The 72,089-nt window shown below is 36.4% G+C and overlaps 3 protein-coding genes and 2 long non-coding RNA genes across 10 annotated transcripts; 4 read left to right on the top strand and 1 right to left on the bottom strand.

Annotated features, from left to right (window-relative positions):
* Positions 1–29,343: 29,343 nt before the first annotated feature.
* LOC145159053 (uncharacterized) lies at positions 29,344–37,335 on the top strand. The gene is made up of 11 exons (XM_079077953.1): positions 29,344–30,190; positions 30,267–30,524; positions 30,638–30,880; positions 30,963–31,112; positions 31,534–32,822; positions 35,818–35,891; positions 36,063–36,144; positions 36,217–36,342; positions 36,419–36,525; positions 36,601–36,755; positions 36,841–37,335. Exons 1-11 carry the CDS (start codon positions 29,744–29,746, stop codon positions 37,063–37,065), a joined length of 3,156 nt encoding a protein of 1,051 aa, XP_078934079.1. The 5' UTR covers positions 29,344–29,743; the 3' UTR covers positions 37,066–37,335.
* A 1,330-nt stretch (positions 37,336–38,665) lies between these two features.
* On the top strand, positions 38,666–43,751 carry PIN1 (Auxin efflux carrier family protein). Its single transcript, XM_079077952.1, has 6 exons — positions 38,666–40,012; positions 40,085–40,301; positions 40,397–40,482; positions 41,685–41,842; positions 43,161–43,237; positions 43,429–43,751. Exons 1-6 carry the CDS (start codon positions 38,824–38,826, stop codon positions 43,499–43,501), a joined length of 1,800 nt encoding a protein of 599 aa, XP_078934078.1. The 5' UTR covers positions 38,666–38,823; the 3' UTR covers positions 43,502–43,751.
* Positions 43,752–57,497: 13,746 nt separating this feature from the next.
* On the top strand, positions 57,498–60,069 carry LOC145159051 (uncharacterized). Of its 3 annotated transcripts, none has more exons than XR_013737465.1 (6): positions 57,498–57,992; positions 58,092–58,153; positions 58,449–58,669; positions 58,751–58,825; positions 59,354–59,493; positions 59,861–60,069. It is a non-coding gene; the product is annotated as an uncharacterized LOC145159051 (long non-coding RNA). The 3 variants fall into 3 exon arrangements; XR_013737463.1 differs by having other exon boundaries at positions 57,499–57,992; positions 59,354–59,438; XR_013737464.1 differs by having other exon boundaries at positions 57,499–57,992; positions 58,072–58,153; positions 59,354–59,438.
* A 628-nt stretch (positions 60,070–60,697) lies between these two features.
* On the top strand, positions 60,698–62,412 carry LOC145156310 (uncharacterized). Of its 3 annotated transcripts, XR_013736606.1 has the most exons (5): positions 60,698–60,958; positions 61,138–61,581; positions 61,670–61,754; positions 61,846–61,915; positions 61,989–62,412. It is a non-coding gene; the product is annotated as an uncharacterized LOC145156310 (long non-coding RNA). The 3 variants fall into 3 exon arrangements; XR_013736604.1 differs by having other exon boundaries at positions 60,701–60,958; positions 61,138–61,754; XR_013736605.1 differs by lacking the exon at positions 61,138–61,581 and having other exon boundaries at positions 60,721–60,958.
* Positions 62,413–66,114: 3,702 nt separating this feature from the next.
* LOC145159050 (putative protein phosphatase 2C 33) lies at positions 66,115–70,525 on the bottom strand. Of its 2 annotated transcripts, XM_079077950.1 has the most exons (7): positions 70,195–70,525; positions 69,835–69,882; positions 69,389–69,754; positions 68,945–69,307; positions 68,469–68,586; positions 67,291–67,514; positions 66,115–66,752 (listed from the first exon to the last, which is right to left on the bottom strand). In XM_079077950.1, the coding sequence occupies exons 3-7, from the start codon at positions 69,641–69,643 to the stop codon at positions 66,399–66,401; spliced, it is 1,314 nt and encodes a 437-aa protein (XP_078934076.1). In that variant the 5' UTR covers positions 69,644–69,754; positions 69,835–69,882; positions 70,195–70,525; the 3' UTR covers positions 66,115–66,398. The 2 variants fall into 2 exon arrangements, with proteins under 2 accessions (XP_078934076.1, XP_078934075.1); XM_079077949.1 differs by lacking the exon at positions 69,835–69,882 and having other exon boundaries at positions 70,195–70,524.
* Between the last annotated feature and the right edge of the window lie 1,564 nt (positions 70,526–72,089).

Below are 72,089 nucleotides of genomic sequence, written 5' to 3'. Positions count from 1 at the left end.
GCTTAAATAATTAAGCACTAAAGGAAGACACAAAGTAAACACCAAATCTTCACAATTGAACTTCAAAAGAAGAGAGGAAGAGAAGAAAAGGTCATGGCTTTTTGGTGCTTTGGAAGAGAGAATTCACATTAACAACTAGCTCATTTCTCATGCATATGTGTCCCTTATAGAGTCACATGCAAGGTAAATCTTTTTCATTATAATACTCTAAAGTATTATAAAGCATAAAGCTAAAGGGGACAAGACATGGAGGCAAGGCATGGAAGTTGACAAACAACCTCCATAATGGCCATATCTCTAAAGAAGAGAAGGATTCTTTAAATTTCATAAACTCAAAGTTTATAAAATATAAACTTTATCTTTAGGTAAAAGACAAAAGAATTCAACTAGTCCAAAAGGTTGTGCATGACTTATTAATTCATACCATATGAAATAATAACTTTTTTGGAACGGAAAATTAATCTAATCCTAAACTACTCCTAAATCCACATACGTCTCGACGAGACTCGAACTCTCAACCACAAGGAGGAGAGTAACACCCGATACCACTGGGCTAGAAGCCCTTTGGTCCATATGAAATAATAACTAGTTATACTCTCTTATAATTATTATTTTCACACAACAGTAATTATTCCCTAATTAAAATAAAAGAATTGATATTATTTATTAATAATCATATTAATAATAAATATACAAAATATGTCAACTTGATAAATGTGTGACCCTATAGGATCATATATTATTAGCAATGTCACTCAATAATGATTCTTGGGCATAGAGATTCAACAATCTCCCAATTGCACAAGATTCATTACAGACTAACATAGATAGTAGTTAACGTCTAGCAACGAGCTATTGTCCCTAACAACATATGAAGGGTGTCATCTCATTAACAGCCAATTCCAGGAGCTCTAAGCTACAATTATTACTAAAGGTGTGGTATAAATTATTACTTTATCTCAAACATCATATTGAACATGAGATATGGATTGCGATCAATCTCATTTAGTGTTCAGCTTTGAGTAAGGCCTTAGATGTCTAACTCTCAATAATAAGAGGAACAAATCCCATATTGACTACATACGCCCATCAATGTAGTTCAAGTCATACCCAACGATGTCCCTTATGACTGCCTTTTATGGAACAACGTTAAACCATGTCAAAACACAACAATTCCTACACTTTAAGTTCTAAATATGTATCTCAGGTCTAAGAATACAAAGACACAACCTTAATCAAAACATCACTCATGACTACAATCCATAAAGTGATTTTGATGCGGGTCAAGTCCAATACTTATTCTTCTAATCATGTACCTATGAAGTTGGTAGCAACTCTTTCTATTCTCATCTCCATGAGAATCAACCAATCCACTCATATTAGTCTTACCTCATATATGTTCCCACAACTATGAACGACTATGGACATTTAGAATAACCTAGTAATTCAAGGGTTTAAACATGCTAATATATAACAGAACAATTATTTAATGAAAGGCTCATAATATATCAACTCATTACAATATGTGTTGCTTGTACTATTCCAATATCCAAATACTAAATTTCAGTCAAATACATCTACTTATATCAACAAGGCCCTATAGCACCATCTTGACTTTCATGCTTTAGCTAATGAAGGAGATTTGTTAAGTAGACCTGAAAAACTTGATTTGTATAAACTTTGCGAATACAAACATTTTCAGTTTTATATATATATATATATATATATATATATATATATATATATATATATATATATATATATATATATAGAGAGAGAGAGAGAGAGAGAAAAAAACTATTGAGAATGTATCTGATGCTTAAATATGACTTAGATACCAATACTTGTATAATGAGATTACTCATAGTCATAATGAACTATTCGTTAAGCATATTTGTATGTGGTTCTCCAAACCACAATGTACTCTAACTTTGATGTGTAACTGTAATTAAAATCTATATAGAAATACTATCCATGTAACTTTTTCTTCATTCGTAATGAGGACACAACCGATTATGACCGAGAGTCATCTCAATCTATTTGAAAGTTTAGCACATGTGTAACAGCTTCAAACATATCTTTCTTTCAAATACTCTGCATATTTGGAATATTTCTCTAGTTCTCGCAAGTACTTTAGTATGTTCCTATAAGTCATACAATGACTTGTTCTCGAATTATACTGGTATCAACTCGACATGCTCTAATAATATGATTTATTTGGCATTCATGCATAATCATGACATATATGATTAATCCAATTTCAGCAGCAAATGGAATATGATTATATTATCAGTTCAAAACATTATACTAGGATTTTGAGGAGTGCTCAAAATCATTTCATGTGGTATTTGACAAGATAAACTCTCTTAGAGTCTTTTATCTTAAGCTCTTTAAGATCCTTCACAATTAATGCAATTTTACTTACTCCTTTTAGTTTCCATGATCTATCTTTATAAATCCTTATTCCAAGAATTAGTATGTCGATTACATATAAGACTAGGAATGTTACTCCACTCCCACTAGCTTTGTACCAAAAAATAAGAGTCGTCTTGATTTATAATTAAATCACACTATGTAATAATCTTATAGGAAAGAAGATTCTTCCTTTGAAATGTTAGCTTAAATCTGAAAAGATTTTCATTCATGTATATTTTCTCCTTTAAAAACTCACTTACTCTTTATATTTGTAATATATCGAGGAGGATTAATCAATCCCATACTTGATAATCATATATGAATGCATATCTATGTGTTTTATTAGTTTTTGATCAACTATTAAGCATATTCAACAACAGTTGAAAACTTGTTAGTTTCAAACTATGATGCATTTAACTTATGGTTCTTTAGCTCTTAAAGTTCCATATTGCTCCCACTTAGAAAAAAGATCTTTCTAAGAACTTGCCTTCTGGAATGACAATTAGTGGGATTAGTAGAAACTTCATCCTAAACAATCATTTAGGATAATCAACATAAATGCAATTAGTAGATGCTATAGTGGTTCAACTTATTGTCTAATATAAGCTCCATAACTTTATACCTTTTAGATAAAGATAAACCATTACATCCTTACTCTAATGAAATTATTCAATCTACTTGTTTGGTTGGATATATATATATATATATATATATATATATATATATATATATATATATATTCAATATATATTTGTTGCAGCGAGCATAATTCCAAAAAAATTATAAAGTACATAGTTCCTTTTAAAACATCATATAATAGACTGCAAGGTCTATGTTTATCCTCTTCAAAAACTTGTACTATTGACAACCAGTGGCTAGGTGACCCTATCCCACTAGAGAATACGAAGGCTACCGTGAACATCAAAAGATATATCCAAGTGACCAGGTGATCCTATGCCATAAGAACCATACTATTGACGAGTGAGTGTTTTTGACGGAATGAGTTATGAATAGATTCCACAACTCCAACGATGTTCCAAGAAGACTCAGTTTACAAAACTCATTATAACATTCGACTTTGAGAAGTTTCTTATTTCGGGAGTATGGTCAATAAATGTATCAAGTAGAGACTTTGGGATTTCAAAGGAATTGAGTAAAACCTTTTGGATGTGGGTAATTTGGGTTAGGTGATCCAAGCTCTTGGTTCGTGTTTTGGAATCAAAAGGGGTAAAATAGGAAAAAGTGATGTTTCAGACTCCTTTCTTGAATTAAGGATCTTAGTTTGGTGTGTTTTACGTCAAAAGTAATTAGGTAGGATTGCAGGGCTCTTCAATACCTTTCTGTGCATATAAAGAACGCCGAAAATGGAGTTAGGGGCGAAGAAGTTATGACTGTTGGAAGTTAGGATGGGAATGTGAATTTGTAACGCCCGGATCCTGGTATGTATACCCCGAGCCCCATATAAATTTATCCTACATTAGCATAATCGGTCCCTCCTTCCCCCGTTTCTTTCAAAACTAATCCATAATTTACCCTTTTAGCCCTCATCATTAAAATCCATTTCAATTCAGGTACAAAACAGCCCTCCATTTTTGAAATTCCTTGCAAATCCAGTCCAGAAATTACCCTTTCAACCCCCAAGATCTCAATTATGACATATTCAGCCCTTCCTTCTCTTTTTCTTTCAAATTAACTTCAAATTTACCCAAATAGCCCCTCATCTACAAAATATTTTCAATATAAGTCCACAAACTACAAAACAAGCCCGATTGATTATCCTTTAGCCATATGCTCAAGTATTATTTCCACTACGAATCCCGAAAGCACTCTTTAGTCCTCCTGAATTATAATGCCAATTACACACTTTTTCACCAACCTCTTTATTTAATTGTATTCATATCTCGGAATAAAATAACACTTAGAACACATCTTTAGATTTTAGGGTTTGACTTGGAAACGGGGTGTTACAACTCTCCCCCACTTAAATTAGATTTCATCCTCGAAATCATTCCTTACCATCCCTTATACGCCATACAACTTGAACGATATGGCCACAATCCCGAGCATAACCTAACCTTTCCAAGGCAATCTAATTCATCCCTCGCAAAGTTCTAAAACCCGAAAATAAATAAATTCCTTGCAACATGATCACATCTACTCAGTCTGAAACTTGTAGTCTCGAGATGGTCTGACTCCCTGGCAGACCACCCATGCTGAGCTTTGCCAAGCTTAATCTTCCTCGAGTGATCGACCAAATACACACTTACTGCCTTGATTAATTGATGCTACCATTGGAAACAAAACCACTGACCATAGTCAACAGTAGAGCACTTATTCTTGACAGAAGGCTTAAATAATCCTTCGAGTAGAAGATCCATCCCTGCAACGGTTAGACTCAGACGAGAGCTGCGCAACAGGATCAAATCGACTACTCTGAGATTATTTAATCCTACTGTGAGTGACTTCTCACTTCCCAATCATTCAATTATTCCGTCCGTACTTGCAACCTAAAGCACAAATGATAATACTACAAAAATGCTGAAGCTGCCCGAAATAGCATGTTGCCACATGGCTGCTTTCCAAAATCTACCAAGACCTTCCGGGTCTCCAACCGATCAGGTCCATGCATCGAATCCTGACGTCACCAAATCTAAGGTTAAAAGTGATTGCTACCTGACCAATGGTAGCCTTATATCACAAACAACTTTAAGCAGTCCCTTACTTCCTTGATCTCATAACTGTAGTGACGTCCCTACAGCCTCATCACTGGATCAACCAGGTCTAATCCCTCTGGGGAAATCCATAAACCAATTTGTGGATTTGCCACACCCTCACTGCTGCACCCGAACTGGTGGGTACTACTGTTCCTTCCGCGTTCCAAGAACACGCTCATGCCATCTACCAACCTAATGAATGCTACGGCTACACCCACAGTCTCACAACACTCTATCACTATCTGCCAACCTCATGAATGCTACGACTACACCCGCAGACTTACAACATTCTAGCACTATCTGACCGCTAGTGAATGCTATGGCTACCCCCGCAGTCTTACAACACTTTCCATGCTAACTGACCGCTAGTGAATGCTACGGCTACCCCCGTGGTCTTACAACACTTTCCATACTATCTAACCGTTGGTGAATGCTACGGCTACCCCTGTAGTCTTACAACACTGCCCAAACCGGGTCAAACACGCACTCGACGTAACACTCAACTGAACTTGAATTCTAATTGGACCTCTAACCTGGTTCCCTAAACCTGTTATCCGATGCCAAGGAAAAGTGTGAACCAAATGTTGGAACGTTTTCTGAACTCCCAACTCACCCAATCCTCAATCAAGACGGCCACTCGACCACCTTCCTCCCTGACGGGGATGCGAAACTCATCCTAGTCTCACACCTATTTATGCTCCTGAATACCTGATCGATTATCCCTTACTTAGATTCGAGTAAGTCTTCACGGCACGTGAGAATTGAAGGATTCCCAATTCTTCTCGCTTTCTAATATCCCACTGATGACAACATGTGCTTACCAATGCTAGCGATCAATCACTGGTTAAACCCTGAGATCGCCCATCCTCTGAAATCTCGAAAAATACTCTTGAAATTTGGTCCAGTCTGACACCTCAGTCCATCTTCCATGTTGACAACTGGAGGCCTTAATCTTCACCCTGGTTGACGAATCCTTGTTCCCACTTCCAATCTCGCAACACCACTTAACTTTAACCGAACACAACCCATGCAAAAATATAATTCTCTTGAACATCAATGACCAACCACTTATGCACCTAACATCCGCAACTGACACCACTATCTTCATACTACTAGTCCTTTCCTAGCAACGGTAGTGCCTTGAACTCTAAAGTTCTTCCATAGGCAATTGGCAACCATACCCGAACAAATGATAGAACCATTGAAATATAACTTCACTAGAGAAATATCACTCTAACCCTGCCCAAATATCCTCCAAATGATACTCCTGCACAATTCCCTATAAGAATCTGAAATGGTAACGGTACACGCGGAACCCACTTCGCAAGATACATCCCTCTGTAGGTTCATCAAGGACTTTTCGGCTTGCAGAATGGCATATAACAATCCTTGGTAACCCAGACAATAGCATACAACTGACCCGAGATCTAACTTGTTCAAACTCAATCAAAATTCCAAAGTGGTACAATTTCCCGATATCTACTTGGAAGCAGCAGAAAATAACACATCCGCAGTATCTGAAGGAATCATGATCACCTTCTCCAGAGATACTCTGACTATCCTGAGAGCATGGTGCAAAACTCCCTTCTAATTCCATAACTATAACTGGTATGTACTTGACCCGATTTGGCATGGTCCATTTGGGTTGCATGGCATCAAAACAATTGGATAGACAAAATGAGAAAATGACACTTATGGTTTGTTAATATATTCTAAGTTCTAATATATTAATATGAAATCATATTATTTAATTAGTATTGATCAAGAATTAATTTGGAATTAATTTTGTGATCAAAAGGGACTAATTAAATATATGGGGATTGATTTGTAAATCATTCATTCTTATATAGTGGGCTTATGATCCATGGTTCATTGGATTGGGCTAAAACCCATAGGGTGCTCCATGGATGCTCCATGGAGGTTAAAACCCATGGATCATGGAGGAAATGAAAAGTCATGCACATTAGGGTTTGCATGGTGTAACCCTACATGTGACACACTATATAAAGAACCTCATGGCAAGCAAAATCGGCCACTAAGACAAGAACAAGGAGGGCTAGCCGATTTTGAGTGAAAGTGTTCTTATCTCAAGTTATTCCAAGAGTTGTGGTGTTGTGTGAAACATTTGAGGCATCATATTTGGGGTGCTAGGCTCACAAGGTCTTAAGGAATCCAAGCTACAAGCAAGGTATGTCATTCTACTAGTTTTATATTACAAGTACCCCATGTTATGCTAGTTAGGATGAGAACCTTGGAAAAATCAAATTTGCATGTATATTAGAGAAAACATAGAACCAAGGTTTCTAGGGTTGCATGTACACCACATGAGTGTTAGAATGCTCAGAACCCATCAGTTCGCAGCAGCAGCGGCAATGTATGATTATTCACGTAGTGTTTGAAATATATTGGGTAAATATAGGTAGATGAAAGATGATATAGATGATGAGAGATGAAAGATGATATAGATGATGAGAGATGAAAAATGAAATAGATGATGAGAGGCATTGACTTTAAAGATGACGTCATCTAACAGAGTGTATATGACAACCACAGACTATTCTAGACAGTTCAGTGGAACGCTAGCAAGCTCGCAACCTGTAGGTGTTTGTTAACCATTTGTTCATCAGATGTCCTCTAAAAACCCATTAACATGTAATGTGGGTGGACTCCCTAAAATAATATTGTCAATAAAGAAGATTATCCCATGGACTTAGTGCCTAATAGATAAACACTGACAGCTATGGACTTAATGCCTAATAGATAAACACTGACAACTATGGACTTAGTGCCTATTAGATAAAACACAGCAGCGATGGACTTCGTGCCTATTCCTTAGGACAAATACTTAGGAATAAATATAGAAGAAAACCTACTGACAAGTATCATGGAGGAATCCCTGAACTAGTATTGTCAGCATAGATGATCCTTAGGGTAGATCCTTAAGAATAAAGAAGATAATGAGGATGGGAAATTAGGTTAATTGTTTGATGATTAAAAATATTAATTATATTATTGTGGGTTGAAAATCCTATGTGATCACCATGCTCCCAAACCAGACCCATTCAGTTTCTTGCATTATATGTAGTGGTACGAGAGCACAAGTGTGATGATCAGATGAGGAATTTATAGATTATAGGCTAGTAGAATGATAGATGTTTGTAAGGCATGTATTATTTCCGTTTATACTTATGTACCGTATTGATTATGACTTCCCAACATTTTTAATATAAATAAAATACATTTATTCGAAAATGCTTTGATAATATAATTATCATGTTTTTTGGGAATAAATTCCGCAATATTATTTTTCAAAATGGACACTCTGATTTTAAATAAACATAAACAAATCAGTCTTTTCTGGTTGTGAAATTGGGGATGTCACATCTACGTTGGGCGTAGGTTATGCTACGCTGAGCATAAGTCAACTGAGGGTTGACCGTTGACTTTTTGACCGGTTTGACTTTTGGTCAACCATATTGGGACTTAGTATTGGAAGGGAAAAATGGTCTTTTGCCCAAAGGAGGTTTAATTGTGAGCCTAGATCTTTCATGAGTTAGTTATTACCTTAATTATTAATTAGGGTTTTATTATGCGTTTAGCATGAGGAGACTGAATATCGTCAGCTTGGGTGTGTGGTTCATCTTGTCTTCAAATTGAGGTGAGTTTCTCATTATACTCGTGGGTCGAAGGCACCAATGCTGACTCATTAGATTGTGTTATGTATCCTTGTGTATAGGATGTTGCTATGCTATAGTGGCGTGCTAGATCAGTAGATATGTATGATTACCTGTATTACTGGATAATGTTTATCTATTGTATATGTCGACATAGTATGGTTGGGTTGAGGCGATACTGCTTTATGCTGTAAGCCAACAAACCCGAGAGCAACCAAAGTCATAAGCTGAGGGCCGGGGGGATCCAGTCTTATGCTGTGGGCTCGGGAGCAAGCCAGTCATGAGCTGTGGGCTGAGAGGGAAATTGTGACAACCCGAAACTTTTTCCATTACCGTTATGCGATTTCCGTTAATAAAATTTGAATTTTATTAATTTTCCGTCAAACTTCTCGGTTTAGAAAATCATCTAGTTTTATATAATTAAATTTATATACGAGTCGGAACCAAAATCGCGCGAAAAGCCGAATATCTCGAAAAATCAACCAGTTTCCGGCCTAAATGAGTTTACGGCCGTAAACTCGTTTACGACCGTACACCCGTTTACGGCCAGCAAAGGGTGGACCCCCACCACACCATGCTATATATATGAGACCCCCACCCTCATTCTGACCTTCTTGGCCACATACTCTCTCCTCCTACCTCTAAAACTCTTGACCGTAAACTCCTAAAACACCTTCATTTTTCCGGAAATCATCAAGAATCACCATTGGGAGTCATTTTGGGGCATTTAGAACGCATTTGCATCGAAATCCAACGTTGTTGTTCAAGAGATAGTTCACGGCCGTAAACCCAGTTTACGACCGTAAACCCTGTTCACGGCCGTAAACTGAAGGGTTTTGAGCATTCTAACACTCCTAAGGTGTACATGCAACCCTAGAAACCTTGGATATATGTTTGACTAAGATACATGCAAAATGATTTTTCCAAGGTTCATAATCCTATCTAGCATACATGGGGAACTTTTGAACATAAAAGTTAGTAGGAAATACATACCTTGTAGTAGTTTGGATTCCTTGAAACCTTGTGAGCCTAGCACCTCAAGTGTGATGCCTCAAATGTCTCACATGTAGCACCCATAAAATTCAAGCCAAATTTAAACTTTTCAAAAACACTTTAAATCAATAGTTATTACAACTTTGTTTCCAAAATAGTATATATCAGAGTTTTCCCAGAAACCATAACAATAGATGAGGAGCTGTACGATCACGCCTTTGCCTTGCCGCGATCCCCCGATGTACCTGAAACAATAAACTGAAACTGTAAGTCCGAAAGCTTAGTGAGTTCCCCCAAAATACCCATACCCGCAACAATACACATATAATCATAATCAGCATACTATGGGTCCAGTCAACCATCGGGTTGGAATACCCCAGGCCCTCAACCATCCGGTTGGAATGCCACCACACTATGGGTCCAATCATCCTCGGGATGGAATACCCCATGCCCACAACCAACAGGTTGGAATGCCCACATACTATGAGTCCAGTCATCCTCGGGATGGAATACTCACGGCCCACAACCAACAGGTTGGAATGCCCAGGTCTATTGGCTTTCGCACAAAGCAGTTAAGCCTCAACCGCCAAACAAACATGTGCACATATAACAGATAATCACATAATAGTCTATAGACAACAACTTATCTAACAGATCATACCACATACTACATAATATTATCCTACCCTCTAGGATACCGAACTAACAAGTCATACAACATGTCACATAATATCATCCTACCCTCTAGGTTACCGATCTAACAGATCATACTAGCATAACATAACCAATAACAATTCAAAGGGCCGGCCTTGGTGCCTTAGACCCTTGAGTACAGTGAGGATAACTCACCTCACAATGTCGCACTGAAAATGATAGGCTCAAACTCTCGAATCACTAACACGAACTCCACCACCTATAGTTACCATAAAACCCTTTGTCCATAAATTTCCAAATTACCAAAATACCCCCAGAGGTCAACTGGTCAACCCTTGGTCAAAGTTAAAGTCAACAGTCAAGGTCAACAGTCCATGTTGACCCGACTCCTCGAGTGTAGTTCATCGACTCGTCGAGTCCTTCCTGAACTCAAGAAGTCGTGAAATCCTTGGTTGACTCGTCGAGTTTCCCTATAACTCGCCGAGTTCATGCGTGTCCAAAGGTTGGGAAAAACCCTAGCCGACTCACCGAGTCATTCGACTGACTCGATGAGCCCAAGGCAGTCTTCATCGGACTCGTTGAGTTGTTCATCAACTCGTCGAGTTCATGACCATCTTCATATGACTCGCCGAGTCGACCTTGCGACTCGCCGAGTCCCTTCAATCCTTCATCCATACAGATGCTTTTTAAGCCATGCTAAGGCTCCATATTGTAGATCCAGCATCCTAAGGCATGTTTATCACGTAAAGTTGCAAACTTTACGTGCATGCAAGGTGATAATGACCTAAAACAAGCTAAAGAATAGGTTCTAGGCAAAAGAACTTCACCAACATGCTAAATACTGAGACTTTATGATGATAAGGGCCAAGATGAGCCTAGATCTGAAGTTGCAACTTCAGATCTTGGTTCATCACACGAACAAATGCCCAAAATGGTCCCAAAACTCAATATAGAAAGGGGTTTAACTAGAAGGAGCTCAAGGTGATGACTTGATATCTCCAAATGGTGATAAACTGAGGTAGACTTCAGATCCCCAGCTGTTCCTTGTTCAAAGCTTCTTGGTCTTCAAACCTTTCCTCACCAAAATCCCTCTTCCAAGCTAAGAAGCACACCAATACAAAGAACAACACGAATTAGGGTTTCTGAATTCGAGGGGAGCAGTAAGAGAGGCTAAGGGGGGATAAGTGATCCTTAAATAGGGTGCAAAACCCTGGAAATTAGGGTTTCATCTGCCAACTCCTACTCGTCGAGTCCCTTCTTGGACTCGGCGAGTAGGTCACTAAAACACGCGGACCAACCCGCTGCTACTCGACGAGTAGGGTAACCAACTCGTCGAGTAGACCAAGAAAATTCTTATATTAATTCAATACCTAAGAATCGGGGCGTTACATCACACAACACCAAATGCACTTGGAGTAAACTTGAGAGAAATGTCACACTACTTCTAATCGGCTAGCCCTCTTCTTTCTTGCTTAAGTGCCGATTTTGGTGAACATATGGATCCTTATATAGTGTGTTACAATTAGGGGTACACCATGTAAACCCTAATTGTCATGACCTTTCATTTCCATGACCCATGGGTTCTATAAACACCATGGAGCATCCATGCAACATCCTATGGGTTTTAGCCCAACTTGATAATCCATGGAGCATTAGTCCACTATATAAGTATGAATGATTTACACAATCAACCCATATATTTAATTAGTCTTCTTTGATCACTTAATTAATTCCAAATTAATTCTTGATCAATACTAATTAAATAATATTATTAATATATTAGAACTTATAATATATTAATAAACCTTAAGTGTTATTTCTCTCATTTTAGTCTATCCAAATGCATGATGTCATGCAACCCAAATGGACCATGCTAATCGGGTCAAGTACATTCCAGAAATAGTTATGAACTTAGACACCTAATCCAACAGTCTCCCACTTGGATAAGTCTAATAACCATAACTGCAAGAATGACTTCAGGAACCGATCAGCAATCATAGCTCTTTCAAGGTCTCTCGGAACTGAGATGATGATGACACGCCATTTAAGATAAGTGATCATATAATCCTCTGTTCTAGATATCAGCCGGACAAATACATGAAACAATGTCTTACTTATTGTCCAGCAGTTTGTTTCCCGATTTCCGATTTGTTTGACATAGAACTTAATTGAACACATCAACTTAGTTCTGACCGGGCCCGGTACATGGGTCAACACAAAATCATCGAGGGGCCCAGATATCGCTTCTAATCCAAGAAGGAACAAATAAACTTCGACTCATATGCTTGTTCTACTACTTGTTGAATCATACACAAAGGCACATTTTATAACATCGAGTTACCAATGCGTTTTCGTACAATCAATGCATAACCAACTCATAGGCAACAAGTCATATCTCTAGGTTTAAAGACTTATATGATATTACTGTCTCGCGATCACTCGAGATAAATTCCATGAAGTGATACCAGCGAGCGTGGGTTGAATCCAATACTCAAAACTTATGAGCACTCATGAGTGTTGTAGCCATGTCCAACATTTTAGACCTCTACAACCAACTCATGACAGTCTTGATTCATACCTACTTCCAACATATGACCGACTGTGGAGAATTCGAATAATATGATATACCAAACATAATTATTCTGGAAATCAAAACATGCAAAATGAAACGATAGTAAACGATTGACAAAAGATAGCAACACTTTACTCATAAATAAATACAACTTTTATTCATCATCAAATGTCAATTACACTTTACACATTTCAAAGCTATCTAACTACTAAAACTAATATCATCCTTCAGCCCTATGCGCCTCGCATGCTGGAGATGCTTAGCCCTGCCCAGTCCCTTCGTGAGGGGATCTGCCGGGTTCTCATCCGATGATACCCTCTTTGCCATGAGGAGTCCTTCTTCTATTCGATGTCTGATGAAATGATATTTTCTGTCGATGTGTCTGGATCTCCCATGATCCCTTGGTTCCTTGGCTAAGGCAACTGCACTTTCACTATCACTGGAAAATCTCTATAGGCTACTTTATAGCTGGTACAACCCCAAGGTCTCCAATAAAGTTCTTTAGACATATAGCCTCCTTTGCTGCCTCGCTTGCCGTTATATACTCTGATTCGCAAGTTGAATCAGCCACTGTCTCCTGTTTGGAACTTTTCCAAGAAATTGCTCCTCCGTTTAAGGTAAAGACCCAGCCCGACTGAGAGCGGAAATTATCCCTATCAGTCTGGAAGCTAGCATCACTATAACCTACAACTCTAAAGTCATCACTCCCACCGAGGGTAAGGACCCAATCCTTAGTCCTCCGCAGGTACTTGAGGATATTTTTTACTACAGTCCAGTGAGCCTTGCCAGGGTTCCCCTCATATCTGCTGACCATGCTCAAGGCAAAGGCCACATCAGGACGAGTACAAGTCATGGCATACATGATCGAGCCTACAGTAGAAGCATGAGGTACTCGACTCATTTCTGCTATCTCAGCCTCGGTACTCGGGCTCTGAGTCTTACTCAATCTGGCGTTACTCTGGATGGGTAATTCTCCTTTCTTGGAATCTTGCATGCTGAATCTCTTCAGCACCTTATCTAAGTAGGTACTCTGACTAAGTCCAATTAGTCTTTTACTCCGGTCTCTCAGAATCCTTATCCCTAGAATGTAGGCAGCTTCTCCAAGGTCCTTCATAGCGAAACACTTCCCAAGCCAGGACTTAACTTCCTGCAGAGTTGGGATGTCATTTCCTATGAGTAGTATGTCATCTACATACAGTACCAAAAAGCTAACTATACTCCCACTAGACTTGACATATACACAAGATTCATCTTCACTCCTCGAAAAGCCAAACTCTTTGACTTTCTCATCGAAGCAAAGATTCCATCTGCGAGGTGCTTGTTTTAATCCATAAATGGAGTTCTCAAGTTTGCACACTCTATTAGGGTACTCTGTATTGACAAAACCCTCTGGCTGACTCATGTAAACATCCTTAGCCAACTTTCCATTAAGGAAAGCGGTTTTGACATCCATTTGCCATATTTCATAGTCATGAAATGCAGCAATGGCTAACAATACCCTAATAGACTTAATCTTGGCTACTGGTGAAAAGGTGTCATCATAATCAACTCCTGGAGTTTGAGAAAAGCCCTTTGCAACCAGTTGTGCCTTATAAGTGTGTACATTACCATCCATGTTGGTCTTCCTCTTGAAGATCCATTTGCACCCAACTGTCTTACGACCTGGTACATTGTCAACCAAGTTCCAAACTTGATTGTCATACATGGACTGTATCTCGTTGTCCATTGCCTCTTTCCATTTAGCAGACTCGGGGCCTGCCATGGCTTCCGTATAGTTGTTAGGTTTATCCAGACTTACCAGTATCCCATCACTGATAAGTGTATCACCTTCTGCAGTAATATGGAAACCATAGTAATGCTCAGGTGCATTCCTAACTCTCGTGGAACGTCTTAGAGGTACAGACTCGTCAATTGGATCAACATGAGTTTCCTCCTCAGGTTGATTGCTAGGGTTTTAGGTTCCTTCACCACTTGACTCTTGAATTTCTTCAAGGTCAATTTGCCTCCCACTGTTTCCTTGGCTTATGAACTCTCTCTCTCTCTCTCTCTCTCTCTCTCTCAAAACACCCCTCCTTGCTACAAAGACCACATTTTCACTAGGTCTATAGAAGAGGTAACCAAAGGATTTCTGTGGGTAGCCGATGAAAATACACATCTCGCTTCGAGGTTTGAGGTTCGAGCTTATCGTGAGTCTCGCGCCTCACGAAAGCCTCGCAACCCCAAATCTTGATGTGGGCTAGATTAGGAACTTTTCCAGTCCACATCTCGTGGGGTGTTTTGGCAATCTTCTTTGTAGGGACCAGATTAAGGATATGGGCGGCAGTCTCTAAGGCATACCCCCAGAATGAGATTGGTAGCGAAGCTCGACTCATCATGGAACGAACCATGTCCAACAAGGTTCGATTACGCCTCTCAGCTATACCATTCAACTGTGGTATCCTGGGAGGTGTCAATTGTGAGACAACCCCACATTCCTTAAGATAGTCGAGGAACTCTGTACTAAGATACTCACCACTACGATCGGATCGAAGCATCTTAATGTTCCTGCCCAATTGATTCTCGACTTCCTGTTTAAACTCTTTAAATCTTTCGAAAGTCTCTGACTTATGCTTAATTAAGTAGACATATCCATATCTACTATAATCATCTGTAAAAGTCACATAATAACAATTAGCATCCCTTGTGGCAGTTTTGAAGGGTCCACACACATCTGTGTGCACTAGATCCAACAAACCTTAACCCCTTGCACAAGAACCAGTAAAAGGTGACTTTGTCATTTTTCCAAGTAAGCATGATTCACAACTATCATCTGACTTTAGGTCAAATGACTCCAAGACTCCATCCTTTTGGAGTTGGCCTATGCGTTTCTTGCTTACATGTCCAAGACGATAATGCCATAATGATGCTTTATCCAAGTTATTATCATTAGTAGAATCAACACACAACACATTATTTCCTAAGTTATCTACAACAGACACAGCTTCATACACACCATCACAAGGTAATGCTTTAAAATAAAACACATTATTAAAGAAAGCATTTATTCCACCAATTTCATTATCAAAAGAAAAGGTAAACCCTTGTTTGTACAAAGCATGAAAGGAAATAATATTTCTTGCCATTTCAGGCGAGTAGCAAAATGCTTAGATTTGAATAAATGTTGCTCCTCGAGGAAGTTCACATTAAGTTTCAGCAAACGGTCCACATACCTTTGCATTTTCTGCATGTGGCCCGTGATGGGTTCACCATCCTTCATCCTGGTTGTTATCATGGAGGAGATGATTTCATATCGCTCTTGACGAGCACTCTGATGGTAGCGGTCCATCAAATCCTGGTGCATTTCAAAAGGATAGTAGTCCTCATAGGACTTTTGAAGCTCGGCTGTCATAGTGGCCATCATGATGCATGCCACTTTGGTAGCATCTCTTTCATGTGCCTCATATTCAGCAAGCTCCTCAGGAGTAGCAGTCGGCTCGGGTACCATAAGCTCCTTGTCGAGAACATATTCTTTGTTCTCATACCGAGTGACCATCCTGATGTTCCTGATCCAATCTGTAAAGTTGGATCCATCAAAGATGACTCTCCCACAAAGGTTCATGAGAGAGAGGGAGCCGGTAGGGTTTGAGCCAGAAGCAACATTGTTGGAAGACATCTTGTAAAGAAGAAAAGACAAGTTTAGTTTAGATATAAAGATAGTCCTTAATAAAACACCCAAATGTAGTATTAAGGCTAGGACCCAATCACAATATATTATAACTTAGAAGAGGGATGTCGTAATCTAAGCTAAAACATATTTGAAAGGTAGGTGAATGACGATTCACCAATTTCCACCATGAAAAACGAAATATATAAGTATTAGGTTTTATTTGGTTTTTAGAAACTCCTAGATTCTTTTGAGATTCATTGAACTTTTCAATGGCATGTTTCAATCTCGAGTGTGCCCTTCATGTTTTGTGACTGGGATACCGAGGATCACAAAACAAGGTGTGAAGTAACCATGCAAATTACTTGGTACCCTTAATGTTTTTCACTTAATCCATGTGCCGGTTAACCACACGCGCTCCACCGACCTATGAAAAACCTTAAATCACCCTTTGCCTACCTTGTTAAGTCCAAGTTAGTGTGCCAGTTAACCACACACGCTCCACTAACGACTTAATCAAAGTGCAAAGTGTAATTTCATGGGTTAACACCTTATTCACATTTTCCTAAAGTAACTATGATTGGAAATTTATAAAAAAAACATTTAGTTACTTTATAATAATCATTATACTTTTAATGAGAATTTTAAGTCATTGTCCTACCCATTCGGCTAACGACCCTCCACCAGTCAAGGAAGCGGTGGGTGAGAGTGGACACCCATTAAGCTGCCATTTTATAGGCAACAACCTTATACCCTCCTTATAGACCGGCTTCGTGAATGAGGCCTACTAACGGTAAAACGACTTGATCTTATACATATATATATATATATATATATATATATATATATATATATATATATATATATTAACTTATAATATTATAAAGTATAAGGGTTGAATTTTAACTTTTTAAAATTCTAGGGGTTGGAACTAAAGTTTACTAGATGACTTTACATGTTCCAAAACTTGAGGGCAAGTTTTTGTAACTTTACAAAACCTTTCAATTCATAACTTATGAGTTATTAAAATGAAGACTCTTCATTTTTGTAACTTATGTGTTCTTTTAATGGATTTAATACAAAGTGACTTTTGGTTATCCATAACTTGAGGACAAGTTATGGACTCCATTAAAATACATAAAGATCATGAATTAAGAATTAAACAAGTAATTCCTATGATCTATCAAGAACTCATAAGAACATGAATAGTCATATCAAAAATTTCAAGAACATATGAACACATATAATCATGTAATTTTGATATTAGCCATTGTAAATGGATTAGAACAACCATTACACCATATAAAACAAGTTTTAAAACACCAAAACAGTTTAGGATAATGTTTCTAGTCCATTTCCAACAGCAAAACTCGAAAAACTACACTCAGGGGCTCCTACTCGTCGAGTGCAAGAACCTACTCGACGAGTAGGATGAGTTTACTCATGGACTCGTCGAGTCCCCCCATGGACTCAATGAGTTCATGCTTCAGAGTGCAGAAAAACTGAGTTTTTTTCACAAATTTGCATCAAGTATCAAGCAAACAAGCCTAGGCTCTGATACCACTGAAGGGTTTTGAGCATTCAAACACTCCTAAGGTGTACATGCAACCCTAGAAACCTTGGATCTATGTTTGACTAAAATACATGCAAAATGATTTTTCCAAGGTTCATAATCCTATCTAGCATACATGGGGAACTTTTGAATATAAAAGTTAGTAGGAAATACATACCTTGTAGTAGTTTGTATTCCTTGAAACCTTGTGAGCCTAGCACCTCAAGTGTGATGCCTCAAATGTCTCACACAACACCAAATGCACTTGGAGTAAACTTGAGAGAAATGTCACACGACTTCTAATCAGCTAACCCTCTTCTTTCTTGCTTAAGTGCTGATTTTGGTGAACATATGGATCCTTATATAGTGTGTTACAATTAGGGTTACACCATGTAAACCCTAATTGTCATGACCTTTCATTTCCATGACCCATGGGTTCTATAAACACCATGGAGCATCTTATGGGTTTTAGCCCAACTTGATAATCCATGGAGCATTAGTCCACTATACAAGTATGAGAGATTTACACAATCAACCCATATATTTAATTAGTCTTCTTTTGATCACTTAATTAATTCCAAATTAATTCTTGATCAATACTAATTAAATAATATTATTAATATATTAGAACTTATAATATATTAATAAACCTTAAGTGTTATTTCTCTCATTTTAGTCTATCCAAATGCATGATGCCATGCAACCCAAATGTACCATGCTAATCGGGTCAAGTACATTCCAGAAATAGTTATGAACTTAGACACCTAATCCAACATAAACCCCATTCACGGCCGTAAACTCCATTCACGGCCGTAAACACCTTTTAAGTGGTGCATTTGTCTGAAAACCCACTTTCCTCGATTCGATCAAGTCCCGGTAACATTCCTTAACCGAAAACAAGTGTTTCCTAACACATTATCTAACGAAATCACTAATTTAGATACATTTATGTATTTAATTGTTATTAGGATTCCGTTAAGTGCCGCGCTACAACTCGAGGGTCTTCATTCAGCCTGCTGAATCAACGCTTGTACACAGCTAACTGTGAGTTCATACCCCTACGCTTTTACGATTTTTAAACGTTTTTAGGGGGGAATACAAGCCAAACACAAATGTTTTTGTGAACTAATACAAAAGAACTTTTAACAAGTACAAAACTCATGCAATTGATTCAGACAACGATTTTCATATATTTAGATATCTTATCTCTTTTGTACTATGTTGAGCATACGGGATGTTTTCAACTTACCACCAAAATTGCATAGTTTTTCAGATCCAACATTCACATCATATACATGTAAACTATAATAGGTATAGTTTGGGGTTTTCAAAACATAACTTTTACGGATTCAGAGTTATCCACCACTAAGCATATAAACTATGGCAGATTTAGTTTATGGTATTCTTTACTAGAAGGGCATGGCATTTAATAATTATTTAAGTATGATTATTACCGTATACTGCATTCAACGGATTCTAATACAAGAGAACACTCTAGAATTACATGTAAACTAGATTGTACAACATTGTGAGGCTCTACTTCAAAACTGTACCCTTGGGTGTACTGAATTGAATCCTATCCTAGTATAACCAGAGTCTCTTGGAGGGAGAGCGTGAGATTTGTGAATAGATCTATTCGGGATTGACAATCCCACACCTGAACTGCTAGCTACAGTTAGGCAGGCATGCCTGGGGTGACAAATGTCATTTAACCAACACTCGAAGAACGTTGTAAAGGTCTCTAGGTCATATCAAGTATGGTTATACGACTCACAATAAGTATAAACTAATCTATTGTTTACGGGATTTCACTCTTCAATGGTTTTATTTTAAGTTATAAACCTACTTACGTTACTGGTGTTAGCCAAAGTTTTCACACTATATGATACTTACGTTACTGGTGGTAGCCAGGGATTTTATACAAGTATTTTCAGATACAAGAACATAACTCAATAACGAACTTACAATGGGTCTTAGGGTTTAAGGCTACTTTTCATTATTTAAGAAAATATTGGATTTTCTTGGAAACATACAACCTTTCTACAAATTTATGAATAAGATTTTTGCTACATAACCTCGCTTATGAACTCACCAGCTTTATGCTGATACTCTTTCAAAATTGCTTGTATTCTCAGGAAATCAATAGACAGGTACCTCCTGGGATTTTGAGAAGTTGGAGCAACTAAAGTCATGTCTTTAAATTTTACTTTCATTTTTGATGTATTTAAACAAGGCTTAAATAGATGTAAACCTTTTCGTATATGTATTCAATGTAATGGTTAAGTTTACTATGATTGCTATGATACAATGGTTGTGATACTATACATGACGTCATCCACCCCCGAACGTTTCCGCCGTTCCGGTTTTGGGGGTGTGACAGATTGGTATCAGAGCTATTTTTTATAGTGAACTAAGTATACCGAACCTTACATGGTATACAACTATAAACACTAAGGGGCTGAAGCGCTCTGAAAGTATATTTTTAAAATATAAGTATTTTATAAGAAGTATACAAGTATGCATACATACCAGAACCAGAGTCATAATTAAAACAAAACAAAAGTATTTGGATGTTGGACACTGCGGTTAAACCTGGGCAGTTATGTAATCATGTCTAGGATCAATATAGCCTGATCAACTATATTCATTCGAGACATGACTAACATGTGCTTGGGAGTGACTGTGGTGTTGCAGCAAGCCTAAAACTTACCAAGTCTATACATATCAGGTATCGATAGAACAAAACATGCAACTTAAAATACTATAGGAGTATTTTAGCTAGAGCCGAATACAGTGTAGGGATTCATTCCAAGTGTTGCTACACATTTCATCTTAGCGATAGTTTACTTTCATTAGTAACTTTTCCTTATTTATCGCTTCATAGAACACTTTAACTTCCATAATGAGATATATCTTGTTTCATATATCTTGATTCAAATCTAGGGGACTTATCATCCTCTTCTTCCTGAATGTTCTAGAAGAAGATGCCTCCCCGAAGAAGACCCATCAGAAGGAACAACGACACTCCGCCACCGCCACCTCCACAATTCGATCCTGCCATGTTCCAGGCAGCAGTTACCGCCACCGTGACTGCAGCAATGGACAAATCAATCAGGGAAGCTCTGGGGGATTAGGAGGTGGATCAGATCCCCAAAATCTTGGTGGAGGCCAGGGACACCAGAAGAGTGTTCCTACAAAGACTTCATGAACGCAAAACCCAAATCCTTCGACGGCAATGGAGGTGTTATTTCTCTGACTCGATGGTTCGAGAAGATCGAATCCATCTTCGAAATATGCGCCTGTTCTGAAGCAAACAAGGTGAAATTCGACGCTTGCACCTTCACCGATCGAGCACTGACCTGGTGGAATGGTCGAGTCAAATCCCTAACCCTGCCGATCGCCAATGCCATGGGTTGGGAGAGCTTGAAAGAACTCATGCTGGCTGAGTACTTCCCAAGGGGCAAAATGCAGAAGTTGTAACATAAGCTTTGGACTCTGAAGATGAAGGGTTCCGACATCGCTGCCTACACCGCTAGATTCTGTGATCTGGCTCTCCTCTGTTCGGTAATGGTCACCCCGGAAAGTAAGAAGATTGAGAGGTACATCTGGGGACTGACGGCCCCAACCAAAGGAAATGCTTTTGCTGCTAGACCCACTACATTTGATAGCGCCAAGTGCCTGGCGCAGACTTTGATAGATCATGGGGGGTATCTTGATGAGGTGACAACCGCATCCAAACCACAACAAGAGAGTGGAGAGAAGAAGAAGAAGTTATGGAACAAACGCAAGGGGCAGTCATCGCAGGAGCCCTCCAAGAAACAACAAACAGTGGCAGTCCACGCTGCTACTACTCCTGCTGCTGTTCCAACCACCCAAGCACCTACCAGTGGATATGCTGGTACTCTTCCAAAGTGCAACAATTGCAACTTTCATCATCACGGACCCTGCCGTGATTTGCAATGAAACAGCTGTGGTAAGAAGGGGCACACGACACGATACTACAAGGCACCAGTCCAACCAACCAATCAGGCTCCTGGGGCGGGCGCCGGTCAAGCCTGTTATGGTTGTGGAGAGGTTAGGCACTTCAAAAGAGATTGCCCCAAAGCAGCAACAGCGGGCAACACCGGGAGGGTACTGGCTATGGGCCAGGAGGTAGCAGTCGCTGATCCTACCGTTGTTACGGGTACGTTCCTCCTTGACAACTCTTATGCATGCATTCTTTTCGATTATGGTGCAGAGAGGAGTTTTGTTAGTCATGCATTCAAGCATCTACTCAAATGTAAATCCCAACCTTTAACTGAAATGTTTACCGTCGAGATGGATAATAGAAAGAAAGAGAGCACTAACGACATATTCATAGGCTGTACTCTTACCCTAGACGATCATTCCTTTCCCATCGATCTTATGCCAGTTTCCATAAAGAGCTCATAATCGGCATGGATTGGTTGAGCCCCAATCGTGCTGATATTCTTTGTTACGAGAAAGCTATCCATCTCAATCTTCCCTCTGGCGAAGCCCTCACTATATACGGTGATAAACTCAGTTCGAACCTTCGTATCATTTCATGCATCCAAGCTCAGAAGTATCTACGGAAGGAGTGTCATGTGTTCCTAGCTCATGTTGTTGACGAAACGCAAAAAGTTAAAGACCTCGAGAGCATCCCCGAAGTCTGTAACTTTCCTGATGTCTTCCCCGAAGATCTTCTAGGAATTCCTCCTGAACGCCAAGTTGAGTTTCGTATCGATTTAATCCCCGGAGCTACTCCTGTAGCTAAATCTCCCTACCGTCTAGCGCCGGCAGAAATGCAAGAGTTATCCAACCAGATCAATGACCTGATCAGCAAAGGATTCATAAGACCGAGTTCCTCACCCTGGGGAGCCCCTATCTTATTCATGAAAAAGAAGGATGGATCCTTTCGGATGTGTATAGACTATCGCGAACTGAACAAGCTGACCATCAAGAACCGTTATCCCTTACCCAGAATCGACGACCTCTTTGATCAACTTCAGGGAGCCAGTTACTTCTCGAAAATAGACCTAAGATCAGGGTACCATCAGTTGCGAGTTCATAAGAATGATGTTCCCAAGACAACATTATGAACTCGTTACAGACACTATGAGTTTGTAGTAATGCCCTTTGGTCTAACCAACGCACCCGCTGTATTCATGGACCTGATGAATCGGGTGTGCCGCCCTTTTCTAAACAAGTTTGTAATCGTGTTCATTGACGATATACTTGTCTACTCTCAGAGCGAGAAAGATCATAAACAACACTTGAGACAGGAGTTGGAAACACTTAGGGTGGAGAAACTCTATGCAAAGTTTTCAAAGTGCGAATTCTGGATCAAGAAGGTAACCTTCCTCGGTCACGTGGTTAGCGAGGAAGGCATACATGTGGACCTTTCCAAGATCAAGGCGATTGTGAATTGGTCAGCACCGAAGACGCCCACAGAAATCCGCAAATTCTTGGGTCTCGTTGGCTATTATCCCAGGTTTATCCAAAACTTCTCCAAAATCGCTAAGCCTTTAACCACCCTGACACAGAAAGGTGTAACCTTTAGTTGGGGGAAAGCAAGACATTGCGTTTCAAACATTAAAGCAGACCCTATGCAGCGCACCTATCTTGTCCCTGCCCGAAGGGACGGAAGACTTCGTTGTCTACTGTGATGCATCTAATCAGGGCCTAGGATGTGTGCTCATGCAGCGACGAAAGGTTATCGCCTATGCCTCGAGGCAGTTGAAAACACACGAAGTCAATTACACAACTCACGATCTAGAGTTGGGAGCAGTGGTCTTCACGTTAAAGATCTGGAGACATTATCTCTACGGAACCAAGTGCACTGTCTTCACCGACCATAAGAGCCTACAACATATCTTCGATCAGAAAGAGTTGAACATGAGACAATGGCGATGGGTAGAGCTACTCAGTGACTACGAGTGCGAAATACGCTACCATCCCGGCAAGGCTAATGTGGTAGCGGATGCCCTTAGCCGAAAGGAGTATTCAGGTCGCAGGGTGAAGGCACTGACCATGACCATCCATTCCCAATTATCCGCACAGATCAGAGAGGCTCAGCTGGAAGCCTTAAAACCAGAAAACATGTCGGATGAAGCTTTGAGAGGAATGGAAAAGAACTTTGAGGTCAAGGGAGACGGAGTTTACTATTTCATGAACCGGATCTGGACCCCAAAGTACGGCGGTTACGGGGAGGTTGTCATGAATGAAGCTCACAAGACTAGATACTCCGTTCACCCAGGCTCAAATAAGATGTATCTGGATCTTAAACAACTCTATTGGTGGCCAAACATGAAAGCATAGATCGCTACCTTTGTGGTCAAGTGCTTGACTTGTGCCAGGGTGAAGGTTGAATATCAAAAGCCCTCAGGTTTACTCCAGCAGCCAGAAATACCTGAGTGGACGTGGGAAAGGATTACAATGGATTTCATCACTAAGTTGCCCAAGTCTCCGAGTGGGCACGACGCCATCTGGGTCGACTGACTAAATTCGCCCACTTCCTGCCAATCAAGGAAAACTTCAAGATGGAGAGACTGACACGAATCTACATTCGAGAAATAGTCCGCCTTCATGGTGTGCCTGTATCCATTATCTCCGATCAAGATAGCAGGTTTACCTCAAGATTTTGGCAGTCACTGCAGAAGGCTCTTGGAACTAAGCTGGATATGAGCACAACTTATCATCCGCAGACAGATGGGCAAAGTGAGAGAACAATTCAAACATTGGAAGACATGTTGAGAGCTTGCGTCATCAACTTCGGCATGTCGTAGGACACCCATTTTCCCTTGGTCGAATTTTCTTACAACAACAGTTCCCATACCAGCATCAAGGTTGCGCCGTTCGAAGCCCTCTATGGCCGCAAGTGCAGATCCCCATTGTGCTGGGCTGAGGTGGGTGACACGCACCTAGTCAAGGGTCAAGTCCCTGATAGCACTCTCACGGGCCCTGAAATTATCCGAGAGACGACTGAAAAGATCGTACAAATCTGGGAACGACTAAAAGCGTCAAGAGATAGACAAAAGAGCTACGCCGATAAGAGACGAAAACCCTTGGAGTTCCAGGTTGGTGACCGTGTCCTCTTGAAGGTCTCTCCCTGGAAAGGCATGATACGCTTTGGAAAGCGTGGAAAGCTGAATCCAAGATACATTGGACCATTCGAGATCCTCGCAAGGATCGGTCCCGTAGCATACAAACTTCGCCTACCACGAGAATTTAACAACGTACATCCTGTCTTCCACGTGTCGAACCTAAAGAAGTGTCTGTCCGATGAGACACTTGTGATACCCCTCGATGAGATCGAACCAGACGAGAGATTACATTTCATGGAGGAACCAGTCGAGATCATGGACAGGGAAGTCAAGCGAACAAAACAAAGCCGTATCCCGATAGTGAAGGTTCGCTGGAATGCCAAGCGGGGACCTGAATTCACTTGGGAGCGTGATGATTCAATGAAACAGAAGTGCCCTCATCTTTTCCCGAGTCCATGATTTGTTTTCTATGTCTGAATTTCGGGACGAAATTCCCTCTAACAGGGGGATGATGTGACAACCCGAATCTTTTTCCGTTACCGTTATGCGATTTCCGTTAATAAAATTTGAATTTATTAATTTTCCGTCAAACTTCTCGGTTTATAAAATCATCTAATTTTATATAATTAAATTTATATATGAGTCGGAACCAAAATCGCGCGAAAACCCGAATATCTCGAAAAATCAACCAGTTTCCGGCCTAAATGAGTTTACGGCCGTACACCCCGTTTACGGCCAGCAAAGGGTGGACCCCCATCACACCAGGCTATATATATGAGACCCCCACCCTCATTCTGACCTGCTTGGCCGCAAACTCTCTCCTCCTACCTCTAAAACTCTTGACCGTAAACTCCTAAAACACCTTCATTTTTCCGGAAATCATCAAGAATCACCATTGGGAGTCATTTCGGGGCATTTAGAACACATTTGCATCGAAATCCAACGTTGCTGTTCTTGAGTTTACGGCCATAAACTCATCGAATCTTCAAAAGCCGTAAACTCTTCAAGAGACAGTTCACGGCCGTAAACCCAGTTTACGACCGTAAACCCTGTTCACGGCCGTAAACCCCGTTCACGGCCGTAAACCCCATTCACGGTCGTAAACACCTTTTAAGTGGTGTATTTGTCTGAAAACCCACTTTCCTCGATTCGATCAAGTCCCGGTAACATTCCTTAACCGAAAACAAGTGTTTCCTAACACATTATCTAACGAAATCACTAATTTAGATATATTTATGTATTTAATTGTTATTAGGATTCCGTTAAGCGCCGCGCTACAACTCGAGGGTCTTCATTCAGCCTGCTGAATCAACGCTTGTATACAGCTAACTGTGAGTTCATACCCCTACGCTTTTACGATTTTTAAACGTTTTTAGGGGGGAATACAAGCCAAACACAAATGTTTTTGTGAACTAATACAAAAGAACTTTTAACAAGTACAAAACTCATGCAATTGATTCAGACAACGATTTTCATATATTTAGATATCTTATCTCTTTTGTACTATGTTGAGCATAAGGGATGTTTTCAACTTACCACCAAAATTGCATAGTTTTTCAAATCCAACATTCACATCATATACATGTAAACTATAATAGGTATAGTTTGGGGTTTTCAAAACATAACTTTTACGGATTCAGAGTTATCCACCACTAAGCATATAAACTATGACATATTTAGTTTATGGTATTCTTTACTAGAAGGGCATGGCATTTAATAATTATTTAAGTATGATTATTACCGTATACTGCATTCAACGGATTCTAATACAAGAGAACACTCTAGAATTACATGTAAACTAGATTGTACAACATTGTGAGGCTCTACTTCAAAACTGTACCCTTGGGTGTACTGAATTGAATCCTATCCTAGTATAACCAGAGTCTCCTGGAGGGAGAGCGTGAGATTTGTGAATAGATCTATTCGGGATTGACAATCCCACACCTGAACTGCTAGCTACAGTTAGGCAGGCATGCCTGGGGTGACAAATGTCATTTAACCAACACTCGAAGAACGTTGTAAAGGTCTCTAGGTCATATCAAGTATGGTTATACGACTCACAATAAGTATAAACTAATCTATTGTTTACGGGATTTCACTATTCAATGGTTTTATTTTAAGTTATAAACCTACTTACGTTACTGGTGTTAGCCAGAGTTTTCACACTATATGATACTTACGTTACTGGTGGTAGCCAGGGATTTTATACAAGTATTTTCAGATACAAGAACATAACTCAATAACGAACTTACAATGGGTCTTAGGGTTTAAGGCTACTTTTCATTATTTAAGAAAATATTGGATTTTCTTGGAAACATACAACCTTTCTACAAATTTATGAATAAGATTTTTGCTACATAACCTCGCTTATGAACTCACCAGCTTTATGCTGATACTCTTTCAAAACTGCTTGTATTCTCAGGAAATCAATAGACAGGTACCTCCTGGGATTTTGAGAAGTTGGAGCAACTAAAGTCATGTCTTTAAATTTTACTTTCATTTTTGATGTATTTAAACAAGGCTTAAATAGATGTAAACCTTTTCGTATATGTATTCAATGTAATGGTTGAGTTTACTATGATTGCTATGATACAATGGTTGTGATACTATACATGACGTCATCCACCCCCGAACGTTTCCGCCGTTCCGGTTTGGGGGTGTGACAGAAATCCAGTTTTATTTTGTAGGATCGACAGCAAGCCAATCATAAGCTGTGAGTCGAGAGGGGGCAATCCAGTCTCATGTTGTGGGCTCAGGGGCAATCCACTCTTATGTTGTGGGCCCAATGTGCATGCATTGTATATGTATTGTTGTGTGGGGTATTTTGGGGGAACTCACTAAGCTTTGGCTAACAATTGTTGATTTCAATGTTTTCAGGTGCTTTAGATGATCAGACAAGGTGAAGATGTGATCGTACACATCCTCCTGCTGAATCATACATTAATACCAAAATGTTACACAAAATATGACCAATAAATAAGGCTAGATCACAATGAACATTATACCCAAAATACTTGATCAATTACAAACTATTACTCCTGATCAAGATTTGTAGATATACAAAAGAAAAAAATGTCTAACTAAAAAAAATAATAACTTCAACCTCCTTGATTCCATGTGAATTTGTTGCAAGGAGTCTTATAGATTATTCGTGGATCGTAGTAAACATGGTATGACTTCCAAAGGTCTAACACATATGGGTGGGTCTATCCACCTTCCTTCAATTGCTTCTGTAACGCCTATAAGACCAAAATATTTTGCCTGGATTGAGCTTAGACCATGAGGTAATGTTGACAGCTTATCTACCACAAACACATCACACCATCTTAAATTCGTCTTCGTCTTTGATTTCATCTTCGTCTCCATCTTTGCAGAATGAAGTCGTCGTCGTCTTTCGTGAAGTTTTACACTCTGCGAGGGTAATATAAAAGGAGATACATTAACGTTGGAGGAGAGGATGAAGTGAAATGAAGGAAATACTTCACGTGAGGAGCACACCTCGGTCATTTAACGTACAAAAGTAACGTTGTCGTTAATAAGGACCATGTTTGCAAGGGTTTTCAAACTAAAGGACCATATTTGCAATAAATTCCTCATAATGACCACATTTGGGAGAGGATGAAGTGAAATGAAGGAAATACTTCACGTGAGGAGCACACCTCGGTCATTTAACGTACAAAAGTAACGTTGTCGTTAATAAGGACCATGTTTGCAAGGGTTTTCAAACTAAAGGACCATATTTGCAATAAATTCCTCATAATGACCACATTTGGGAGAGGATGAAGTGAAATGAAGGAAATACTTCACGTGAGGAGCACACCTCGGTCATTTAACGTACAAAAGTAACGTTGTCGTTAATAAGGACCATGTTTGCAAGGGTTTTCAAACTAAAGGACCATATTTGCAATAAATTCCTCATAATGACCACATTTGGTACATTTAGCAAGCACAAAGACCGATTATGTAATTTTTATTTATTTTTGTTTTTAAAAGACTAACAAAAAACTGTATATAATAATTGTCCTTGTCCATTAAACGTGTTACTTAACCTGCTCGTTTTGTTACTTGTATCTTGTATGTTAAACCAATATGCTAGATTACTTCGTGTGTATATATATATGAAAATTAATATGTACATATACTAATTACTATATATAGGTTTGATTCGACCGAAGAAAACAATCATGGAGGGTTTGAAAATTTGACATATCAAAACCGAATCAGGAGGTAAAATCAAGGAAAGCTTCGATTCGATGGTTGGAGTGTTTTGATCCTTGCGAAATTGGCACAAAAATCCAACAGATGAATTGGAAATGGTAATGGTGAAATAGGAATGGGAACTACCAGGGAACAGTGTTATGCGTTGCGGTTTTACCTCACATATGGACAGCTTTATTCCCATTCTCTCTCTTCTACAACCATGGCCGTTTCTCTCACCTTAACTCCTCGAAACCCTCTTTTCAATTCCAGTTTGTAAGTCAACATGGGGGCAATTGTCACCGGAGATCGGTATCTCGAATCGCTAGTGAAGTTCGTCGAGAAGCAGGCTGGTCCGTTGATCGAAGGAACCCTTGTATTGAAGTTAAATCCGGTTGGGCTTCACTATGTTCAATCCCGGCTCGAATCGTTGGCGGAGCTTGAGAGGCTCCTCGCTGGAGCTCCTGTTGATTACCTCCGTGCCTATGTCTCTGACCTTGGTGATCACCGGGCGCTTGAACAGCTCCGACGGATCCTACGGATACTTACCTCACTCAAAGTTATTTCTGTATTACCACCGCCTTCCTGTAGAGACCCGACGCCTCTGTGTTTGCTGCCTTTTAGTCGCCTGAAGGTTCTCGAACTTCGTGGTTGCGATCTCTCCACCTCTGCTGCTCGAGGTCTTCTTGAACTTAGGCACACTCTCGAGAAGATTATCTGTCATAACTCAACTGTAAGATTGATTTTACATTTCTTCATGGAACTGAATGTTCAGATTCTAATACTAACTGGATCAATTCTACTTCTAGGATGCTCTTCGACATGTTTTTGCTAGTAGAATAGCTGAGATAGAGCATTCTCCTCAGTGGAAGCGACTGTCATTCGTTTCTTGTGCTTATAATGGCTTGGTTTTAATGGATGATTCCCTGCGACTCCTTCCTGTTGTTGAAACACTTGATCTAAGCCGGAACAAGTTTACCAAAGTGGATAATCTTTTGAGATGTAGCAAGCTGAAGCACCTAGACCTCGGTTTCAATCAACTGAGAACAATTTCATCATTTAGTAAGGTAAGCTTAATTGAAATTCTGCTTCTTCCCATTGTATATTTGTATGAGTTGATCTCCAAAAGTCCAAGTACATTTTCAAATCAATGATTTGGGAAACATATTCTTGGATACAGGTCACATGTCAGATTGTGAAACTAGTATTGAGGAATAATGCTCTTACTACTATGCGTGGGGTTGAGAATCTAAAATCACTTGAGGGGCTTGATCTTTCCTACAATATCATTTCTAGCTTTTCAGAGCTGGAATTCCTAGCAGCTCTTCCATCACTGAAGACTTTGTGGTTAGAAGGAAATCCAGTATGTTCGGCTAGCTGGTATAGGCCACAAGTTTATAGCTTCTTCACTGATCCAGAAAAGGTGAGAATACAAAAAAATATATATAATTTGATTTACTTTTTGAGATTACATTTAGTGTTTTCTTATATGTATAACATTGCAGTTGATATTAGATGACAAAAAGATCTCAACTAGAGAAGTCTGGAAACGCCAGATCATCATTGCCAGTAGGCAAAAGCAACCAGCTAGCTTTGGATTTTATTCCCCAGCCAAAGATGAAGCTGAAACAGAAGCAAGTGTTCACAACAAAATGGTTAGTAATTAGTAAATCAACTTTTTAATATTTGTTTTTGATGGTGTTATGAACCAAAGCTTGTTATAATATGCATACTTCCATTCTTTCTTATAATAGGGTTAAATGCAAGAAACAGCAATGTTCTTCCATTTATTTGTTTATTGTAGCATCTTACTGTCAAAAATCTACCAATTTATAAGAATGTCATTCAAATACAGAGCAATTTTCACTGTTATACTTGGGTAGATTTTTCAAATTATAATGTCCTAATAAGAAAAACGCAATATGATGCACATTTTTCAGAAAAAGATTGAAAGTATTACATTGTAATAGAAAGAAATGAATTCTGTTTCTTGCATTAGTCCTAATTTACATACTTCTTACAAGTGCTTTCTTGAATTTCTTTGACCATGGTTACTTTTTTTGACTCAATTTTCAGAAGAAACTATCGCGTGTTGCCAGTATTGAAAGTGAAATGGCAAGCACAGAATCATCTTCTGATCATGAATCGATAATTTATGAGGATGAGGAACAAGGCAAACAGGAGAACACTAATTTAAATAAAGGAGCCGAAATTGATGATTTCATGAACAAAATCGAGTTCATGAAAAAACAACGTTCTGCTTCATGGCTAGAGGAGTTTCAAAAGTGGATGAATCCTGTTTCTAGTGATCATATAAAGGCTAATCATGTGCCAAGTGGGCTTCCTTTGATTCCTGAAAAAGATAAAGATTCAAGAAAGAAAAGAAGGGTAAAACAATTTGGTAAAAAAACAAGATACATATCTGCTTCTGCTGATGTTTTTGAAGAACACCGTATGGAACTTCCAGTATCTTATTATCCATATGATGATTTGTCTATCGATACTGTTTCTGAACAATACCCTGAAACAGAATCAAATTATCTTGCTGATGAAGATGGATCTATTTCAAATCATATGAAATATGATAAAAAGGTTAACGAGGTTTCTAGAAACATCAAATCTTTAAAAGACAAGGGGGCACTGGCAATGGCTAGTTCAGACAATGGTTTCAAAGTTGAAGGACCTGAAATGACAAGTTCAAATAGTAGCTTCATTCCTTTGGAATCTGTTGATGATGTCATCTATGCTCCTCGTTCACCTCCTCATTATCAAGAAGACATTCTGCATCGACGCCATAATTTGGAAGAAGAGTTTTTGCAGCTATCTGTTGAGTCTTTTTCAGTGGTGTCTTCAGATAGCTATACAAGTGATAGTGGAGATGATTCTGTTGAAATTGATTCAACAACTGATAATGATTTTTCAAAAAGTATGGATAGTTTATCATTCATCCCTACTTCTGAAGATCATGTGTTTCAGTTTACAGAAAACGGGTCGTGTTCTTTAAACAACAATTATGAAGGAAGTAGTGTTAATGATGGTGAAATAGTTGGTTTAATGAAGCAAGAAGCAGATTGGTTGGAGAAGAAAATGTCAAAAAGAAAACCAAAGCCAAGAATTGTTTCACTATCAGAGAAGACAACACCAACACAAACACAAACAGATGATAATGAATTGAACTATAGCAGAGAGGCTGACATGAGTGATTTCCAAATGGTTACTGAAAAAAATCTATCAGGGCTTGAGACAGAAGAATTTATCTTGAAGAACTTTGAAGTGGATCTTGCAGAATTTGGAATTGAAGAAACGTGTAGCCAACACGTGTCTTGCAATTGTTTGCTTGAGGATCCATCTGGAAGCAGCAAAAGGTAGATGCCATGCTTATATTGCCATATATTTAGAACATGTACATTTTATATTTTTATGTGTTATAGAAATATGTAGATAGTATATGGTGTATTGCAATTGTTTGCTTGAGGATCTATCTGAATGACCATTGACCACCTACCATCCGCCATGTGTCAGTATGGCGGTGCGTGGTGGGGTGTGGGAGTTCCAATTCCAATGTGGATTGTGCTCTTTGTTGCATAGTGACTAAGCTTCTAACTTAACCATATGGGGGTATAATTGAGAATAAGGTGGATGGATGATACATAGAACACCATCTAAAATTTTAAGTGATTTGCCACTTCCTTTTCTTGATGATGCAATTGACTAGATGCATGTTTGGTCTCTAAAAGATGAATGATGATGTTGTATTGAACTTTTTACAACTTTGACTTCCTTATATAGTTGTATTGAATATTGATGATTCTCTAATTAGGTTTTTAACATGAAATGAAGGTACATGCCCATGACTTTTATTGACCTTGTTTGACCGAGCTTCCCATTTCCAAATGTTTAAGTTATCTACTTTATGTGTTTCTCGCTTAGAACATTGTCCCTTAGAGGGGTTTATGATTATGTTTGTAAATTTAATAGATAAGGAGAAATCGATAGATATCGATAAAAGTAAAGTACGATTGTGTCATTGTTCCACATTCTATACCCAAAATGCATGGGAGAAATCAATAGATAAAAAAAGAGGATACACGACCACGGGGCTCCTTGTGGCCCCCACCAATCGGTCACATGGGGAAAGGTAAATCATAACATCCTTGGAGTAAGGACAAGAAGGTGATGCCTTGAACTTGAGACCTTACTTATGGATTCTCACTTCCTTACAAGTTACATCTAGGTCAAACATATAGGGGTTAGGGAATTCAATATATAAGGATAGTGTTTTGAAGACCATTACACATCATATAGAGATAGTTTAGAGAGAACTTATAGCAACTAGCTATTGCTAATCAAGACTTGTTATTGTTGTTTCACTTCCTATAGGTAGTTGAGCCCTAGTTAGACACAAAGGAGAACGAATCAGTTGAAAGTCTAAAATCCCTTTTCGTGGTTTTACTAGTTTTAGTTGTTTATATGTTCATTTGTCTCCGTCCATATGTGATTGTGCCATGATTTATTCTATTGACTAATCACTTCAAATGGAAAGAAGGGAAGTGTAGCACCACTCTTAATTGCTTGATTATTTTTTAGTGGCTACTAAAAGTGGGTGGTGAACAACATACATACAAGTGATTAGAGCTTCATAGGTTCGTTTGTCTATATCCCGGATTCGGATCCATGGTCCTTATGAATAAGTTATGTGTCATGGTCCTACGTTTAAATGCCTTGGTATGCTACGCACAACATGTTAGATACCTATGTATAACTGCTTCAATATGTTATCCAACCGGTTAGATACCTATGAATAACTGCCTCGGTCTGCTACCCACCCAAACCTAGTAGATAATTGATTCGGTATGCCACCCAAACGGGTAGATACGTACGTTAGTATGCTACCTATTCGAGTAGATACCTACTAATAACTGCCTCAGTGTTTTACCATAAACTTGGTAAATACCAACATTACTATGTATATTTCTTTGGTATCCACCAAATCAAAATGCTAATCATATGTCATAGATATAAATAACTACATAGCATATACTATGTAAGTAATAAGTTGCATGTTACTCGCCTCCTTATCATGCTTGACTTTCCAACTATTTCTTCCCGTGATGTACCTTTGTAGCTATACAAGGGAAAACGGCTTTTAGACAATAATGTCCTAAATTAATTGCCTTGTATAACACTTATGTTCAACACAATTGGCACATACAAGCCTTTTGCATCACATTCTAATTCCTTGTTACTTTTCCACTTTCATGTCAAGTACACGTAATTTGACACTTATCATACATTTCTCATATGAATTCTAAACCCAATTCCATGAAGATATTAATATACGATAAATGTTATCGTTATCCCTTGCATTCCCTTTAACTTTAGCAAGAATAATTTCTTGTCATAAACCAATTTACGCAACCTACTTTCAAAAGTTGATGAATTTCATAAACATTCTTCCATTCCTTTACAATTGAGTATTTTTTGTACACAATTCCATCCTAACATTTAACAATATCATCACAATTCATTTAATCCTAAGTTTAACCAATAACACCATAAGTCAACACTTTGACTCATGAATGAATCAGTTTGTAGTGAAATCCATTGTTCTTTATAATCATAGACCCCTTTAATGATTCCATTTAACAATTACAAAATGCATCAAAAACTTATCCATCACCCGCAAATCACAAACCTTAGATATGAACCTCAATCTTCACATTTACATCATAGAATAGAAGGTAATTTGGAGGTTATACCTTTGATTTGGAGTTTAAATCCACTTTATGATTACTAATAATCACCAACATTCATATGCATACATACATATACATATACATGCATATACATACATACACACACATACATACATATGTACATGTACATACATAGATACACATACACATAAAATACATATACAAATATAGATAAAAAGACAGACAAATACATAGATACATGTACATATAATTTATTTTTTCCTTTCATTTCCCCAAGTTTGCTATGATTATATATATATATATATATATATATATATATATATATATATATATATATAAATCATCAATTTCCCAAACAACCATGAACATGGGAAAAAAGAAACAATGTCTAATTGTCAATCTCTCTTTCTCTTTCTCTCTCTCTCACACACACACACACACACTTTCCCTTTCCCTTGTTAGGTGCTTGTACAGTTGCACACATGTTCCATGTTTTTCTTGTCTTTATCAATTATAAATGCGTGTATTGCAATATTATGGCTGAATATGTATCAACATCTTACATTTATCAATGGTTAAAAACAATTGCAGCCTATTCCTCATCATATTTATTTTCCTGTTTTATTGATGAAATTCAAAACAGTGGCGTGGCATTATTACTGAGCTGTGAATTGAAGCTGTACATCCTGCTTCTCAATGGGCGACACCATGGGTCAGGTTAGGTTCGTTGCGGTATGACCATTATGCAATTTGAAAAATCAGTTATAACTTATAATCTTATATTATAATCCTTTGATTTCAATACTACTACTACTTAATCTTATCATGCAACTTTATCTTCTTTCTAATCATCTAATCTAAGAAGCTTCTTCCATTGCCATTTTGCAGGGTCTAGTGCAAGTTTAGTCGGTTGCCTTGGGACTGAAGATATCAAAGAGGTTTTAGTAGGTTTAGGGCTTCAAGCTGTGAGGTAAAGGGTTTTTTCGTCTTTTTCCTGAGGTCTTAATGAAAAATTGATGTTTTGTTATTATTGGTGTGATAGGGTGTATGCAAAACGAGGAGCAAGGTATACGTTCATAACAAGGAGTATAGAGAAATCAAGGCTGCTTGTATCTATATTAGAAGTCTTTCATTCAAATGTAAAAAAGAAAGGCTTTCCTCTCATAAGGTATTTAATCAATCATTTAAAAAGGGTTAAATTCAAGAAATATGTATATCTGATTTTATATCTGTGTTATGTTCAGTTTGGATAAGATCCAAGTTGCCTTGTTTGAGAGAGATGTCTGTGGGGGGTCAAAAACAAACATCCTTCAATATTCCATGGTGCTTTTCTGGAACAACACTTTCAAAGGTAAATATTTATTTATCTTTTCAATGAAGAAATATTAAATTTAATCGAAACGTTATTTTTGTTTTTGTTTCTTAGAGGATGAATGGTTTTCAAGATCATTATTTGTTCTTGGAGAGCATATGCTTGTGTGCATCGAAGACATCTCACAATTCGGATTTGATTCACAAGATACCTTTGCTCCATATTTCTCACTCGATACTTGCTCTTCTCTTATCAATGCATTAGAAATGGTAAATCATCACTCCATTTTCTTTTTTCTTTTTAATTAATATTTCACAAACAAAAAAACCAATGGAAAGTCGATGCTATTTTAAGGTGATTGAGATGAAAGAGAGATGTTGTGTGACATTATCTCTAAAATCCGTAACATCCGTGTTCTCCCCGCGGGATGTATCCCGGAAATCGGTCAACGCGGTCCCCGTGACATGGAAGCTGAGGTGGATAAGTGAAGACGGTTTGTTAAAATTTGTTGCACTCGTGAAGGCGCTCCATGCCGGAGTGGGGCCCACATCGAGTATAATCATAAGATACACATCTTGAAAAACTTGGTCAAAGGGTTCCAATCTCAGCAGATACAGTGTGAGAGTTGAACAGTGTAGCCCAGATAAGGGGTTGGTGGAAGAATAACTCTTGTTTTTTAGTTTTTGAATGTAGGTTTGGGGTTTTTTTTGACTATTCATTTTATTCATTATAGTTTTGTTGATTTTAAATAGTTTTTTTTTTTTTTTTTTGAAAGTTGAAAGGACGTTAGTTGTTGTTTAGGTTATGTTGTTTTGTACAGAATAAATGTGTACAGTTTAGTGTTAGAAATGGTTTGGATGTTTTTTTTATTATTAAAATGGTTTCATTTTCATGAGCTTCTTTTGATAAATTCAGACTTATTAGTAACGTTCTAAAAAAAAGGTGGTACGATAAATAATAATGGGCTTTATTCGGGCTGCTTTTGGGTTTGACTTGGACGGTTCGGAGTCGGATCAGCTTTATTTTTGTTCCTTGTTTTTTCTATTTGTAGTGTTTGATGTTTTTAACCAATTTTGAATATAGCCCGTGACAATTTAAAGTAGTATTTTTTTCTTTTTTTTTTGTAAACTAAGATAGAGGTTGTGATGCTATTTTCCTGAAAAATTGTGTATGTACATATTACAATAGGCAAAGCATAATTTAAATGAATACGTAAAAAAAAAACAAATTAGTAAAAAAAATGCTTTTAATGCTACGTGGTTAAATGCTAGAAAATGCATTTTCTAATTAATAATGCTATGTAAATTTCTTTAAAAACATGTACAAAAAAATAACTTTTTTTTTTTTGTAAATAAATACTATATAAAATAATACTAAAATAAGAATAAAGTTATTAAATGGCGAGTAATGATGATTTTATGTAGTAATTGGTTCAAAACGATGAAAGTTTTGTGACTTATAGCTATTAGATTTATATGGTTGTCCAGGGTAGCCTGTTCTATACTTCAAATTTTCTTGATAATTTTTCCGGTATAATGTTATTCCTAAATTCATGTGTACTAGGTATGCCTAACATTTTGTTCTGGATCCGCCATTCCTTATTAGAATATTTAAATATTCCATTATTTTTATATTTTTAAGTATTTTTGTAGGTTATATTAAATTCGCACAAAGATTTTAACGCACAAAATGTATTCCGGGAACAACTTCCTAATATATGCTTCATGTCCCCAAATTGTAAGACGAGTCGAGGTCTACCTCTCTTTGCATATTCTCAAAAAACGAGGTTGGTTCGTACGTATTTTTCCAACATTGTAGTTGAAATATTATTTATTTTCGGTTATATTTACTTCTGAGTTCTAAGATAAATAATAAAGTATACGTCACAAACAAATCATTATCATATTGTTCAACACGAGGTATATGCATACTAGTTACATAGTATTATTTAATATATATATATATATATATATATATATATATATATATATATATATATATATATATATATATATCGTAAGAATATAAAGATTTACAATTGAACTATTATTATAAGTCATATATTATTCTTATTATCAAATAAAATAATATAAAATACAAAAGCATTTTTATCCCTTTTCCACCCTCAATTCGAGCTTCCACCTACCTAAATTAACATATAAATACCCACAAACACCACAACAATTAAATAAAAAAAGAAGTGGGAAAGTAATCAAATATTACAAAACCATTCCTCCCTTCCCTTTAGCTTTGGAAACTGCAACCATCTCAGTTTCTTCATAACCCCATAAACCTTCAAACCTCCATTCTTGATCTTCTTCATCTTCACCATTCACCATGATCACTCTTTCAGACTTCTACCATGTAATGACCGCCGTCGTCCCCCTCTACGTCGCCATGATCTTAGCTTACGGCTCCGTCAAGTGGTGGAAGATCTTCTCTCCCGATCAATGCTCCGGCATCAACCGTTTTGTTGCCCTCTTCGCCGTTCCCCTGCTCTCCTTCCACTTCATCTCCACCAACAACCCTTACAAAATGAACCTCCGCTTCATCGCCGCTGACACCCTCCAGAAACTGGTGGTTCTTGCCGCCCTCGCCGTCTGGAGCAACGTCAGCAAAAGGGGTTGCTTAGAATGGTCGATTACACTCTTCTCTCTATCGACTTTACCTAATACACTCGTTATGGGGATTCCTTTGCTTAAAGGAATGTATGGTGGTGAATCTGGTAGCTTAATGGTTCAAATCGTTGTTCTTCAATGTATAATCTGGTATACTTTGATGTTGTTTTTATTTGAGTTTCGTGGTGCAAGATTGTTGATTTCAGAACAGTTTCCGGGAACTGCTGGCGCCATTGCTTCAATTCATGTCGATTCTGATATCATGTCATTAGATGGACGACAAGTTCTTGAGACTGAAGCTGAGATTAAAGAAGATGGAAAGCTTCATGTTACAGTTAGGAAATCAAATGCTTCAAGATCCGATGTGTTTTCGAGAAGGTCGCAGGGTTTTTCCTCTACGACCCCTCGTCCATCGAATCTGACGAATGCAGAGATTTACTCTCTGCAATCGTCACGAAACCCGACCCCAAGAGGGTCGAGTTTCAACCATACTGACTTTTATTCAATGGCGGGCGGCGGTGGTGGTGGTGGTGCGAGGAACTCGAACTTTGGGGCTAATGATGTTTACGGGTTGTCTGTGTCCAGAGGGCCCACCCCCAGACCTTCCAATTATGAAGAGGAAGGCAGTGGGAGCGTTCCCAATAAGTCTCGTTTTCATCATGGAGTGCCGGGTAGTAACTATCCGGCACCCAATCCAGGGATGTTTTCCCCTTCGACGGGGAAACCGACTGTTCCATTGACTAAAAAAGCCAATGGACAGAAGACAGATGAAGGTTCGAATGATCTTCACATGTTTGTTTGGAGTTCGAGTGCTTCTCCGGTTTCGGACGTATTCGCTGCACGCGAATACGGAGCACTTGATCATCCAACTACAAAAGATGTAAAAACGCCGATATCGCCCCTAAAAGGTAAGTCATCGTTTATTTAAATTATATTTTCATTTTTACATAATTAAATTAAAAAAATGTTTTATTTATTAGGAAACGGAGAAGAATACTTGGAAAGAGCAGAATTTTCTTTTGGAAATAACAATATAAATATTGAAGGCGGAAAGGGGAAAGGTGTTGGTAGCACTGCAATGCCACCAACCAGTGTAATGACGAGGCTTATATTGATTATGGTGTGGCGGAAGTTGATCCGAAACCCGAATACGTATTCGAGTTTAATCGGGCTCATTTGGTCTTTAGTGTGTTTTAGGTAAAAATATGATGAATACATTATGTTAATTTTTTTATATTTTTATATTTAAATGAAGAGAGTTTTTAAATAATATAATTATATTTAATTTATAGGTGGAATGTTGAAATGCCAGCAATCATAGCAAAGTCGATATCAATACTGTCTGATGCAGGCCTTGGCATGGCGATGTTCAGTCTTGGTTAGTACCAACATTCTCTCTATCCATATTTCATGTCTATTGTTATTTAGTCATATCAGATTTGATATATTATAGTTTAATAAATGTATATTTTATCGCATATTTTTTGTGACATAATATTTTATATCAATAGACAAATAAGTAAATTTGAAAAAATATATATATTTATGAAAAAGAAGCATTTTTGTTCCTTGGGACAAGGTAATATTTTTACCGACACAAATTAATGTTATCTTGTCATAGGACATAGTTTTTGATAAATTCGAATATGAATTGTTTTTTTTTTGTTAAATTAACGTCAAATCAAACGTTATACACTTATACATTCGTTTTGTAATATATTATATATCACTTTTTGAGTTAAATAGGAATCTAATCGTTTGTAATATATCACTTTTTGAATTAAATAGAAATCTGAATAGGTAAGTGTATGCTGTCTGCCTAATTTTGAATTTTGATGTACAATACTTTTTATTTCGTTTAGATTTAATATTTAAAATGTTTTATTAAATCGGGCACCAAAAGACAGTAGTACTTTCTTTACTATTCGTTTCAAGAAATGAGACTTTTGGACCAAATATCAAGTGGTAAAAAAGTAGATAGACGTTAAAAGTGAAACACAAATATTGTATTTATTTTAAATTAACAGTGAAAAAAAATAAAATAGAAAGGTATTGGAATTAGTTAGGCATGGTGATGATGATGATGATTACCTTCAAGTAGTAGTGGTGGGGATGATGATGGAAAGGTGTTTTAGATTGTCGGGAGCAAAAGTAAAAGACTTTGATTGATTTTGGGTGTCAAATGCGAATCAACATAATAAGATTCTTGTTTTCCCTCAAGGGTAATTTCGTAAATTCACTAAAAAGCTGATTTCTGTTTTCCCAAAATAACAGTATATTTTGTCCTTTCGTAGTAGATTCCATGTCATAAAATAAAGGGCAGCTTGTCCAAAATGAAATTTTAATACAGTTAAAAATGTTGAAGAGTATATTGTTTTTATTTGTTTTCGTTAGGACTTATACATTCTCTTAATGGTTAAGGGAATCTATAGTTCGTTAACCATTCAGAATGTTACGTATCAAACAGCCACTAAATGTTGGTGTCATGATTACGTATATTATAATATGTAAATAAATAAATAAGTGAAAATGTAATGTTATTATATATATTTATTAAGAAAAAAAAAACAAATTATACAGGTTTATTTATGGCATTGCAACCAAAGATAATAGCATGTGGAAATTCGGTAGCAACTTTTGCAATGGCCGTGAGATTCCTTACAGGACCGGCTGTCATGGCAGCTGCTTCCATTGCCGTCGGACTTCGCGGCGTTCTCTTACGTATTGCCATCGTCCAGGTGTTAATTATTTTCTTTGCTTTTTTTTTTTTTTTTTTTTTTCCTTCTTCAACTACATTAAATATTTATATCTATATCATTTTCCTTTTCTTTTTTAGTTATTTAATATGAGAAACTATCAAGGTTTATGATTATCTAAAATTAAGCAATTATATACGTAGTAAACTTATATGTTCGGCTATTTGTATAAAAATGAATTCCATATGCAAAGCTTTTTGAATGGTCCCCACATAAAAAAATTTAAATAGATGATAAATCATGGATTTTATATTTTCATAATATATTAAGCAAAAAAAAAAAGCACTTTAAGATTTTTTTTATGGTGAAAACAATTCGAAAAGCAATTTTGCAATCGCAATGGAGTTAATTTAACATTGTTGGTCATTTTATGTTAAAGAGATAAAAAGTTGTATCTTGCATTTTCTTGTTTACAACTTTTTAAGATATAATATAACTTGATTTATTTTATTTTATGACAAAAGGGTGATAATGAGGGTCACGTGAGAGTCACGTGGGGCATGTCCATGCCTTGATCAAAGCAAAACAAAGCGTGCATTTGGATTATTTAATTAAACACTAAATCCGACACCCACATTTTGTCTGCCACTCCATTTATAATTACTATATGCTTCTTCGTAACCTTAAAAGGATAAACACAAATAAAAAACATATATCCAATGAATCATAATAACTAATTATTTAATTTTATCATTAACTTTAATGTCACTTTTTTTGTTTTAATAATCCGAATGCATATATCAAGATACACTAAAAATAAAGTAATATAAGTGAATTTAGTCTTTGAACTGTATCTGGTTATTTCTAGATATAGTTGAAAACTAAGCTGATATAAATCGATTTTTTTTTAACTTGAGAAATATAATTTTTTTAAAAGTTCTTTAAATAAAATTATGCATATACGTATGGTTGAGATTATGTATGAACCCTATAATATATAGTGAAAATCATGAAGATAAATATTATTATTATTTTTACATAACATGAATGACATGTTAAATAAGTACACACAAAATAACAAATATGAGTGTACATTAAATGGATTGTGCTGATGCAATCAAAGCTGTAGTTAAATACAAAAATGCTCTCAATTTGATTCTCACTGTTTTCATTATACCCAAGGGTTTATTTATTTATTTATTTATTTTAAACTTTTTACGTGATTATATATATATATATATATATATATATATATATATATATATATATATATATATATATAAGTAAGTTTTGTTATTTTACAAATTTAGTCCTCTAACTTTTTCTTTTTGATGATAAAAATGGTGAAAAAAACAAACAGGCTGCTTTACCACAGGGTATTGTCCCCTTTGTCTTTGCGAAGGAGTACAATGTCCACCCTGATATCCTTAGCACTGGGTACGTCTTTCAGCTTTTTTTCCTTTCACTTTATTTTATTCTTTCTTTTTTCTTTCCAAAATTGATTCCTTTTGTAACTATAATGTTCTTTCCTACAAATAATATTAAATTATTCTTATTTAATTCTTTAAAAATCCCATTTTTCTGTTTGGTTTTGAAGATGCTTGATTTCTTTTATGTAATGTTTGCAGTGTAATATTTGGAATGCTGATAGCGTTACCCATAACGCTTGTCTACTATATTTTGCTTGGACTAGAGAAATAGCTAAGCTACTCAAGGATGGCGTCATCATAATGGTTAACAATATGTCAAGAAACTCATGCTCAAAAGTAATTGTTTATGTAGCTTTTAAGGTTTTTAGTTGGTAGAAATAGAAAAAAAAAACGTGGTGTTAATTGGGTTTGTTCCACATTGTTTAGTCGAGTCGATGTTATACAAAAACACGATAAACTCGTCTCGTTTAATGTAGTTTGTGTATTTGTTGCATTATGTTATAAGTCAAATTGTTGCAAAATGCATAGCTTAGGACATCTTCAACCATACACTAAAAAACTCATTTTACATTATAAATTACACAATAATGCTACATCCTACACTATACCTAATACTCTATATTGTCTTAGAGAATAGTGTAACATTAAATATAATATTACACTATTCATTAGACTAGTGGGTGTGGACAACTAGTTATCACATCCAAAAGTTGTCATTTCACATGTTATGTCAATATGGTGTTATAACACCAAATGGAGGAAATGGGCAACTAGTGTTAAGAACCGGAACCGTGTTAGGAATTGGAACCGGTTTTTATGAAAAATTTAAAACATGCAAAACCCATTCTTTTGAAGTCGGATTGACATGAGGTTTTTTCCAGAGTATAGTTTATAGTTTGTACATGATTTTAGAATAATTTTGTCATTTTTAGGTTTATATTCATTGACTTACAGTCTCTCAAAGTCGGGATATCAAAGTTGGAAGTTTATGTTTTTCAGCTTTTTTGTATTTTGTGATAGTTTTAAAACATGCATATCTCATTCGTTTGAAGTTGGATTGATATGAGGATTTTTCCAGAGTGTAGTTTACAGTTTGTACATGATTTTAGACTATAATTTTGTCATTTTTGGTTTCATATTCATTGATTTATAGTCTCCCAAAGTTGGGATATCAAAGCTGCGATTTTTTTTCAGCTTTATTTTTGTATTCTGTGAAATTTTAAAACATGCATATCTAATTCGTTTGAAATCGAATTATCATGAGGTTTTTTGCAACGTGTAGTTTAGAGTTTGTACATAATTTTAGACAATAATTTTGTCATTTTTGGTTTAATATTCAATACTTACAATCCTCCGAAGTTGGGATATCAAAGTTGAAAATTTTCAAAGTTCAACCACTAAGTAATTACCAAAAAATTCCGGTTTTCCCGGGTTTTCCGGTTCTAGACCCACTGTACCCGGTTTCATCCGACCCACTTTGATATTTACGGGTTTTCCGGTTCTAGACCCACTTTACCCGGTATCTTACTCGGAACCGAACCAAAACCGGTTCCCATATACCGGTCCGGTTTCCGGTCCTACAAAATCTCGTTAACCCGTTCCCGGGTTTTCCGGGTCCGGGTCTACCGATCCGACTTTGGACCCACTCTCATCCCTAAGTTATAACACTCCATGTCATCATTTTTTTTTCTTTTTTTTTCGATTTAATTTTTTATATTTATAAAGACAAAATTAATTAAAACATGTTATTTAAATAAAACCTACTTTTTTTAATTAAACATAACATTTAAAAATCTAAAAAAAACATTACAACAAAAAAACATTTAAAAACAAAAGAAAAAAAATGCATTTTCGCCCCTAATAATTCATTTTCATTTACATCGTACATAAATCAACCAAATCTTCTCGAAGTTGCTTGTGTTTTCATGCGTCTTGAATATCTACGACCCTATGCAAATATTCCGCTGTCCTGGGTTGAAATTGCATGTGTCTAGGCTCCGAAGTCGAATACTCCACAATATTTCGTCCTTTATCTTCAACCACCATGTTATTCATTATGATACATGTATACATAATATCTTGTAGAACGTCTAACTGATATGGTCGTGCCACATGTTCAATGATGTGCTATTTCGACTTTAGAACTCCAAAAGCACGTTCCACATCCTTACGTGCCCCTTCTTGTTTTCTCTTGAAAAATTTGTCTCTTGGTTCCACTGGGTGTCAAAACGCCTTCACGAATGTGGAATATGCTGAATATATTCTATCTGTAAGGTAATACCCAAACTTATATTCATTTTCATTCACTGTGAAAGGAGCATCTGGTGCCTTTCCTGAAAAAAAATATCGTAGAATATTGGTGATTAATCAAGAACATTCTTGTCGTTGTTCGAACTTGCAACACCGAAAAAAGCATGCCAAATCCATAAATCTTGGGAAACAACAACCTATAATACCAACAAAGGCGCTCCATGATGACCACTTGTGTACTGCCTTTCCACACCACATGACAATTTCTCTATTTCCAGTGTGTGCAATCAATGCTTCCAAGCATACCCAGAAAACCGTGACTTTCTTCATGCACCACATATAGTTGTTGTATATCATTCAACGAAGGTTTGCGTAAATAAATGTCAACGAAGGTTTCGACAACACCTCTCGCCAATCTATACAAACTTTCTCTTGCATTTCTCTCAGACATTCTCATATAATCGTCAATCGAATCAAGCGACTCTCCCATTGTCATAAGCTTAATTGCAGCAACACATTTCTACAACTCTGTGAATCCTCGCTTACCTCTAGCATCATATCTCATTTGAAAAATTCATACCTAAACATATATTTAATATGTAAAAGCTATATTTGAAAGAAACAATGTATTTAAATTATGTAAAAACTATATTTGAAAGAAACAAAACCTGCTTTCCAACGCGTTGGCTATCTGAACAAAAACATTTTTCCGTAAACGAAACCTTCTTTTGAAATCACGTTGGCTGGTAGACACAATCATCCGCAAAATAATCATGAACTAGACGTCTGTGCCCAACTTCAACGCCGCACGTCTGGTTAATAGAGGAACTGGATTTGGTTGTAGTAGTGATTAAATAGAGAGAAAAGTGGTGATTAAATAGATAATAGTATGAATTCATAGGTAAAGATTTTTTTTAAATGTTATCGTTTTTTAACGGTCGAAATGGAGAAAATAAAAATAAAAAATCGCGTTATCGATTGTTACAACGCCAACGAAAGCCCACATAACGGGAAGGGGGGGGGGGTGTTCCCCCCGTTGTCACATCGTTATCCACTGCCACCTCACAAAAACGAACCTGAGCGTTGCCCATACCATCCACTCTTAACATTAAATATGGCGTTGAAGTTTCATTTGTACTATCTGGTCCTTTAACTTTTAACTTAGTTATTTTTGTTTTTTTATACAATCATGGTTGCAGAAATCGGGATTAATCGGCGATTAATCGTTTGACGTTCTCCAACCGTCGAAGATTAGGGCATTAATCGGAAATTTAGGATTAATCGGGTTTGGCGAGATTAATCGGCCTCGGCGGGATTAATCGGTCAACAAAAGTCAACAAAAGCCAAAAAAGTCAAAAAAAAAAGTCAAAAAAAAGTCAAAAAAAGGTCAAAAAAAAATTTAAAAAATTCAAAAAACCAACTTTTTTTTTGTACTCCAAAATTTTCAAATTTTCAAAATTTCAAATATTATACCAAAATCTTCATATTTTCGTATTTCCAAATTACAATTTTTCTTATTTTCTAATTTTGAAGTACTTGTTTTTCTTAAGATATATTAATATTTAATTAATTTTAATATTTTATTAATAATCTATGGTCTCCGATTAATCATCGATTAATCCCCGCTAAGACCGATTAATCCCTTAAGACCAGTCGACCGCCGAGCTACCGTCAAACGATTTTAGAACCTTGTATACAATTATAATGTTCACTATTTGGCATCCATTATTATTTGTCATGTTAATAACATGGGAAGATAAATCACAATGTCACAAAATTTGTTAGTATCTCATATTAGCTAGATGTTGTCATATATATATATATATATATATATATATATATATATATATATATATATATATATATATATATATATATATATATATATATATATATATATATGGCTGAGTTATTTATAGAATTAAAAAAACGTGTGAACTTGTGAGCTAATAATCAATTCATCATTTTTCAAAACCAAAAACATCAATCTTCTCCAAACGGTGCGTCTAAGCCATGTCTAGGTCCAAAAAAAGATTTGGCAATTTTTTTTATTCATTTTAGAAATTTGCATGTATGCACATCAACAATTATATGGATTGCTGATGAGCACAATCAGTAGTCCTATAGACTGCTGATTGTGCATAAATCCACATTTCCAAAAAAACCCAAAAAAAAAAATCGAAATTTTTTTTAAGCTAGATATGGTTTAGACACACCATTTGGAAAAGATTAGCGTTTTTTGTTTTGAAAAATAATGAGTGGATTGTGAGTTCGCAAGTTCTCCCAAATCTTTTGGTTCTCAAAAGAACGCGTCTCTTTCTCTCTCTCTCTCTCTCTCTCACTCTCTCTCTCCCTCTCTCTCTCTCTCTCTCTCTATATATATATATATATATATATATATATATATATATATATATATATATATATATATGTGTGTGTGACAACCCGAAACTTTTTCCATTCCGTTATGCGGTTTCCGTTAATAAAATTTGAATTTTATTAATTTTCCGTCAAACTACTTGATTTAGAAAATCACCTATTTTTATATAATTAAATTTATATATGCGAGTCGGAACCAAATCGCGCAAAAGACCCGAAGTTTCCTCGAACATCAGACAGTTTTCGACCTAAGTGAGTTTACGGCCGTAAACGAGTTCACAGCCGTACACTCGTTTACGGCCAGTGTCAGGTGGAACCCACCCACCGACCACAAAACCCTATATATATGAGACCCCCACCCTCATTTGAACACTGCTGGCCGAAAACTCTCTCTTTCTCTCTCTAGAAACCCTGACCGTAAACACTTAAAAACACCTTCAATCTTTGGGAAAACATCGAGAAACACCATTTGGAGTCATTTTAGGACGTCTGGAGCACGTTTTTCTTTAAAATCAGCACCCTTGTTCTTGAGTTTACGGCCCATCTTCAAAGGCAGTAAACCCTGTTCTTGAGCTTACGACCGCAAACTCATCAAGTCTTCAAAGGCCGTAAACCCCAGTTCACGGCCGTAAACCCTGTTCACGGCCGTAAACTGTCTGTCGACCGTAAACCCTTGTTCACGGCTGTACACGCCCCTTGAGCAGTGAAAAACTCGTTTTCCGATTCAATCAAATCCGGGTAACATCCCTTAACCGAACACAATTGTTCTTCTAACACTTTATCTAACGAAATCGCTAATTTAAATGCATATATGTATTTATTGATATTAGGACTCCGTTAAGTGCCACGTACAACAACCAGAGGATCTTCATTTCCAGTCGACGTTATCACACAACAACAGTGAGTTCATACCCCTACATTTTCATGATTTTTAATGTTTTTAGGGGGGGGGGGGATACAAGCCATACACAAACAATTTTGTGAATCTAAAACAAAAGTATTTCAACAAGTTAAAACTTATGCAATTGATGCAAAAAAATGATTTCCCATGTTTTATGAAACATTTAGACATTTTATCCCTTTTGTACTATGTTGAGCATAAGGGACACTTTCAACTTGGAAATATAATTGCATAGTTTTCAGAACATCTTACAAACCAAGTACATAACTTTTCAATCAAACTATAATAGGTATAGTTTGGGGAATTCAATACATAGTTTCTTTTACCAATTCAGATTACATTCATGGGTAACCATATAAACTATGACAGATTTAGTTTATGGCATACATTACTACAAGAGAACAACATATAATAATTATTTAAGTATAATTATTATCTTATACATTATACATACAGAGTTCAACACAGTAAATCACTACGGAACCACACGTAAACTAGTTAATACAGGATTGTGAGACCACTCTTCATTTGTACCCTTCTGGGTACTGGTAAAATCCTCATCGTATAGTGTAACCAGAGTCTCCTGGAGGGAGAGCGTGAGATTTGTGAATAGATCTATTCGGGACTGACAATCCCACACATTAACTGCTAGCTACAGTTAGGCAGGCATGCCTGGGGTGACAAATATCATACCATACAACGCCTGAAGAACGTCGCTGAGGTCATCAGTCATATCAAACATGGTTATACGAACTCACAATAGTATAAACTAACCTTTTTTTACGGGATTTCATTCTTCAATAGTTTTATTTTCATTAATAGAACTACTACATACTACAACTGGAGGATTCCAAGTTTCACGGTTTTATTTTAAGTAATAAAACTACTATACATACTGGTGTTAGCCAGGGTTTTCATACTATACATACTGGTGTTAGCCAGGGTTTTCATGCTATACATTACTTACATTACTGGTGGTAGCCAGGGTTTTCATACAAAAACTTTTATGCAAGACAATACAAAACAGCTGGTGGTACCAGGCATACATATGAGTACTTTCAGACATAAGAACATAATTCAATAACGAACTTACAATTGGTCTTAGGGTTTAAGACTACTTTTCATTACTTAAGAAAATATTGGATTTTCTTGGAAACATACAAATATTTTCACGGATTCATCAACAGGTTTTCATTACAAAAACATGCTTATGAACTCACCAGCTTTATGCCGATATTCTTTTTTCAAAATTGCTTGTATTCTCAGGAAATCAGTAGACAGGTATCACCTGGAGTTTTTGAGAAGCTGGAGCAATAAGAGTCATGACTTTATGTTTTACATACGATTATGATGTATTCAAACAAGATTCAAACAGATGTAAACATTTTCATATATGTATTCACTGTAATGGTTGTGTTACTATGATTGCTATTATACAATGGTTGCGATACTAAACATGACGTCCTCCACCCCAAAACGTTTCCGCCGTTTCGGTTTTGGGGTGTGACAGATTGGTATCAGAGCCCTTGTTTATAGTGAACTTATTATACTGAACCTTACATGGTGTACAACTATAAACACTAAGGGGCTGAAGCGCTCTGAAAACTAAAAGTATATTTTCAAAATATAAGTATTTTGTAAAAAGTATACGAGCATGCATACATAGCAGAACCAAAGTCATAGATAGAACAAAACAAAAGTATTTGGATGTTGGGACATTGCGGTTAAACCTGGGCAGTTATGTAATCATGTCTAGGGTCAATATATCATGATCAACGATATTCATTCGAGACAAGACCAACATGTGCTTGGGAGTGACTGTGGTGTTACAGCAAGCCTAAAACTTACCAAGAACAAAAACATTCAACATAAAATACTATAGGAGTATTTTAGATAGAGCCAAATTCAGTATATAGATTCATTTCAAGTGATGCTACCTCTTCTTTCTTAAGCGATAACTTACTTGTATTAGTAACCTTTCTTTGCTTATCGCTTGGTAGAACACTTTTATTATCAGGATGAGATATACCTTGTTTCATATATCTTGAGGACTTACCATCCTCTTCTTCCTGATTGTTTCTAGAACAAGATGCCTCCCCGAAGAAGATCCAACAGAAGGAACGACGACATCCCGCCACCACCACCCCCTCAGTTCGATCCTGCCATGTTCTAGGCAGCAGTTACCGCCGCCGTAATTGCGGCAATGGCGCAAATCAATCAGGGAAACTCTGGTGGATCCGGAGGTGGTACTCATCCCCAGAACCAAGGTGATCAGGGACATCAAAAGGAGTGTTCCTACAAGGACTTCATGAATGCAAAACCCAAGTCCTTCGACGGAAATGGAGGTGTTATTTCCATGACTCGATGGTTCGAGAAGATCGAATCCATCTTCGAAATTTGCGCCTGTCCCGAAGCAAACAAGGTGAAGTTCGCCGCCTGCACTTTCACCAACCGAGCACTGACGTGGTGGAATGGTCAAGTCAAATCCCTAACCCTACCCGTGGCTAATGCCATGGGTTGGGAAAGACTAAAGGAACTCATGCTTGCGGAATACTGCCCGAGGTGCGAGATGCAAAAGTTAGAACACGAACTCTGGAACCTGAAGATGAAAGGTTCCGACATTGCTGCCTACACCGCTAGATTCTGTGATCTGGCTCTCCTCTGTCCGGGAATGGTCACCCCGGAATGCAAAAAGATCGAGAGGTACATCTGGGGGCTGACGGCCCCAACCAAAGGAAATGTCTTGGCTGCTAGACCGACTACATTTGGCAGCGCCAAGTGCCTGGCCCAGACTCTGATCGATCATGGAGTCGATCTAGATGAGGTAGCAGCTGTCTCCGAGCCACAAAAGGAGAGTGGTGGGAAGAAAAAGAAATTTTGGAACAAGCACAAGGGCCAGTCTGCGCAGGAGCCCTCCAAGAAACAGCAAACAGTGGCAGTTCATACTGCTACTACTCCTGCTACTACTCCAGCTGCTGTTCCAACCACCCAAGCTCCTACCAGTGGTTATGCTGGTACTCTCCCAAAATGCAACAAGTGTACCTTTCATCATCACGGGCCCTGCCGTGAAATGCAATGCAATAGCTGTGGGAAGAATGGACACACAACTCGATTCTGCAAGGCACCCGTCCAACCAACCAATCCGGCTCCTGGAGCGGGCGCTAGTCAAGCTTGCTATGGATGTGGAGAGGTTGGTCACTTCAAAAGAAAATGCCCCAAGGCAACATCAGGTGGCAATACAGGAAGAGTGTTGGCGATGGGCCAGGAGGAAGCGGTCGCTGATCCTACCGTGGTTACGGGTACGTTCCTCCTTGACAACTCTTATGCATGCATTCTTTTCGATTCTGGTGCGGAGAGGAGTTTTGTTAGTCATGCATTCAAACACCTAATCAAATGTAAATCTCAACCTTTAACCGAAACATTCACCGTCGAGATGGCTAACGGAAAGAAAGAGAGCACTAATGACATATTCATAGGTTGTACCCTTACCCTGAACAATTATTCCTTTCCCATCAACCTTATGCCCATATCCATCAAGAGCTTCGATGTCATTATTGGCATGGATTGGTTGAGCTCCAATCGTGCTGATATCCTTTGTTTCGAGAAAGCCATCCATCTCAATCTTCCCTTTGGTGAAGCCCTCATGGTTTACGGTGATAAGATCAGTTCGAACCTTCGTATCATTTCATGCATCAAAGCCCAGAAATATATGCGGAAGGAATTCCATGCATTTCTAGCTCATGTTGTCGATGAGACGCAAAAAGTTAAAAACTTCGAGAGCATCCCCGAAGTCTGCAACTTTCCTGATGTCTTCCCCGAAGATCTTCCAGGAATTCCTCCCGAGCGTCAAGTCGAGTTTCGTATCGACTTAATCCCCGGAGTTACTCCCGCAGCTAAATCTCCTTATCGTTTAGCGCCAGCAGAAATGGAAGAGCTATCCAGCCAACTCAATGAGCTGATCAACAAAGGATTCATAAGGTCGAGTTCCTCACCGTGGGGAGCTCCAATCTTATTCGTGAAAAAGAAAGATGGATCCTTTCGGATGTGCATTGACTACCGAGAACTGAACAAGCTGACCATCAAGAATCGTTATCCCTTGCCCAGAATCGACGATCTCTTCGACCAACTTCAGGGAGCCAGTTACTTTTCAAAGATAGATCTAAGATCAGGGTACCATCAGTTGCGGGTTCACGAGAATGATGTGCCCAAGACAGCATTCCGAACTCGCTATGGACACTACGAGTTTGTAGTAATGCCCTTTGGTCTGACCAACGAACCGACGGTATTCATGGATCTGATGAATTGGGTGTGCCGTCCTTTCCTAGACAAGTTCGTGATCGTGTTCATTGATGATATACTTGTCTATTCTTGGAGCGAGAATGATCATAAACAGCACTTGAGGCAGGTACTGGAAACATTAAGGGCAGAGAAGCTGTATGCAAAATTCTCAAAGTGTGAGTTCTGGATCAGGAAAGTAACTTTCCTCGGTCACGTGGTTAGCGAGGAAGGCATACACGTGGACCCTTCCAAAATCAAAGCAATCGAGAATTGGTCTGCACCAAAGACACCCACAGAAATCCGGCAATTCTTGGGTCTCGTGGGCTATTATCGCAGGTTTATCCAGAACTTCTCCAGAATTGCTAAGCCTCTAACTACCCTGACACAGAAAGGTGTAACCTTTAGTTGGGGAGTCAAGCAAGGCACTGCGTTTCAAACATTAAAGCAGGCCCTATGCAGCGCGCCTATCTTGTCCCTGCCCGAAGGGACGGAAGACTTCATTGTTTACTGTGATGCATCCAATCAGGGCCTAGGCTGTGTACTCATGCAGCGAGGAAAGGTTATCGCCTATGCCTCGAGGCAGTTGAAAACACACGAAGCCAATTACACAACTCACGATCTAGAGTTGGGAGCAGTGGTCTTTGCGTTAAAGATCTGGAAACACTATCTTTACGGAACCAAGTGCACTATCTTCACCGACCATAAGAGCTTACAACATATCTTTGATCAGAAAGAGTTAAACATGAGACAGCGACGATGGGTTGAGTTACTCAGTGACTACGAGTGCGAAATACGCTACCATCCCGGCAAGGCCAATGTGGTAGCGGATGCCCTCAGCCGAAAGAAGTATTCAGGGTGTAAGGTGAAGGCACTAACAATGACCATTCATTCCCACTTATCCGCGCAAATCAGAGAGCCCCAGCTGGAAGCCTTGAAACCAGAGAATATGGCAGATGAAGCGTTGCGAGGAATGAAAAAGAACTTAGAGGTCAAGGGAGACGGAGTTTACTATTTCATGGACCGGATCTGGACCCCAAAGTACGGCGGGTACAGGGAGGTTGTCATGAATGAAGCTCACAAGTCTAGATACTCCGTTCACCCAGGTTCAGATAAGATGTATATGGATCTCAAACAACTCTACTGGTGGCCAAACATGAAAGCAAAAATTGCTACCTTTGTGGGCAAGTGCTTGACTTGTGCCAAGGTGAAGGTAGAATATCAAAAGCCCTCAGGTCTACTTCAGCAGCCAGAAATACCTGAGTGGAAGTGGGAAATGATTACAATGGATTTTATCACTAAGTTACCCAGATCTCCGAGTGGGAACGACGCCATCTGGGTAATTGTCAATCGGCTAACTAAATCCGCCCACTTCCTGCCAATCAAAAAAAAATTCAAAATGGAGAGACTCACACGAATCTACGTTCAAGAAATAGTTCGCCTCCATGGGGTACCTGTATCCATTATCTCCGATCGAGATAGCAGATTTACCTCGAGATTTTGGCAATCACTACAGAAGGCTCTTGGAACAAAGTTGGATATGAGCACGACTTATCATCCACAGACAGATGGACATAGTGAGAGAACAATTCAGACATTGGAAGATATGTTGAGAGCCTGTGTCATCGATTTCGGCACATCGTGGGACACTCACCTTCCTTTGGTCGAATTTTCCTACAACAACAGTTACCATACAAGCATCAAGGCTGCGCCGTTTGAAGCCCTCTATGGCCGTAAGTGCAGATCCCCTCTGTGCTGGGCTGAGGTGGGTGACACGCAGCTAGTCAAGGATCAAGTCCCCAACAGCACTCTCACGGGTCCTGAAATCATCCGAGAGACAACTGAAAAGATCGTACAAATCCGAGAACGACTGAAAGCCTCACGAGATAGACAAAAGAACTACGCCGATAAGAGACGAAAACCCTTGGAGTTCCAGGTTGGTGACCGTTATGCGGTTTCCATTAATAAAATTTGAATTTTATTAATTTTCCGTCAAACTACTTGATTTAGAAAATCACCTATTTGTATATAATTAAATTTATATATGCTAGTCGGATCCAAATCGCGCAAAAGACCCGAAGTTTCCTCGAACATCAGACAATTTTCGGCCTAAGTGAGTTTACGGCCGTAAACGAGTTCACGGCCATACACTCGTTTACGGCCAGTGTCAGGTGGACCCCACCCACCGACCACAAAACCCTATATATATGAGACCCCCACCCTCATTTGAACACTGCTGACCGAAAACTCTCTCTTTCTCTCTCTAGAAACACTGACCGTAAACACTTAAAAACACCTTCAATCTTTGGGAAAACATCGAGAAACACCATTTGGAGTCATTTTAGGACGTCTGGAGCACGTTTTTCTTCAAAATCAGCACCCTTGTTCTTGAGTTTACGACCCATCTTCAAAGGCAGTAAACCCTGTTCTTGAGCTTACGACCGCAAACTCATCAAGTCTTCAAAGGCCGTAAACCCCAGTTCACGGCCGTAAACCCTGTTCACGGCCGTAAACTGTCTGTCGACCGTAAACCCTTGTTCACGGCCGTACACGCCCCTTGAGCAGTGAAAAACTCGTTGTCCGATTCAATCAAATCCCGGTAACATCCCTTAACCGAGCACAATTGTTCTTCTAACACTTTATCTAACGAAATCGCTAATTTAAATGCATATATGTATTTATTGATATTAGGACTCCGTTAAGTGCCACGTACAACAACCCGAGGATCTTCATTTCCAATCGACGTTATCACACAACAACAGTGAGTTCATACCCCTACATTTTTATGATTTTTAATGTTTTTAGGGGGGGGGGGGGATACAAGCCATACACAAACAATTTTGTGAATCTAAAACAAAAGTATTTCAACAAGTTAAAACTTATGCAATTGATGCAAAAAAATGATTTCCCATGTTTTGTGAAACATTTAGACATTTTATCCCTTTTGTACTATGTTGAGCATAAGGGACACTTTCAACTTGGAAATATAATTGCATAGTTTTCAGAACATCTTACAAACCAAGTACATAACTTTTCAATCAAACTATAATAGGTATAGTTTGGGGAATTCAATACATAGTTTCTTTTACCAATTCAGATTACATTCATGGGTAACCATATAAACTATGACAGATTTAGTTTATGGCATACATTACTACAAGAGAACAACATATAATAATTATTTAAGTACAATTATTATCTTATACATTATACATACAGAGTTCAACACAGTAAATCACTACGGAACCACACGTAAACTAGTTAATACAGGATTGTGAGACCACTCTTCATTTGTACCCTTCTGGGTACTGGTAAAATCCTCATCGTATAGTGTAACCAGAGTATCCTGGAGGGAGAGCGTGAGATTTGTGAATAGATCTATTCGGGACTGACAATTCCACACATTAACTGCTAGCTACAGTTAGGCGGGCATGCCTGGGGTGACAAATATCATACCATACGACGCCTGAAGAACGTCGCTGAGGTCATCAGTCATATCAAACATGGTTATACGAACTCACAATAGTATAAACTAACCTTTTTTACGGGATTTCATTCTTCAATAGTTTTATTTTCATTAATAGAACTACTACATACTACAACTGGAGGATTCCAAGTTTCACGGTTTTATTTTAAGTAATAAAACCTGGTGTTAGCCAGGGTTTTCATACTATACATACTGGTGTTAGCCAGAGTTTTCATGCTATACATTACTTACATTACTGGTGGTAGCCAGAGTTTTCATACAAAAACTTTTATGCAAGACAATACAAAACAGCTGGTGGTACCAGGCATACATATGAGTACTTTCAGACATAAGAACAGAATTCAATAATGAACTAACAATTGGTCTTAGGGTTTAAGACTACTTTTCATTACTTAAGAAAATATTGGATTTTCTTGTAAACATACAAATATTTTCACGGATTCATCAACAGGTTTTCATTACAAAAACATGCCTATGAACTCACCAGCTTTATGCTGATATTCTTTTTTCAAAATTGCTTGTATTCTCAGGAAATCAGTAGACAGGTATCACCTGGAGTTTTTGAGAAGCTGGAGCAATAAGAGTCATGACTTTATGTTTTACATACGATTATGATGTATTCAAACAGATGTAAACATTTTCATATATGTATTCACTGTAATGGTTGTGTTACTATGATTGCTATTATACAATGGTTGCGATACTAAACATGACGTCCTCCACCCCAAAACGTTTCCGCCGTTTCGGTTTTGGGGGTGTGACAATATAGAGGAAGGATCATTTGAGAACCTATAGTTTCCCGAGAACCCAAGAACTAAAAGTGGAACATTAGATAAAAAAAATGAAGGGCGAAGATGCAAGGTGGCGTTTTTGTAAATAAGTAGAAAACTAAAGAGCTGGGGGTATCTTAATTAAACTAGACAAGGGCAATATTGGAAATAAAAAACTATAATTAAATCATATATCCTAATCGATTATAATTTTGCAAAATGATCTCTTTCACACAAACCCAACCTTCGTTCTCCTCCAGACGACTTTCTTCTCAGATGCTTCCTTCAACAGCTTTCTTCTCCGGCGTTGGATCGTCACCTGGTCGCATCATCTCCACCTCTTCCACCTCCGACATCCTCCACAGATGATTCTTTTATCGATTATGTCGATTTCCCCCAAAATCAACATCACCGCCTCGAGATCTGAAATTAATCATCGTTCCTGATATGATTTTGTTTTCTAAAGAGTTTTTTGTCGATTCCACGTCAAACGAACTTTCCTTACTGAGTCCTAATCCTCCACCGATGATGCACTCACTGAGTCCATCGTTATTGCATTTGCGATAATTGATATCCAAATGATGATCAACTTCAATTCCACATCGACTACAAACCTGCTACTCTTCATCTTCACATCTAAAGGATAATGGACCGATCCGAGCAATTATCAAAGTTAGGGCTCCGAATTCTCAGATTTAAGGTAATTGTCATCAGTCCAAAGGCTCGACAAATTAAATGTTGCAGTTAGATTATTTTCATTTATTCAAGTTCTTCATCAGGCTTCCGATCTCCTTTGCAGACCACCGATCTCCGCTCCACATCACCGGTGCCGGCGTCGGCTTCAACTCCACTTCTGATCTGGTAAGCCATAAAAGCGATTTTTTCATCTTTTGACATTGCACATCTGATTTTCTTTATCTGTTGACTGCATCTCTGATTTTTTTTTCTGTTCATCTACTGAATCTCCGATTTTCTTCTGTTCATCTGTTCAGTGTTAGTTCTTCTTGGTTCGGTACCCACAGTGGAAACACCCAGTGGGGTTTTTCTTGCTTATGAGGCTGTATTTGACTGCATATGTATATCAATTTGCTTGCATATGTAAATCGGTTTCATTGTGATATTGGAACTGTGAAATTTTATTTGACTGGATATGCAGGTTTTTTTAATATCTTGAATTGGTGGAAAGTTCATACTCCAAGGTACCCGATTATGTCGATGATGGCGAGGGATATACTTGGGATTCCAGTGTCGACTTTGACTCTGGAATTGGCATTCCATAGTGTTGGGAGAGTGGTTGATCATCATTTGAGAACAGTTGATCCCGATATAGACAAGCTTTGATTTGTGGGCAAGATTGGCTTAAAATGGAACCCAAAGGTATTTAATGAATTAAATCATTTGTTTATTACTCTTTTTGTTTAATATATTTGTTTTGAAAATGTTTTTGACTTGTGATAGATACAAAGACCTCGAGCCTTGCGGTTGTGCCCCTTGCTGTTGAATTGACGTAATTGCCCCTGAATCAGCCGTATGGTATGTTTACGAATTTCATATATTTTTTATTAGGTCATGTATGGGTAAAGTGGCTAATGACCATTTTACCCTTACATTCCAACAAAAAGTTTTCACAATATTCATAGATTTTACCCTGAACAATTGTTTCTTGGTTGTGTGGTAATTGCTTGATTTTATGAGGGTAGCAAGAACAACTGCATATATAAAATATTTCACTACTGAGGCATTGATTTTCAGATTCCAAATTGATAATGGATTTTTTTGCACATTCAACACAATTCCATTCATTATCATTGTCTAACTCTCATATCAATTATGAAGTTGAGCATAGTCATTTGACTTGATTAAGTTGTTCTTTTATTTCAAATGGCATGAAATAAGTTGATATTTTATTATATTATTGGATATGGCACCTGATCATATTGTGAATGGATGTTACTGATGACCTATTGCATATGGTATTTATTGTTCTTTCTTCACCATTATTTTTTTTGTTTTCTTTATATTATTTTTTGATGGTTATTTGTTTGGATTCCCATATTACAGGATTATATGAAATTAGCAAGGGAATATTGAGCATTGGAACCCAAGACATCTTAACTTATGGCACAACGTCAACTCCTAAGGACATGTATTCAACACCTATGGACTCATATTTAAGACAATAAGTGTTTAGTGATTCAAATGTAATTCACATATAAATTACATGTGATTCACATGTAAATCACATGTAATTCACATATGAATTACATGTGATTCACATGTAAATCACATATGAATCACATGTGATACACATGTAAATCACATGTAATCCACATATGAATTACATGTAAATCACATGTAATTCACATATGAATCATATATGATTCACATTTAAATCACATGTTATTCACATATATATGAATTACATGTGATTCACACGTAATTCACATATGAATTACATGTGATTCACATGTAAATCACATATGAATTACATGCGATTCACATGTAAATCTAATATGTATTTTTGTGAGTGTTTCTGCATCAATCAATTTCTTTTTAATTTTCTTGTAGATTTGGAAGAAATGTGGTGAATATTGAAGAGAAGAAAATTGATAAATTGAAGAAAATATGGAAATATTGACACGAAGACATGAAAATGCTTTGAAAATTTGTAGCATTTTTTTGTTTTTTATATTTTATATTGTATCGAATAAAATACTTATTGTATTGTGTTTATAGATTAGTAAATAAAATGAGTTTTCTTATGATTTCTTTACAAATATTATAGTATATGAAATATGCATATATGCATTTGTAAAAATATGCATAAATGTACCAAAAATGTTGATTTTTTTGGTTAAAAGATTATAGTATTTTTTAAATATTCCAGTTTTTTTTTTAATTTTATTGATTTTTAAATGCTTTTAAAAAAAATTACAGTTTTTAAAAAAAAAAAAAATATTTTCTTCAATTTGTTTTCAAAAATTCATGTTTTCTTTAAAAAATTAAAAAATCTGCACTTTTAAAAAAAAACTGAAAACTACTATTTAAAAAAAAACTGAAAAAATACTATTTTTAAAAAAATCCGAAAATTTGATTTATTATGCAATTTTTTAGACATTTCTATTAATATTTACAATAACACAAAAATTAAACATTAAATGAGATTGATATGATTACGATCATGTCCTTAATGAATTAATTTTGATCTAACGCTCCACTTTTAGTTCGCGGGTTCTCGGGAAACTATGAGTTCTCAACCGATATCAACCCTATATATATATATATATATATATATATATATATATATAAGCATTTAGTCTTAAATGCTGAATTTTAAGAGGTACAAGTCTTTATGCAATATATACAATAACTTTATGCATTAAAAAAAAATACTTCGTGAACATCTTATCTAAATATCTCAAACTATGCGGTGGCCAATTGAATCGGTCAAATGATTGACCCAGCCGACTCACATCTCTTCCCCAATCTTCGACGCCTCAAAATCCTTTGAAACCTAAGCCTATGCTCTTTTCTTACTTTATATATAAATACTCTTAACATTACCACTATTGCCTTGATAGATTCGTTCTCTCTTATCCGAAACCATAGATGCAGAAAAGTAGCAGTGCCTTTTCGTTTCTCCTCACTCTCTATACATATTTAAAGGTAAGCATTATCTCTTATTTTCGACTATTTGCTAAACAATTCAAATTTCTTCTATATTGTAATCATTTTCACCACTGCTAAACAAGTCAAAATTTTGTTTTTCTTTACATAAGCTTTCACGATTTTAGAACCTACATTAATTTCAAGCCCTAATTTTCACTCTTGATTTCGATTTGAAGGTAAGCTACGGTTCTATCATTCTTTTGGAACCTTTCCATGTATCTTTCTATCTTTCATAATATAGGGTTTTTATTTGTTTTTATTTTTTGCTACTTCGTTTCTAATTGTTTTGATTCCATCAGTGATCATTACACGTTGATTTTGTACTTCTTATCCAACAGTTTGCAGATCAATAATCTGTTAAGTGTTGTAGATATAGCCAATTTATCTGGTCTAATGATCCTTCCATTTATAAAGAATTTCATGTACGAGATTCTATTTTAGCCACCAAGACCTTCAAAACCACTCACAACGGTCATCAAACATACTTCACCACCATAAATAATCTTATGGCAAGAAACCATATCAATGTGATTTCAAATTTTTTGTCGACTGTTGTAAGTGTTCTATTCTCAGTAAGAATCTATATCCCCAATTTTATATTGGTGGCACAAGTAAAGTCGGTAAGAAATCCAAGAATCGATTTTTAAAATAATTTGAAATAATTTAAAGTAAATTATTGTTCAATGATAACAAAGATTTTGGTTGTAGATATGGTCGTACTAGCAGGAGATGCCATTGGTGAAATGAATGGAACCCGCATGAGCAGTTAAGGTGTTTGGCCTCAAACAAACAAGTAAGGGACATTTATTCAGTTGTGCATATCAATATATGTAATTTAAAGTATGCCCCTCAAATGTTCATTAATGATACAAACATCCATTCAGAAATTTACAGATAAGTGAAGCAATATAAATGCAAATTAAAGTTCAAAGAAGGCTACATGAACAACTTGAGGTACAAAAGATAATTAAAAAAAATATAGAAATGTTTATGGTTCCATTATTTATATTCTCTTAAACTGAAATAGGTACAGAGACACTTACAGCTTCAAATATAAGCACAAGGGAAATACTTAAAATTAGTTGTTGAAAAAGCACAAGAGACCATTGGAAGCCAAAACTTAGGCACAGTTGGACTAGAGTTTACAAAAGTTCAACAATCAGAATTGGTCTTCATTTATACACCAGATCTTATAACTCTTGTATTTTTCTTATTCTTTACATTAAAACAAGTACTATATATAGAAAAATCCCCAAAAGTTGCCAAGATTGATCCATATTGGTTGTGATACCTGTTCCGTTGGTAGGGATGCAAAGTGTGGCCTTTACCCTAAAAAACTTGGAAGACATGATCTATTGATCTTTGTATGCCAACGTTTTTCAAAATCTCAAGAACAATGGTTATAAAAGTGTGTTCAGAAGCAAAGAATGAAACAAATCAAGTTTGTCCTCCTTCTTTGCATAGTTTTTAGTATTTGTATTTTTTTAGAGTTTAATCAATGTTTCATATTTAATTTGGGATTGTTTTTAGCTGAGTCAAAACACAAACACACTTTCTAAAAAGAGAAAGGCGTTCCCCATGCCACTTTTTGTTCTATTTTTGTTAATTTCCTATTATAGGGACATTATTTGGTCTCAAGAAGCAGCAACAGAGTGCAAAAGAGGGATGAGGCAGTGACATCAATTGAAATTGAAGCAGTGGGTTAGCTAATATAGGTTTTTCATGGTATTTGGTATTTGATTTTAATTTATAATTGATAGTAGAGGGGAATTTCAAATCTAAGTTTTTTTTTTACCATTTTGCCCCTGATAGAAAATTAATAATTAGAAAAGATGAAGATGATTACAACAGAGCAACAATTTGGGCAATTTGTTGATATTATAGCTAAGATTGCAAGACAAATGCTAATTTTGGGTGACATACAAGAGCAAATTATGATGTAGGGTTTTGTTCAGAGATTTGCATGAGAATGGAGGAATGTTGTTAGACATGATCTCCAATAATTTGATTCACTTTATCCAAATCTTCTAAAATCATATAATTCTTTTTTATGTCAAAATGTATTATTCTTTATTTGTTTCTAATATAGGCGATATTGGAGTGAAGAAAATAAATAAATATTGTGTGTGTTTGTATTTTATTGATTGTCGTCTTTCTATACCATTAGATTATAACCATTCAGTCATATTACTAATAATGTGTTTAAGAAATATAATATTTGTCATGGACCATTCAAAATGGGAATTCGATATAAGATTGATTAAATGGGTAAATGACGATATAAGATTGCATTCATTCTTAAACTAAATAAAACTTCAACAAATAATAAGCAATGTTGAATTAAATGTGTTAAGTTAGTTATATTAAGTTTTAAAATTGAAATTATAATAATAGATAGTTAAATCTTACTATCAATTTTTTCTTAGAATGATTATACATGATATATGGTTGGTGTTATTTGACATGATATATTAATTTAAGTTACTATTAGTAGATTATAAATGTATATCATTCATCTCGGTAGGTGGTATATACGAGATGATAAATAGCTAACATAACGATTCTTAAAGACTCAAATCAAAAGCCTTACAACATGGGTTCGAGAAAAATAAATTACAAGTTCAATTCCAATTAACTAATCTCACTCAAAATCTTTTACAACAAGGTTCATATTCCGCTGCATTGCACAGTCTCGAGCAAAAGAATGAAACTTGCAAACCTAAGCGACAACAGACTTGCAAGTCGATGCATTAGTTATACGTCTAAATATGACATGTTTCGATAGCAACTTCGTCGAAAGAAAGTTATGAGTCGAAAATAACCTTTTCACTGTCGATTCTTTGTGCATGTACGCATCTACTAGAAACTTACTTTCAAACACGACATGGGTTAATTGGTTACGATGTTCAATTTGAACAAACAACTAAAATCCAAAATACCATACAATTATTTACATACATTAACGATATATTTAAATGGTGAATGATATTTATAATGCACTTTGTGTTCTTTGGAATCAAATATGTTATCATGAAATATAAATGATCCATTTTCGACACAATGGAGCCAATATATGAAAATATTTTTCCAAGATGCAAAAAAATGACGAAATTATTAGTGAAGTCCGACGAACAATTTATTGACAGTGAAATATACATAAATTTTGTTTTATAAAGAAATGTTGCGCGATTAATATTGTACAATCAATCATGTGTTCATGTACATTTGTAAACAATCGCCTCTAGAAACTAATTTTTGAAAATAATTATCCGCACCCGTTTCTTGGCGCGGGTAAACGGCTAATATATATATATATATATATATATATATATATATATATATATATATATATATATATATATATATATATATATATATATATATATATATATAGGGCTGAGTTATTGTGCAAACGAAAAAAAGCATGTGAACATGCGAACTCATAATTAAATCATCATTTTTCAAAACAAAAACATCAATCTTCTCTAAATGGTGCGTCTAAGCCATATCTAAGCTCACAAAAAGATTTGACAATTTTTTTTTATTTATTTTCGAAATTTGTATGTATACACAATCAACAGTCCATAAGACTGTTGATGAGCACAATCAGCAGTCATATGGACTGCTGATGAGCAATCAGCTGTCCATATGGCTACTGATTGTGCACATCCGCAGTCCATATGACTGCTGATTGTGCTCATCAACAGTCCATATAACTGAAGATTGTGCTCATCAACAATCATACAAAAAAAACCGAAAAAACAAAAAAAAAATCGTCAAATATTTTTTTAGTCTAAATATGGCTTAGACGTACCATTTGGAGAAAATTGATGTTTTTGATGTTGAAGAATGAAGAGTTGATTATGAGTTTATAAGTTCTGACAAATCTGTTGGTTCTCTCTCTCTCTCTCATACACGTTATTACAAATCTTTTGGCTCTTAAAAGAACCTCTCTCTCTCTCTCATACACGTTATTATAAATCTTTTGGCTCTAAAAAGAACCTCTCTCTCTCTCTCTCTATATATATATATATATATATATATATATATATATATATATATATATATATATATATATATATATATATATATATATATAGGGAAGGGTTATTTGGAAAACAAAAAACCCTAAAAATCATTAAAATGCATAAAAAAATACTTAGAGATCACAAAACTTTTTTTTGAATTTTTTTATCAAAACATCGCAGCATTTTTTACAATTTCGCTGAAAAAAAATAAAAAATCAATTTTTTCTTTTTTTTTTGTAAAAAAAATATTTTTTCAAAATATTTTTTCAACGATTTTGACCTAAAAGTTGCGATTTTTTGATAAAAAAATTCAAAAAAAAGTTTTGTGATCTCTAAATATTTTTTTTTTTATGCATTTTAATGATTTTTAAGGTTTTTTTAGGGTTTTTTGTTTTCCAGAGAGAGAGAAAAAAAGAGTGTACACTTTCTCTCTTAAGGCTCTTTTAGAATTAATTTAGGACTTCACAAATCTAACCGAGGGACTTGAAACATCTAGCTGAATCTCATCGAGCCTCTGTTTCTTGGGTGTGTTAGTGTCCCATATCGGCGAGTTCTCTTTTTATAATTGCAAGCTTCATGAAACAAATATTGAAGTGACGCCTGATATATGGATGCTTCTTTTTGATTTTATACAAAAAATGACTTCACTGATAAAGTCAGAGGAATGACGTTTTGAGTTGTTTTCCTATTAAATCCCAACCTTTTCCAATTTCTCAATCATTTCTCAAATATTTTTTAAACATCATTCGACAATACTTCGTTTAGATAACACTTGGTGGAAAGAAAATACAACTAAGATTGTAACCTTCCAGAATCAGCTCAAGAGCATACGCGGTGTTCGGTGTTATTCTTATGGTCATGGTTATGTCTTTTTCACATATGTTAAATAAAAAACAGTCTATGTCCCATCTTGTTTCACCTTTTTGGAAGAGAGAAAAAATTACACTTTTTTCCTTATCCACAATGAGTTCAGAATCCAATCCAATATACATCAAATGCATTTCAAACTATTCTAGATATGCGATAAACATAGGTTTCCTCATCATTTAGTATCTTCATTCATGTTTATTGTATTTAAGCACTTATAAACACTATTCATGTAGATTTGATATAACATTGATGATATAACTATAAAATTTAATCAACATAACATTTAATTGACAATTCACACAATCCTGAAACAACAAAAAAAGACAAGATTTGGTTTCACAAAATTCCCATTCTACCCTCCCGAAAGAAAACAAAAATAAACAATATCCCCAACCCTCTAAAACAGCCGGGGTTCTTCAATAACCAGACCACACCTTATGAGGCTGTTTTTTGTTTGTTGTTGAAACCTTTACAATCTTGAAAAACAAAAAACCGAAAAAAACATGGACAAAAACGCAAAATGACGATAATACCCACACTTAAATCTTCCCATTGTCCCCCGGTTCACGGTTTTCTTCATCGAACCTTGGCAGGGTTAGTAATGTGTTCAACCGAGACACCCCTTCAAGGGCAGACCAGTCTTTTCCCGTTTCCACATTCATGGTGGATGATGACTCTTCTTCCTCCACGTTCTTCCCCGGGTCCCGCTTTGTTGCTGACGTGTCCAATCCGAGAAAAAGACAAACAACCGCACAGTCATCGACTTTAGAAGTCGGATACTTTTGCCTCCAGGCTCGAACCGCTGACTCCACCACGGCTTGAGCCGCTTGAGAAGGTGCATCGGTTGATGCCACAATTTCAATCACTTCTTCATTTGTAAGCACATCCCAAATCTACTCAAAATAAATAAATAAATAAATAAATTGTTAGTTAACTTATCTGAATGGTGGTTGTTTCTTTTTGACTTAATACAGAAAGAACGAGTTACCAGAAAAATAAAATCTACACAGTTTTTTATAGCCATAGGGTAACATCATCTAAGTAGTTTGAATTTTGAAAACACTTGATGGTATGCAAAAACCCTTTATTGCATTATTATACTTTCATTTTTTTCTTCTTAATACAACATTGTACGTGCATTGTAGTTTGAAAAATCTACACAATTATTTATAGCAACAAGGTAAACCGGTTTGAAAGGTAGCAGGTTACCGGTTACCCTGCTGCTATAAAAAATTGTGTAGATTTTTCAAAGCACAACGCCCTCATAAAAAAATAATTTGCACGTACAATGTTGTAATACGAAGAAATGAAAGCACGATGATATAAACATTTTTTTTGGAAACGAACATTGCCATTTCTTCCGTTTAGACGAAACATCATTTATTCAGAAATGACTTAATGGGAAATAAAAGAGGGGTTGAGTAATAATACCCCATCTGTTGCCAAGACAATAAATTCGTCTTTATCAGTTAAGCGTCTATATGAGACTTCAGGGACAGAAATGAGACCAAAATCTTTAAGACAAAAATCACCAAAAGCACGAGCCATGGCTAACCCTGGTGAGTCATGGTTAGGTAGCCAAACCCTAGCCACTTCGGGTTCATCCTTCAAGGCGAACACGCGCCCCTTACATTTACGGATACGCTCCGCTTCCGCTGTATTATGTTAAAAAAACATCACTAAATATGCAAGAAATAGCAACCTACTTTCATTCATTTATGTATTACAACACTCTTTTTGACATGAAAGTCCTTACGTTTGTTAAATTTTGTTGGTTTTGTCCGTGTGACGATTTTTTGTTCGTTAATGTCCAAAGTTTGCCTTTTTTTTTTTTGTTACATGTAATAGCAGGTTTCTAGGGACGAAACCGACAAAATTTGAGAAACTTAAGGACTTTCATGTCAAATTTGGAGAACATAGTTAGGGTAAGAACATAAAAGATTTGTAAACTTAAGGGTTTTTGTTTGCAAATTTGTAAACTTAAGGGCAAAAATGAAAAAATCTTGGTAAACTTTAGGCATTAACGCACCTAAAATCGTCGTAGGTACAAAACCATCACATTTTGACAAACTTAAGGACTTTTAAGACAAAAGCTATTTTCTTATTAAGGCGTTGTATGTTGGGGAATCTATCCGATTATAGCATTGTACTTTTTTTTTTCTTATTGAAGATTGGTTTGTATTTGGATGACATTTCTATAAATTGATTGATTTTTCAAAGTATAATGATGTAATAGGAAGAAATGAAAGTAAGATGCTATAAATATAATAAACAAATCAATGGAAGTAAACTATTACTAGTTGCATTTAATTAGGAAGATTTTTCAAAATATAATGATTTAATAGGAAGAAATGAAAGTAAGATGCTATAAATATAATAAACAAATCAATGGAAGTAAATTATTACTAGTTGCCTTTTAATTAGGAAGATTTTTCAAAGTACATTATTTAATAAGAATAAATTGAAATTAGAAAGAAATGAAAAAAGGATGCTAAAATATACAAATAAATGAACCTATAAAAGTACGTTGCTATTTCTTGCTTTTATATTTCTTTAAATATGCAATTCTTAAAGAGTCCATTGTAAACAAAGAGAAAAGAGAGTGAAACCTGGAAGATTTGGTTTTAGATCCACTGTCAATTGAACTGCAACACGAGAGTCGTCTTTGTCTCTTGTGCATAATACAGCTCTCGAGTCCCCAATGTTTCCAATTATAAGATGTTGACCCTATAACCAAACAAGAAACCCTTTTTTAATTATATTCAAAACCCTAAAGGCAAGACAGAGCAGGCTGTACTGTGTTTGTCATAGACATAGACATAGACAAAGACAAGACATGACATGACATCACATGACATGACATGACATGACATAACATAACATAACATAACATAACATAACATAACATAACATAACATAACATAACATAACAGGTTGTACCGTATTTGACATGATGTGAATAGGACAAAAAGTTGCAATTTTTGTCCAACCCAAAAAGGTGTGAATGTGAAAGAGACTTTTTCTTAATATCTTGTAAGTGAAAAAGACGTGAATGCCCTCCACATCCTGAGAAATGACATCTCACCTGTTTGATCAAAGTGACTGCGGTTGTCCCACTGCAAAAGCAATCAATATTTGCATACATACTCAACTCTCTATCCATCACTTTGAACGCCTTCAAAAATGATTCCTTTAGGGTTTGAAAGATTTCAGGGTTCTTATCGGTTTCTTCAAAGGGTGAAGGTGAATTAATGGATGTCCCTTCAGAGTTGAGGCTTCCCATGATGATCTCTTTAAGAACATCATTGCTATCTTTAAGGTTAACTTCCCAATGTGCACTTAGCTTTAATGGAAGTGAATCTCTCACCCTCTTAGCAACCTTATGACCTAATGGCCCATGTCCATCAAATACACCACAAAACACTGTGTCTGTTCTTGACCCAAAATTCTGAAAAAGGTTACAATTTTAGAGAAGAAAAAGTCAAATAAGTTAATTTAAAAGAAATCAAAGGGGAAAAGAAAACCAAACCTCCCAAACAATCATGGCATCTTGATTGGTTCCTTTCTTGCCTTGTTGAGTAAAAAGAGAAGCAACTTGACTAGAACCATTCAAGCACATTCTCCCTGCAACTCTATGGAGTTGTTCTTCCCTTCTATGATCAAATGAAGAACTCCTTAATCCAGGTGGCCTTTTTTTTGAATTCTTTTTCTTTTTAATCCCAAGACTTGGAGTTGGAGAATTTGGGATAGGGCTCCTGCTTTCTACAGAAAAGCAGGACCCCATCCTCAGGGCCCTGATGATGCCTAATATGCACTCCAGACCAGCAAACGAAACAAACACGCGGTTATTGATTGAGGAATCCGTTGTAGATCGTGTGGGAAACACCAATTTCACCTTCAAATTAACAATCGAAAACTCCATTAACACGATTCTTTTGAAGGAAATTAAGAAATTTTCGTAAAATTTGAGCATACCCAGTTGTAGTTTTAAGCGATAAGTTCTTGAAATCAACAATTGAAAACCTTACATACACAATTCGCTTGAAATAAGTCGGCAGTATTTTTGAAGGTACCAATTACAGTTAAGCGACAGAGAGGTTGAAATCGACAGCTCAAAACCCCCAAAAAAAACATTTCTCATGAATTAAACCGATTGAATTAATCGACAAAGTGCTCGAAATGAACAAGTTAAAACCCAGAAAGAGAATTCTCATGAATTAAACCAAGATTTTTCTTTTCAATTTGAAAAATAGTCAATTGTAATTAAGCGAAGAATAACTCAGTAGTACGATTTCCAATCCCTTTTAAAGATATATACCAGAAAAATGTGTGTACCTGATTAAAGCTATCACAAAGGAAGCAGATCCAACTTGGAAAAACGTAAATTACACTTCGCGCTTCCTCTAAATGTGAAGATCAAAGAGTTAGGGAAAAAGTTGGAATCAATGGATCCAACTTTTTCACTAGTAACCCACCAACCAAAACCAATCTGCTTGAAGCTTTAATAGATTGCAAATTCTACTGGATATTTCAATGAAACGTTGTTCGCTTTGCAGTGATGTCAACTAAGAAATCAACTCGAGTTTAAAGTTCAAAGGAGCTGGTGATCAATTAATAACCTCCCTAGATCGAATTGTTTTGTGATTGGAACAATGATGGACCCCTTTTTATATGTTAAAATAGAAATTGGAAAGGATAAGCAAGTTACTAGAATCCAGAGGATTTTTTTAGGGTGGTCGGTCAAACACAGAAAATCGACACGGTATATTGGTCGCGTAAGGGGGCTTGCAACAATGAATTACAATATACTAAAAATGTCTTAATAATAAAAGTGTTATTTTACATTCAATCACTAAAATAAATTAGCTTAATGTTTTTTTTTATAACAAAGATAACATATAACATCTATAAATTACAAGATGCTCGTAATAATGATTACCAATTTACACATAATCTTCAATTATCACAATCTTTTTACTCATGATAGGAGGATCTTCAGAAATAACATTACAACACTCATCCTTAATGCTAATAAATATTGTAGGCATTTTGTTTGTGATAGGATGTTTACCACCCCGTGCCTTATAATTATTAAATTTTATGTAGTAGCTAATCATCTAGTAAGTGGTTGGGAGGCTTTCATTACCTTCCACTTCCATGTGTTTCTACTGACTATTAGGCTGGTGTAAGTAGTATTGATGGTGCTAAATTCTACTTAAATGGTGTCATTTTACCATGAGAGAGAGGCTTTGCCATGGAGGCTGGCGTTGCACATCTCAACAAAGGCATGTCACATTACCTTTGTCGTCCCATTCCGAACAACTTTAGGATGTGTTTTTAAGTGTCCATTTGGTTAGTTTGATGAGTTGTTGAAGAGATATAACAATCCGTTCTTTAGTATTTTATGATGATTCAACTTTTATCCGAAATTTGAGGTTTGAAGTTTCAATCATAACAATTTTCAATAATAAAAGATTAAAAATCATAACATTTTGAATTATTTTTTGAGATCACATTAAAATAGTAAGATGAATAACCACTTAACATGTTTTTTTTGAATTTGGAGATAAAAAACTTCTGGTATATATTATAAAAACTAATATTTCTTTAAATTGAAATTTGAATCCTTATAAAACTGATTTTTAAAAAAAAAAAACTTACCAAAGCCCATAAACTTTCATGGCATTTGGAGAATTTTTTGAGGGGGTTTTATAAAAAATAAATATTTATTTAAAAAATTATTTCCTAACTATATTTATATCGTAGAAAATTAAATTTTTGAGAATTCTGGGTTTTTAATTATATTAGAAAGAAAAAAAAATGTCTGAAAAACAAAATGAGTGAAAAAAGAAAAGGTTTTTGGTAGTAAGGAGGCGACACATGCTAAATGTAGAGCAGGGCGCATACCAACTCGAAAATTATGATTTTTTTTTCATATTTATTTTTACCCTTCAAACATTTAACATTCGCCGTAAAATCCTAAAATCTCATAAACTGATATTTCTTTAAATCGAAAGGTGAACCGTTATATATATATATATATATATATATATATATATATATATATATATATATATATATATATAATACTTACCAAATTCTCTTCAAGTTTCATGGCATTTGGAGAATATTTTGAAGGTTTTATAAAAAACAAAAATTATTTTAAAAAAATATTTCCTGACTATACTCGTATTGTAGAAAATTAAATTTTAAAACTTTTATTTTTTTTA

This window comes from Lactuca virosa, chromosome 2 (genome assembly GCF_052849685.1).
Source record: "Lactuca virosa cultivar CGN04683 chromosome 2, Lactuca_virosa_CGN04683_v6, whole genome shotgun sequence".
NCBI lineage: Eukaryota > Viridiplantae > Streptophyta > Magnoliopsida > Asterales > Asteraceae > Lactuca > Lactuca virosa.
Note: the sequence above shows the minus strand (reverse complement) of the source record. Positions and strands in the feature narration are given on the sequence as shown.

Bases quoted from the DNA above. Each gene is read 5' to 3' on its own strand.
- LOC145159053 (XM_079077953.1), top strand. From the start codon at position 29,744: ATGGGGGCAATTGTCACCGGAGATCGGTATCTCGAATCGCTAGTGAAG. The intron at 30,191-30,266 runs GTAAGATTGATT...TTCTACTTCTAG, and splicing joins TTATCTGTCATAACTCAACT to GATGCTCTTCGACATGTTTT. The intron at 30,881-30,962 runs GTGAGAATACAA...ATAACATTGCAG, and splicing joins TCTTCACTGATCCAGAAAAG to TTGATATTAGATGACAAAAA.
- PIN1 (XM_079077952.1), top strand. From the start codon at position 38,824: ATGATCACTCTTTCAGACTTCTACCATGTAATGACCGCCGTCGTCCCC. The intron at 40,013-40,084 runs GTAAGTCATCGT...TTTATTTATTAG, and splicing joins GCCGATATCGCCCCTAAAAG to GAAACGGAGAAGAATACTTG. The intron at 40,302-40,396 runs GTAAAAATATGA...TTTAATTTATAG, and splicing joins TGGTCTTTAGTGTGTTTTAG to GTGGAATGTTGAAATGCCAG.
- LOC145159050 (XM_079077950.1), bottom strand. From the start codon at position 69,643: ATGGGGTCCTGCTTTTCTGTAGAAAGCAGGAGCCCTATCCCAAATTCT. The intron at 68,587-68,944 runs GTGAGATGTCAT...GTTTGGTTATAG, and splicing joins CAGTCACTTTGATCAAACAG to GGTCAACATCTTATAATTGG. The intron at 67,515-68,468 runs GTTTCACTCTCT...AACATAATACAG, and splicing joins TCTAAAACCAAATCTTCCAG to CGGAAGCGGAGCGTATCCGT.